The sequence below is a fragment of the Callithrix jacchus genome, chromosome 18 (assembly GCF_049354715.1).
Source record: "Callithrix jacchus isolate 240 chromosome 18, calJac240_pri, whole genome shotgun sequence".
Lineage (NCBI taxonomy): Eukaryota > Metazoa > Chordata > Mammalia > Primates > Cebidae > Callithrix > Callithrix jacchus.
Genome location: NC_133519.1, coordinates 6,112,598 through 6,182,762, shown reverse-complemented (window position 1 = coordinate 6,182,762; position 70,165 = coordinate 6,112,598). Strand labels below are relative to the sequence as shown.

General features: G+C 52.2%; 2 protein-coding genes, 1 long non-coding RNA gene and 1 pseudogene across 3 annotated transcripts; 2 read left to right on the top strand and 2 right to left on the bottom strand.

Moving 5' to 3' along the window:
* Positions 1-18,543: 18,543 nt before the first annotated feature.
* Positions 18,544-21,300, top strand: LOC128931120 (glutathione hydrolase 6-like; annotated as a pseudogene).
* A 3,991-nt stretch (positions 21,301-25,291) lies between these two features.
* Positions 25,292-42,625, top strand: LOC128931118 (myb-binding protein 1A-like). Its single transcript, XM_078355244.1, is given in 31 exon segments — positions 25,292-25,543; positions 25,699-25,794; positions 26,822-26,905; positions 27,004-27,078; positions 27,187-27,294; positions 29,049-29,224; positions 29,383-29,550; positions 29,679-29,796; positions 31,197-31,458; positions 31,461-31,491; positions 32,401-32,513; positions 33,175-33,298; positions 33,508-33,675; positions 33,762-33,861; positions 36,124-36,220; positions 36,328-36,479; positions 36,758-36,844; positions 36,926-37,015; positions 37,018-37,080; positions 37,170-37,340; positions 37,437-37,594; positions 38,833-38,879; positions 38,882-39,042; positions 39,183-39,308; positions 39,396-39,464; positions 39,946-40,059; positions 40,247-40,369; positions 41,338-41,474; positions 41,641-41,754; positions 41,756-41,802; positions 41,805-42,625. Coding segments are annotated over 31 exon segments (4,020 nt in total). The 5' UTR covers positions 25,292-25,312; the 3' UTR covers positions 42,215-42,625.
* LOC128931127 (uncharacterized) lies at positions 42,506-45,894 on the bottom strand. The gene is made up of 4 exons (XM_078355745.1): positions 45,852-45,894; positions 45,036-45,384; positions 44,554-44,600; positions 42,506-44,045 (listed from the first exon to the last, which is right to left on the bottom strand). The coding sequence occupies exons 1-3, from the start codon at positions 45,892-45,894 to the stop codon at positions 44,558-44,560; spliced, it is 435 nt and encodes a 144-aa protein (XP_078211871.1). The 3' UTR covers positions 42,506-44,045; positions 44,554-44,557.
* Positions 45,895-47,355: 1,461 nt separating this feature from the next.
* On the bottom strand, positions 47,356-50,262 carry LOC128931034 (uncharacterized). The gene is made up of 3 exons (XR_013529176.1): positions 50,198-50,262; positions 47,923-48,765; positions 47,356-47,582 (listed from the first exon to the last, which is right to left on the bottom strand). It is a non-coding gene; the product is annotated as an uncharacterized LOC128931034 (long non-coding RNA).
* Between the last annotated feature and the right edge of the window lie 19,903 nt (positions 50,263-70,165).

Below are 70,165 nucleotides of genomic sequence, written 5' to 3'. Positions count from 1 at the left end.
AAAATGAAAATGAAAAGTCAAACCACAGACTGAGAGAAAACATATGGAAAATTTGTTTATTCATTTAATGGGGTTGCTAAAAATAAATCAATTTTAAAAATAATAATAATTTAATAAAGAACTTGTATCCAGCATGCAGAAGGAACTCTTGAAATTCAGTAATAGGCCAGGCCCAGTGGCTCATGCCTGTAATCCCATCACTTTGGGAGGCCAAGGCTGGTGGATCACCTGGGGTCAGGAGTTCAAGATCAGCCTGACCAACATGGTGAAACCCTGTCTCTACTAAAAATACAAAAATTAGCCCTGTAATGTGGTGGCACGCACCTGTAATCCCAGCTACTTGGGAGGCTGAGGCAGGAGAATTGCTTGAATCTGGAGATGGATGTTGCTGTGAGCTGAGATCACACCATTGCACTCTGGCCTGGGCAGCAAAAGTGAGAATCTGTCTAAAAACAACGAAAATAACAACAACCAAAAAAAAAAAAAAAAAAAAAAAAAACACCTTGGTAATAAAATAAGATTACCTGATTTTTTAATGGGCAAAAGACTTCAACAGACCCTTCAGCAAAGAAGATATATGAATAGCAATAAGTGAGTAAAATGATGTCCAATATCATTAGACATTAGAGAAATGGAAACTAAAAGTATAATGAGATACCACTGCGTGCACACACACACACACACCCATAAAACCTTAAAAACTGACAATACTTAAGTGTTGCCAAGAATATAAAGCAACTGGAATATTCACCATGTTGGTGGGAAAGCAGAAAGTACAGTTATTTTGGAAAATAACTTGGTGGTTTCTTGTTGAGTTAACCATTACCATATGACCTGGCAATCTTGCCCAGATATTTATCCAAGAAGAATGAAAACATTCATCTACAAAAAGACTTGTGCACAAATGCTTATAATGCCTACATTCGTTACAGTAAACAATTGGAAGCAATCTAATCTACATCGATGGGTGAATCAATACAGTGTGGTATATGGATACAATAAGCACTCCTCAGAAATAAAATGAAAAAGCTGATACATGCAATGACACAGATGCCTCTCAAAGGCTTTCTGCAAGTGAAAGAAGCCAGATATGAACAAGTACATCTTGTATGATTCCTTTTACAATACATAAGTCCTCAAAACATGATTTCTTTATTTCTTTTCTTTCTTTTTTTTTGAGACAGAGTTTTGCTCTGGAGTGCAGTGTCACCATCTTGGCTCTCTGCAACCTCTACCTCCTGGGTTCAAGCAATTCTCCTGCCTCAGCCTCTCGAGTAGCTATAACAACAGACATGCGCCAACATGTCTGGCTAATTTTGTCTTTTTAGTAGCCGCAAGGTTTCACTATGTTGGTCTCGAACTCCTGACCTAATGATCCGCCTGCCTTGGCCTTCCAAAGTGCTGGGATTACAGGCATGAGTCACTGCACCCAGCCAAAACATGGTTTCTTAGGTGAAGACCAACACACAGGAATCAAACTCAGATGAGTGCTTGTCAAGGACCAGAGGTAAGGGGTGGAGCAAAGGGATGCTAGAAAACTGCTTCCTTGTTGGAAATGTTCTGTGTCTTTTTTTTAAGCAGGGAACTGATTGTATTAATTTGTAGCCTGTCACCCCATAATTCTTTAGGATGTTCAAAGTTGGATTGACCATATGCCCATCCCTGTTCCTCTTGACACTCAGTGAGATGCAGCCATCTGAATAAGTGGAAGTGTAATATTCGCTCCAGTAATTATGTCAGGAGCCTTAAATCCAAAATGCATTGGATTGAGTCTTTTAACCCAACAGTTTGCCACTATTGGCAGATTTAGGACATCTGAGGTGAGAGGTCACATTATAATGGGGTGGCACAGGGCTCCCCCATACCCAAAAATCTCTCTGAGTGTTTTCCAGGCAAATGCCTCTTTCTCCTCAAATCCACTGATCTTGGTTACAACTGATGGTAGTGCAATAGATGGGTCTGTGTGTTGATCTAGAAACATCTTGATGGTATGATATGTTGTCATTTGCACTCTGCCAGCCACCAGTCTAACCTGATCTGGTAGCTCTTCTTCCGGGGACTCAAATTCTCCTATTTTCCAAGCAAAGATGAATGATCCATCTCATGGTCTCAAATAAAACCAGTCAGCCACCAGCCCCGCATTGTCACTAACAGGTTCGCACCACCCATGTATGGGTTGTTGGAGAGACACCATCAGGTTCTTGAAGCATTTTTGAGCCTGGAGACTATTCACATGAATTTTGTCCCTCGAATTTGCTACTATGTCAGCCAGCAGGTCACAACAGTGCCGAGGTACAGACAATTTCTCGAAGGATGCAGATTCCAGGTCTTCCCTTTGAGGATTTCACCATACAGTGTTTTGGTGGTTTTCTTTCCACTACTGAAATCGAAAGATACAACTCCCCAGAGATTCCTACAGATAAGAGATACTCAGCCTGGCGGGGTGGCTCTGGCCTGTAATCCCAGCACTTTGGGAGGCTAGGGCAGGCGGATCACCTGAGGTTGGGAGTTTGGGACCAGCCTAACCAACATGGAGAAACCCCGTCTCCACAAAAAAATGCAGGATTCACCAGGCATGATGGTGCATGTCTGTAATCCCAGCTACTAGGAAGGCTGAGATAGGAGAATTATTTGAACCTAGGAGGCAGAGGTTGTGGTAAGCCAAAATCATGCCATTGCACTCCAGCCTGGGCAACAAGAATGAAACTCCATCTCAAAAAAAAAACAAAAAGAGATTGTAATGTAATGTATCAAACAAAAGGAGAGAAACACCTAACTTGCTGTGATGGGATGGAAGTGTGATCAGTGGGTTGGGTCAAGCATCGATGTGGCTGTTGTAAGTCTTTTGCTTCCCCAGTTCGAGGATGCAGTTCATCTAGGTAGGTTGAGTACTGCCCAAATTTCCACATAGCTCAAATTACTTCCACCCAGGAAATGGCAATGTGGAGGGAGGCTCAGAGACATCCATGGGGTCCTCCATGGTGAACTATAGTGTTGGTTTCAGAAGCAATTGGTTCCTTCTTGGTCTTAATTGTGGTGTCAGTTGCTGGCAATATACACAAAAATTGGTGACTTTTACTTCATGCAAATTATACCTCAGCTGGGTGCAGTGGCTCACACGTGTAATCCCAGCACGTTGGGGAGCTGATGCCAGTGGCTCACATGTCAGGAGTTCAAGACCATCCTGGCCAATATGGTGAAACCCAGTCTCTACTAAAAATACAAAAATTAGCCAGGTGTGGCAGGTTAGGTGCCTGTGGTCCCAGCTACTCAGGAGGCTGAGGCAGAAGAATCACTTAACCCCAGAGGTGGAGTTAGCAGTGAGCTGAGATTGCAGCACTGCACTCCAGCCTGGCAACAAAACCAGACTCTGTGAAAAAAAAATTGTACCTCAATAATAAATCTGATTTTTAAAATCCAAGTCCTGGAGCAGTCACTATGCCTGTGATCCCAGCATTTTGGGAGCACAAAGCGGGATTGCTGAAGCCCTGGACTTCCAAATGAGCCTGGGCAATATAACAAGACCCCGTCTCTACAAAAATTATTTTAAAAAAATGAGTTAATGAGAGATGTGCTGACTGATAGTGGTTTTATCATAAATTGAAGAGAGTTGGCTGCATTGAAAACTGGTACCCCTGAAACCTATCATAAAAAAAGGATGTATGGCTAGAGGACTCAAGATGGCACTGTGAGAACAACCCAGGATTGAAGCTCACAATCAATGCGTGGAGGGGGTGAGTCAGGGCCGCATTTCCAGACGGATCTTTGTTGCCCACAGAACGGGGAAATTCCTAGGTATAGAGGAGACACGGACCGCCAGGCAGAGGTTTTGGCTGGTGCAGCTGACAGCCTGTGCAGTGGCGGCCCGCACTGTGATGGCGCTACACAGCGCTCCGCACAAAGCATGCTCGTCCGGGTGCCCTGTTGAACTGGCAACCTGAGACTTGGGAGGGTTGAACTTGAGACTGAACAGGACTTGGACAGTGAGCTAGCCCAGGAGATTCCAGGGTCACAGCGTTTGGGGTAGCGCAGTGGGACAAACAAAACAGTGATTCAAAACGCTCCCCATGGAGGGGCTCCCTGAGGCCACAGCTCCGTGGGGGAGGGGCGTCTGCCATTACCGAGGCAAACCGCCCCTACTGAGGTACACGCCCATTGCTGATGCAGCCTGCCATTGCCGAGGCAACCCGCTAAAACAGAGAGACTCCGCCACAGGGCGTACTGTATGGCATCAGGGTGGAGACCGCAGCAGAAGGGCAGAGCCTGCAGCAACAGGGCGAAACTCAAACCAGCGGGGCTGAGCCTCAGCAGGCAAAAAGTGACTAGACTTCCTCCTAGCTGGGCAGGACAGCATGGCGGACACTCACAAGGAAAGCCCCACCCACCCCCAGACAGAGCATCTGAGAAAAAAGGGTTTTTTTATGAGTTATGTTGCAGCAGAATTAAACATAGCAGCCTAACAGCCCTGAATGAACAACAGAGCTCACAGCTCAGCACTTGGGCTCCTATAAAGTACAGACTGTCTCCTCAAGCAGCTCCCTGACCCCTCTATATCCAAAAGACTGACATTTGGCAGGCATCACCCTGGGACAAAGATAGCAGAAAAAGAAACTGGTAGCATCCCTCACTGTGCCACAGCTGCCAGAGGTGAACCCCAGACAAGCAGGGCCTGGAGTGGACCTCAGCAGTCTTACAGCGAAGGGGCTAGGCTGGTAGAAGGAAAACCAAGTAACAGAAATACTTCATCATCAACAATCTGGGTGTCCACTCGGAGACCCAATCTAAAAGTCAGCAACTACACAGACGACAGGTGGATAAATCCACAAAGATGGAAAGAAACCAGCGCAAAAAGGAGGAAAACACCTGAAACCAGAACACCTCACCTCCTAGACAGGACCAAAACTCCTCACCAGCAAGGGAACAAAGCTGGATGGAGAATGACTGTGATGAAATGATGGAATTAGACTTCAGAAGGTGGATAATGAGAAACTTTTGTGAGCTAAAAGAACATGTTTTTAAATGAATGCAAAGAGACTAAGAACCTTGAAAAAAGATATGAAAAAAGATTTGAGGAAATGATAACAAGAATGGATAACTTAGAGAGGAATATGAATGAATTAAAGACGCTGAAAAACACAATACGAGAACTTCACAAAGCATGCACAAGTATCAATAGCCGAATTGACCAAGCAGAAAAAAGAATATCAGAAGTCGAAGATCAACGCAATGAAATAAAACAAGAAACCAAGATCAGAGAAAAAAGCACAAAAAGGAATGAACGAAGTCTCCAAGAAATGTGGGACTATGTGAAGAGACCTAACCTACGTTTGATAGGCGTACCAGAAGGGGACGAAGAGAATGAATCAAAGCTGGAAAATACTCTTCAGGACATTATCCAGGAAAATTTCCCCCACCTAGCAAGACAGGCCAATACTCAATTGCAGGAAATACAGAGAACACCACAAAGATATTCTGCAAGAAGAGCAACCCCAAGGCACATAATCGTCAGATTCAACAAGGTTGAAATAAAGGAGAAAATACTAAGGGCAGCCAGAGAGAAAGGTCGGGTCACCCACAAAAAGAAGCCCATGAGACTCACAGCAGATCTCTCTGCAGAAACTCTACAAGCCAGAAGAGAGTGGGGGCCAATATTCAACAACCTTAAAGAAAAGAACTTTCAACCCAGAATTTCATATCCAGCCAAACTGAGCTTCAGAAGTGAAGGAAAAATAAAATCCTTTGAGAACAAGCAAGTACTCAGAGATTTTGTCACCATCAGGCCTGCTTTACAAAAGCTCCTGAAAGAGGAACTACACATAGAAAAGAACTACCAGTACCAGCCATTCCAAAATCACACTAAATGCTAAAGAACATCAACATAATGAAGAATCTACAACAACTAATGGGCAAAACAGCCAGCTAGCATCAGAATGGCAGTATCAAATTCACACATAATAATATTAACCCTAAATGTAAATGGACTGAATGCACCAATCAAAAGACACAGACTGGCAAATTGGATAAAAATCCAAAACCCATCAGTGTGCTGTATCCAGGAAACCCATCTCACATGCAAGGATACATAAAGGCTCAAAATAAAGGGATGGAGAAATACTTACCAAGCAAATGGAGAGCAAAAGAAAGCAGAAGTTGCAATTCTCATCTCTGGTAAAATAGACTTTAAAGCAACAAAGATCAAAAGAGACAAAGAAGGCCATTACATAATGGTAAAAGAATCGATACAACAAGAAGAGCTAACGATCCTAAACATATATGGACCCAATACGGGAGCACCCAGATACATAAGGCAAGTGCTTAACGACTTACAAAGAGACTTAGACTCCCACAAAATAATAGTGGGAGACTTTAACACTCCACTGTCAATATTAGACAGATCAACCAGACAGAAAATCAACAAGGATATCCAGGGCTTGAACTCAGACCTGGAGCAAGCAAACCTGATAGACATTTACAGAACTCTCCACCCCAAATCCACAGAATATACATTCTCCTCAGCATCACATCACACCTACTCTAAAATTTGACCACATAATTGGAAATAACGCACTGCTCAGCAAATGCAAAATAACTGAAATCATAACAAACAGCCTCTCAGACCATAGTGCAATCAAGTTAGAACTCAGAATTCAGAAACCAACCCAGAACCGCATAGCTTCATGGAAACTGAACAACTGGCTCTTGAATGTTGACTGGATAAACAACGAAATGAAGGCAGAAATAAAGAAGTTCTTTGAAACCAATGAGAATGAAGACACAACATGCCAGAATCTCTGGGACACATTTAAAGCAGTCTCTAGAGGAAAGTATATAGCAATAAGTGCCCATATGAGAAGAATGGAGAGATCCAAAATTGACACCCTATTGTCAAAATTAAAGAGCTAGAGGAGCAAGATCAAAAAAACTCAAAACCCAGAAGAAGACAAGAAATAACTAAGATCAGAGCTGAACAGAAGGAGATTGAGACACGAAAAACCCTCCAAAAAATCAATAAATCCAAGAGCTGGTTTTTTGAAAAGATCAACAAAATAGACAGCCCACTAGCCAGATTGATTAAAAAGAAAAGGGAAAAACCAAATAGATGCAATAAAAAATGATAAAGGGGAAATCACCACAGATTCCACAGAAATTCAAACCATCATCAGAGAATATTACAAACAACTCTATGCACATAAACTAGTAAACCTGGAAGAAATGGATAAATTCCTGGACTCCTGTGTCCTCACAAGCCTAAACCAGGAGGAAGCTGAAATTATGAATAGACCAATAACAAGGGCAGAAGTCGAGGCAGCAATTAAGAGCCTACCACACAAAAAAAGCCCAGGTCCAGACGGGTTCACAGACGAATTCTACCAGACACACAAAGAGGAGCTGGCACCATTTCTTCTAAAACTATTCCAAATAATCCAAAAAGAAGGAATCCTTCCCAAATCATTCTATGAGACCAATATCATCCTGATACCAAAACCCGGCAGAGACCCAACAAGAAAAGAAAACTTCAAGCCAATATCCATGATGAACATAGATGCAAAAATCTTCAATAAAATATTGGCAAGCCGATTGCAACAGCAAATCAAAAAACTTATTCATCATGATCAAGTAGGATTCATCCCGGGGATGCAAGGCTGGTTCAACATACGCAAGTCTATCAACGTAATTCACCACATAAACAGAACAAAAAACAAAAACCACATGATTATCTCAATTGATGCAGAGAAGGCATTTGACAAAATTCAACAGCCCTTTATGCTAAAAACCCTTAATAAACTCGGTATCGATGGAACGTATCTCAAAGTAATAAAAGCTATTTATAACAAACCAACAGCCAATATCATACTGAATGGGCAAAAACTGGAAGCATTCCCTTTGAAATCCGGCACTAGACAAGGATGCCCTCTTTTACCACTCCTATTCAATATAGTACTGGAAGTTCTAGCCAGAGCAATCAGGCAAGAAAAAGAAATAAAGGGTATTCAAATAGGAAAAGTGGAAGCCAAATTGTTTCTATTTGCAGACGACATGATAGTATACCTAGAAGACCCCATCGCCTCAGCCCAAAAACTCCTGAAACTGATAAGCAACTTCAGCAAAGTCTCAGGATATAAAATCAATGTGCAAAAATTACAAGCCTTCCTCTACACCAATAACAGACTTAAAGAAAGCCAAATCAAGAACGAACTGCCATTCACAATTGCTACAAAAAGAATAAAATACCTTGGAATATAACTCACAAGGAACGTAAGGGACCTCTTCAAGGAGAACTACAAACCACTGCTCAACGAAATCAGAGAGAACACAAACAGATGGAGAAACATTCCATGTTCATGGTTAGGAAGAATTAATATCTTAAAAATGGCTATACTGCCCAAAGTAATTTACAGAATCAATGCTATACCCATCAAGCTACCATTGACTTTCTTCACAGAACTGAAAAACACCACCATGAACTTCATATGGAACCAAAAGGGAGTCCGCATAGCCAAGTTGATTCTAAGCAAAAATAACACAGCGGGAGGCATCACACTACCGGATTTCAAACTATACTACAAGGCTACAGTAATCAAAACAGCATGGTACTGGTACCAAAACAGAGATATAGACCAATGGAACAGAACAGAGGCATCGGAGGCAACACAACATATTTACAACCATACAATTTTTGATAAACCCGACAAAAACAAGCAATGGGGAAAGAATTCCCTGTTCAACAAATTGTGTTGGGAAAACTGGCTAGCCATGTGAAGAAAGCAGAAACTGAACCCCTTCCTGACATCTTACACCAAAATTAACTCCAGATGGATTAAAGACTTAAACATAAGACCTGGCACCATAAAAACCCTAGAGGAAAATCTAGGCAAAACCATCCAAGACATAGGAGTAGGTAAGGACTTCATGAACAAAACACCAAAAACATTGGCAACAAAGGCCAAAATAGACAAATGGGACCTAATGAAACTCCACAGCTTCTGCACGGCAAAAGAAACAGTCACTAGAGTGAATCGGCAACCAACAGAATGGGTTTGCAGTTTACCCATCTGACAAAGGGCTGATATCCAGAATTTACAAAGAACTCAAACAGATTTACAGGAAAAAAACAAACAAGCCCATTCAAAATTGGGCAAAGGATATGAACAGACACTTTATGAAAGAAGACATATATGAGGCCAACAATCATATGAAAAAATGCTCATCGTCACTGGTCATCAGAGAGATGCAAATCAAAACCACATTGAGATACCATCTCACGCCAGTTAGAATGGCGATCATTAAAAAAATCTGGAGACAACAGATGCTGGAGAGGATGTGGAGAAAAAGGAACACTGTTACACTGTTGGTGGGAGTGTAAATTAGTTCAACCATTGTGAAAGATACTGTGGCGGTTCCTCAAGGCCTTAGAAATAGAAATTCCATTTGACCCAGCAATCCCATTACTGGGTATATATCCAAAGGACTATAAATCGTTCTATTATAAGGACACATGTACACGAATGTTTATTGCAGCACTGTTTACAATAGCAAAGACCTGGAACCCAAATGCCCATTGATGATAGACTGGATTGGGAAAATGTGGCACATATACACTATGGAATATTATGCAGCAATCAGAAATGATGAGTTTGTGTCATTTTTAGGGACGTGGATGAATCTGGAGAACATCATTCTCAGCAAACTGACACAAGAACAGAAAATGAAACACCGCATATTCTCGCTCATAGGTGGGTGATGAAAAATGAGAACACATGGACACAGGGAGAGGAGTACTAAACACTGGGGTCTATTGGGGGAAAAGGGGAGGGCCAGTGGGAGGGGGAGGTGGGGAGGGATAGCCTGGGGAGAAATGCCAAATGTGGGTGAAGGGGAGAAAGGAAGCAAAACACACTGCCATGTGTGTACCTATGCAACTGTCTTGCATGTTCTGCACATGTACCCCAAAACCTAAAATGCAATAAAAAAATTTTTTTTAAATGATGTATGATTGTTTCCCAAGGACCAGATGTGATCTAAGTGGGTGGGAGAACCAGCATCAGGCTGATTAAAACCTTCCCAACCTTGAGTAAGAGCTATTTAAAAAAATGGCCAGACATGGTGATTCATGCCTGTAATCCTAGCACTTCGGGAGGCCGAGGAAGGCAGATCCTGAGGTCAAGAGATTGAGGCCAACATGGCAAAACCCCATCTCTGTTAAAAATACAAAAATTAGCCAGGCATGATGGCTTAGGCCTGTAATCCCAGCTACTTGGGAGGCTAAGGCAGGAGAATCGCTTGAATCCGGGATGAAAAAGTTGCAGTGAGCTGAGATCGTGCCACTGAACTCCAGCCTGGGGACAGAGCGAGACTTCATCTGAAAACAAACAAAAAAACCCAAAGAATAAAACCTGCTTAGGAGCACCACCTGGAGAGAAGGTGCAGCCCAGCAGCAAGAAGCTGAAACCAGAGCTGCCTGTGAGCCAAGAGCTCAGCTACACCAAGGGAACTGTAGGTGAGACCCCAGTAACGGGTTGGCTGGTGGTCTGGGAAGGACCTAAAAAAATGTCCCAATAGATAAAGAGCCATATACGAAGCCCAAGAAGCTTTCATAGCAGCTCTCACAATATGAAATTAGATCTTCCCCACCCCATCTTCCTTTCCCTGCCATGTCAATGCTGGGAGTCCAAAAGCAGCCATGTGAGTGAGGAGGAGGAGGATCCCAGGGCACAGGAGCAGGAGGGGGTCAGGGGTACATTGAGAAGTTAATTAGAGTCTCTCCCTCCTCACCACACCCTTCCTTACACTTATACACACACACACACACACACACACACACACACACACACACACACAGCCTTTTGCGTGCTGCTTGCCCAAAACAGACCGAGAAGGTGCAAGGGAGAAGTTTTCAACTTTATTTTATTTACTTATTTGAGATGGAATTTCACTCTTGTTGCCCAGGCTGGAGTGCAGTGGCTCGATCTCCGCCCCCCAAGTTCAAGTGATTCTCCTGCCTCAGCCTCCCAAGTACCTGGGATTACAGTCACGTGCCACCACACCTGGCTAATTTTTTGTATTTTTAGTAGAGATGGGATTTCACCATGTTGGCCAGGCTAGTCTCGAACTCCCGACCTCAGGTGATCTGCCAGCCTTGCCCTCCCAAAGTGCTGGGATTACAGGTGTGAGCCACCACCCCCCACCCAAAATTTTCAACTTTAAATGGACTTGAATTTTGGAGAAGTGCTGTGGGGTGTTTTGGGATTTTTGATTTATACTTTTTTTTGGCATTTTTTCATTGTGATACAATATACATAACACAAAATTTACCATTTTAACCAATTCACATGTATATGAATCATGTCAGTGGCCCCAGATATGCTCACACTGTCACATGGCATCTGCCAAAGCTGTTTATCCTCCCAGATAGACCCACACACACTAAATAAACAGTAACTCCCAGCCCGCTTCCCCCGCCCCTGGTAATCACTGCTCTACCCTCCAGCTCCATGAATGGAACCACACTTATTTTTTAATTGCAATTATCGAAATGAAACATTTTCTTTTTTTGAGACAGGGTCTTACTGTCTTCCAGGCCAGAGTGCAGTGGTGCAAATATGGCTCACCACAACCTCTGCCTCCCGGGTTAAAGAGATTATCCTGCCTCAGCTGCCCTAGTAGCTGCGACTACAAGCACCCGTCATCATGCCTGGCTAAATTCCTATTTTCAGTTGAGACAGGGTTTCATCATGTTGGCCAGACTCTTCTCAAACTCCTGACTTCAGGCAGTCCACCCACCATGGCTTCCCAAAGTGCTGGGACTGCAGGTGTGAGCCACCACAACTGGCTAAAATGAAACTGCTTCATCCTCCCGAGTAGCTGGGATTACAGGCATGCCACCACACCCAGCTAATTTTGTATTTCTAGGACAGATGGGGTTTCTTCATGTTGGTCAGGCTGGTCTCAAACTCCTGACCTCAGGTGATCCACCTGTCTCAGTCTCCCAAAATTCTGGGATTACAGGCATGAGCCACTGTGCCATGAAATGAAACTTTATAACTTGGAGTGACCCAAAAACTTTTTACCAAAGCACAGTGTCCCCAAAAGACATGGGTCTGCTCTATATTCAATTCAAAAGAATGGTGATGGGCTGTCCCCACAGAACAAAATTCGAATGGAGATGAGGAAATTAAAATAAAGATAGACTGAGTCCTTTTTGTTCACCACACAGCTACACAAAGAAGAGATTTATTTTCCCCAGGTGACAGAAATGGGAAGGTATAGAGTCCAGGGCTGATACCGCTGGCTGAGCAGTTGGTGAGGCTCAGCCTCCTTCTAGCTGCCCACCACACTGTCTTCACTGCAGTCCTTCTGTCCCCAGGGCCCAGGCCTAGAGGCTGAATTCCAGCAGGAAGAAAGGGAAACAGGCAAAGGCTTTTGGGAGAATTAGGAAAATCACTCCTGTGTTCTGTGGTTTGGAAGAGTGACCTGGTTGACAAAGCCTGCTCTAAAGAATCAAGAAGTAAGAAGTGCTGGGTGTGGTGGCTCACACCTGTAATTCCAGCACTTTGGGAGGCCAAGGTGGGCTGATCACCTGAGGTTAGGAGTTCGAGATCAGCCTGGTAAACATGTTGAAACCCCATCTCTACTGAAAAAAAATTAGCCAGGTGTGCTGATGCATGCCTGTTATCCCAACTATTTGGGAGGCTGAAACAGGAGAATCACTTGAACCCAGGAGACGGAGATTGCAGTGAGCTGAGATCATGCCACTGCACATAGAGCAAGACTCTGTGTCAAAAAAAAAAAGAAAGTAAAAATTGGAAAAAAAAATTGGATTCTCTTAGGGAGAATAGAGGGTAGGCAGCCAGAAACCTGACAAAGATCACTGCAGCAGGTAATATCTAAGATAAATAAAACTCTTGACACAAGAAAAAGGCTGGGGCCCTAAGACAACTAGAATCCTATTGCCAGGAGGTAAAAGGAGGGAATAAAGAAATAGATGCTACCAGAAAAGGCCTCGTAATTCATCCCGTCTGCTTCAGAAATATCAAGACAAAAAGGTAACAAAGCGACAGCCTTCTACTGAAATTGAACTTCCTCCCTTTGTCTGAGTCTTCCTCCTTAGTCCACGGCTAAGACACAGTCTTCCTGGGAGCCAGCAGGTCAGGAAGGCACAGATGCCCTCTGTTCCTCTGCAGAGACTTCGAGCCAGCGGCCAACTTGTTAGGCGCTGCTCCTGCCTCCCTTCTCCCTCTCCGAGCTGCAGGTGCTGTTTGCTGCCCTCTAGGGGCTTCTAGGTGTATATGCATCAGTCAGTGTTACTAATTGTCAACAAAAGACACACTTCTGCCTGAGTTAAATAGAGAATAAATTTATAAAACATTTATGGTCACAGAAAGTGGATGGGGTTAGAGCTGTTGGAGAGCTAGCTCAGAGGCTATGCAACCAAGATCAATGTTCCAAATCATGTTGCAGAAATGCCTGGTGAAGGCACCACTGTCTCCACCTCATCTGAGCCCCAGCTGCCACAGTTAATGTGCCTGGCGTTGACCATCACATACTGTGTCTCCACAACTCTGAGGCAAGGTTGTAAAAATGCACTGCTCTCCAAAAATAAATGACTTCTGGATTCTCTGGTGACTGGGATAAGGAACAACGCATTTGGCCAGGTGTGGTGGCTCATGCCTATAATCCCAGCATTTTGGAAGGTTGAAGCAGGCAGATCACATGTGGTCAGGAGTTTGAGATCAGACTGGCCAACATGGTAAAACCCCCATCTCTACTAAAAATATAAAAATTAGCCAAGTGAGGTGGCACATGCCTATGATTCCAGCTACTCAAGAGGCTGCTACAGGGGAATCACTTGAACCTGGGAGATGGAAGTTGCAGTGAGCTGAGATTGAGCCACTGCACTCCAGCCTAGGTGACAGAGATGAGACTCTGTCAAAAAAAAAAAACATTTTCCAGGAGCTATGTTGATTTTACCCATAAATAAACACTTAGAGGCGGGGTATGGTGGCTCATGCCTGTAATCTAAGCAAGCAGATCACCTGAGGTCAGGAGTTCAGGATCAGCATGAACAATGTGGTTAAACCCCGTCTCTACTAAAAATACAAAAATTAGCTGGGGCATGGTGGTGGGCACCTATAATCCCAGCTACTCAGGAGGCTGAGGTAGGAGAATTGCTTGAACCCAGGAGACAGTGGTGCAGTGAAGTGAGATCACACCACTGCACTGCAGCCTGGGCAACAAGAGGGAAACTCCAACTCAAAAAAAAAATCATGACTGAAGCTCAGTGTCAGAGAAGCTGATTCAATTGGCTCGGGACTGGGTGAAAGGGAGGGACCAGGGTATTGGTGTTTGGGTTGTTTTCCAATTGCTACAGGTGATTCCAATTGCAGAAATCACTAGCTAAAGCAGTGGTTCTCAGCCTTGCCTGCACATTGACGCCACCTAGGAAGCTTCAACAATTGATGAAGCTACAATCTAGAGATTCTGATTTTGTCATTTAACTGATCTGCATAGGTATTTGAATTTTTTTTTCTACAAATACATGTGTTTGGTGAGTGACGGACAACAGAAGGCAGAGAGATGGTGCCGTACACGGCCGGTATAGGCTTGGAGGCAGAACTCCGGAGAGACAGACACGCAGACAGTCCTCCCAGCAGGGCAGGCCAGGCAGCACTCTGGGCCTTGTAAACCCTTGGTTGGTGGGTGAGAGCCAGCAGGAGGTCTGGCCCAGAGCTGGAGGGGCCCAGGCATGCTGCAGACTCCCTGATCCGAGGTTCTGGGTGGCATCAATGGTGGCGCTGGGGCTCAACTCACATCACTCAGAGCCTTGCAAGACTCAGGCACTCAGAGCCTACAAACTTGAACAGCACGAGGGTGGTGTGGTGCCCGTAGGAATTGTGGCGCTTCAGCTGGATCTGCGCCACCTGCTGCTGTCTCAGCAGCTGCACCTGCTCCTGGAAGTTGGTGCTTGGGTTCTGGCTGCACTGCATGAAGCCCATCTGGCCACTGGGGAAGGTGGGGATGGTGACTGGCAGAACTGCCACCTCTCCTAGATGAGGTCCAGGTGCAGCCACTGGCACTCACCCTGGCCCTCTTCCTTGAGGGCCATCTTCATGACCTGGGAATAGGACTCCCTGGGGAGACTTTTGCTGGGCCCATGAGTCTGAGGAGTCAGTGATGGTCGCATGGAAGGTCTCCTGATTCTGTTTCATGAACTCAAAACTGTCACCTACATGGAAGGTCAGCTTCAAGCTAGACTAGCCAACAGCCATGCCCAGCAGGAACTTTTTGGGGACTTGGATGACATGTTCGATGATCTCACACTTGACCACGGACTCCACGGAGTGGTGTGTTTCACCACCTCACACAGGACCTGGATGATCAGCACCTGTTGGAGGCAGGAGGGGGTGGCTGCAGAGAGGCAGGTGGGTGATCAGCTCCTGGGAGGAGAACTCATCCCCCTCTGTGCATTGGATGACACATATGACACCAGCATGTGGCCATACGTCTGGCTGCAGGTGAGGATTTCCTGGGAGCATGAGCACTGAGTTTGGGGAAGCTGCAGCAACAAGGCCTGGCTGAGCCACAGGCTGCAGGTCCCTTGGAACCAGTCCTCGTGGATGGCGGCAGGTGGGAGGCAGCTGGGCCCTTGGGGCCGGGACTGCAGGCTGTGTGGAGCCGAGTGCAGTGGCTCAATCTCAGCTCACTGCAACCTCTGCCTCTGGGCTTCAAGCGATTCTCCTGCCTCAGCCTCCTGAGTTTTTAGGACTATAGACGCCCTCCACCACGCCCAGCTTATTTTTGTATTTTTAGTAGAGATGGGGTTTCACCATGCAGGCCAGGCTGATTTCAAACTCCTGACTTCGTGATCCACCTGCTTCAGCCTCCAGAAGTGCTGGGATTACAGGCGTGAGCCACCTCACCCGGCCGGTCATTGAATTTTGTAAAGCTTGCCAGGTAATACTAATGTGCAGCTAAGGTTGAGAACAACTAGGATAAGAGGATGAATGAGGGAATGAATGAAAAAATTAATGAATCTACAGTCTTACATTTCAGACGTCAAGCCACTGTGAGTGTGTGTGTGTGTATTATCCATAGTAATCATGGGGAGACTGAGGCTTACAGAGCAGAGAAAGGAACCCATGTTCTTGAGGGACTGTTCTGTCATAAGCACTGGTCTAAATGCTTTAAATGCATTTTCTTGTGAATCCTCTAAAAAACCCCAGGAGGATGAATATTGTTATCCTATTTCACAGAAGTGGGGTGAAGATGCCTAGAGGTTAAATGTCTTGCCTGCAGTTATATATTCAGTTATTAGCTGACATGGGAGTAGACCCAGGCCTCCTAAAACAAATGCCAACCCCCACCCCTACCCTGAGCCCTGAGCCCTGAAATGGGAAAGGCCAAACTGGAAAATGTGCCTCAAACCCAGCCAGTGGAGGTCTCGTCCAAAAGAGCTCATCAGGCCCTAGCTGTAGGAGCAGAGGAACATTGGCTGGGCATGGTGGAGCTGAAAATAATGCTGCCTGCTGGACAAAAGGGGGCTGAGGCTGGGGCAGGAGATGGGGCAGCACAGACCCCTAACATTCTCAGATGCCTTTTCTTAAAAAGAAAGGACTGACCTTCATTCTGAGATTCTAACTTTCTTACATTGTGTTAACAGAAAGTGAAACCAAATTATTTTATGACATCATAATATGTCATAAAATAATCCAATGGTCATTTTGAGTCCCACCCTCCCACCATTGGCAAAATTAGAAGGTGGTAACCCTAGGCTGCTCTGATTGTTTTTTTTTTTTTTTTTTTATTGGTCCAAGAAAAAAAAATGGGAAAGCCAAAGGTTTCTCTGGGGAATTAAAGACAGACGCCAGCTAAGGGAAGAAATAGGAGAGAAGTGAAGACAGCAGGTGAAACTGAATTTGTTTTGAGACTGAAGGCGTGGTCCCAGGACTGTGTCAGTGAGGAAATCACATCCAGCTGGAGCCAGACTTTCTGGGAGTGGAGCCTAGGGATCTGACTTCACAGGTTCCCCAGGTGATTGTGATGAACTTTAAAAACCTCCGTACTTGCTTGTGAAGAGACCTCCAGAAAGGGAAGCAGCTGGAGGGCCAGATGAGATGATGGATGATTTGAAGGATGATTTGTATGGCTGTTGTTTTAATGTAGAAAATACTTCAGCTTTTTCATTTTTACTTTTTTATTGAAAGACAATATTCATATAGAAAAGTACACGTCATCAGTGCCCAGCTTGACACATTTTCACACTCAGGACAGTCCTGTAACCAATGCTCAGATGAAGAAACAACATTTTGACTGGGTGAGGTGTCTCACACCTGGAATCCCAGCACGTTGGGAGGCTGAGGCAGGTGGATCACCTGAGGTCAGGAGTTCGAGACCAGCCTGGCCAACATGGTGAAGCACTGTCTCTACTAAAAATACAAAAAATTAGCCAGGCGTGGTGGTGCACACCTGCAATCCCAGCTACTCGGGAGGCTGAGGCAAGATAATTGCTTGTGTGCCTGGGAGGTAGAGGTTGCAGTGAGCTGAGATTGTACCATTGCACTCCAGCCTGGGCAACAAAAATGAGAACTCTGTCTCAAAAAAAAAAAAGAACATCTCCAGCATCCCAGAAGCCCTCTCATCCCTACTTCTAAGGGCAGACTCGTTTTGCCTCTTTGTATACTTTATGTAAATGAAAGCATATTGCATGTGCTTTCTCAGGCCTGGCTGGTTTCCCTCGTCCTTACGTTTGTCAGACCTGTGTATGTTATTTGCATATGATTGTAGACCGCACATTCTCATTGCCGCAGAATGGTCCACTGTGTCTTACATCACTCATTCTACCGATCATGGATGTTTGATGCTTTCCAATTGGAGGCATTACAAGTAGCACTGTTTTGCAACAGGTCCTTGATGGGAATCCCAGAACGAACTTGGCAATGCTTGGTTTCCAGGCTGCGGCCTCCTGAACCAGAGTCGCATAACACACCAGGGAGTTCTCTTATGAACCAAGTTCCTCCCCAGAGAAATCCAGACCCGGAGTAGCCACAGGCTGAGCCTTGACTCTGGCCAGAGACCATATACCCCAATGCCAGAACCTAGTCACGTGCTGACCCAAGCATGTGGGACCCCCAACCCAAGTCGCCATGCAACTGGAGCTCAAATTCAAGTCCACAGTTTCTAGACTAGAGTCCTAAATGGGGTCCATGGGCTATATCCCCCCAAGGGGAAAGGGGGGTGTCCAGCAGGTGCCTGAGTGTCAAGGTTGTGGCCTTGGGGATGGGTTCCTCCTCACTGAGCTGCGATCCCTTACAGGCAGTCACACCGGAAGCTGTGTCATGAAAACTCCTCAGGCCTTGTGTCCTAATGGGGCAGGCTAACATGCAGGCTCCTTGGCCCCCTGCCCTGCCCTGCCCAGACCTGTTCTGGATTCCACCCCAGCCTTCCCCAAGGTCGCTGCCACCTCCCACCTGCCAGGCTTAGGCAGGGCCTCTGAGACACGGCCAGGAAGGCTGGCAGGCAGGAGGGCTGGGGCAAGCACTGGGGGCCATGGAGGGGACAGCAGAGCCCATAGTCTGTCAGAAGCTGTTGTTCTGGGAGCCAAGCCTGGAGTCAGAGGAGGAAGAGGAAGAGAAAGAGGAGACATCACAGGCACTGGTTCCCAACCCCTGGAGGCCCCAGGACTCTTCTGGTTAAGTAAGGGAGGGGTCTGGGGACCAGCCTCCCCAGGCTTAAGGTTTGTAAGTCCCTCTATCTGGAGCCCCTCAGGGGGACCAGGAGACTCCCTGCTGTGCTTAGCTCCAGGCACTGTCCCATCAACTTGGGGAAAACGTAGGCTGCAGCCCCAGACTTGGCCTGACCCAGTCACAGGTCTGTGCATCTGGAAAGACATTGGTACCAAGCCAGCCTCTGCTTGATACCATCTGCTGCTCTGTCAAAGGTCCCCAGCCCCCAAGCCCTGGTAGAGGAGGCACCTGCTGGGCAGGTTGGGGCCTGGCTACACCTGGCGGCTCCGGCCTCCAGCCCCTTCTCTCCCACCTGTCACACCCCACTGGGCCTTCCTCCCACCTGATTCAGTCTCCCCTTCAGAAGCTCCCGCCCTAGCTAGCCTCAGTTTCCCCAATCCTTTCACAGCTCCATGTCTTTGCCCAAGCTGTGCCCACTGTGAAGAAGCCCTTTTCTCCTTGGCAGACTTGAACTCCTCTTGCTAAATCAAACCTTTTTTTGTTTTTTTAAACAGAGTCTCGCTTTGTTGCCCAGGCTGGAATGCAGTGGTTTGATCTCCACTCACTGCAACCTCCACCTCCTGTGTTCAAGCGATTCTCCTGCCTCAGCTTCCCAAGTAGCTGGGACTACAGGTGCATGCCACCGTGCCCAGCTAATGTTTTTGTATTTGTAGTTTCACCATGTTAGCCAGGATGGTCTCAATCTCCTGACCTCGTGATCTGCCCATTTCAGCCTCCCAAACTGCTAGGATTACAGGTGTGAGCCCCCATGCCCGGTGCTAAATCAAACCTTCTGGAAAACATTCCCTGGGGACTCTCAGGGTTCCTGGGCATCCCTCTGTCCCAGCCACAGCTCAGGACACCCCTCTGCAGGAACAAGGCTGGTGGGCTGCCTGGAACCTGGGCCCGTCTAGTGGCCGCCCTGCTGCTGCTGGCTATGGGCTGCTTCCTGGCCATGTGGCAGCTCCAGCATCAACGCAGCCCCACAGGAGGCCTGGGCTCCATGGCCCCTCCACCCAGCGGACACTCCCATGGCCCTGGCGTTTACCATCATGGTGCCATCATCAGCCCTGCAGGTCAGTCATGCTGGCAGCGGCTCGGGGGAGGGAGGGTCATGGGTCACCGGGCCCAGTCCCTCCTGCTGTATTACAGTCCCTTCCTTGCTGCAGCCATGTGCTCCCACCTAGGCTGGGAGCTGCTTGTTGCCGGGGGGCAACGTTGTGGATGCCGGCATGGGAGCTGTTTTGTGCCTGGCGATGGTGCATCCTCATGCCACGGGGCTAGGTCAGTGACCCGGGATCCCGGACCACAATCCAAGCCCACAGCCTAATCAGTGACCTGGGCCTCATGGAGTCAGTAGCCCTGACCTCAAGGCTGCTTGATAAGCAGGACCCAGGGTTTGGGCAGCAGTCCCCATCCCTTGAGCCAGGTCTGCATCACCTTTACCTCAGGTGTGGCCAGTAACTCCTGATCCCAGACTCAGTCAAGGGATCTTGACTGAAACAAGTCAGTGGCCCTTGACCCACGCCTGCTGAGTAACCCCTCTAGCTCCTGCAGGTGCCATGTTTTGGGGCTTCTTCCACAACAGCTCCTTGGGCAATTCCATGGCCCTGACATCAGGCCCAGCACAGACCCTAGCCCCCGGAGTGGCACTGCTCATGGCTCTGCCCACCCTGCACCTGCTGCATGCACACTTTGGCCACCTTCCCTGGCCATGCCTGCTAGTCGGCCCTACCACACTGGCTTAGGAGGGCTTCCTGGTGGACAAGCCCCTGGCAGCTCAGGGCACAGGTCTCTGTCCACTGCTTTGCCATCCTGATGGGACGCCCCTGGGCGCTGGAGCCCGAGCTACCAACCCACAGCTGGCAGCCACGCTTCGCAGGGCAGGCTTCGCTCCCACCTCAGACCTTGCCAGGGACTCACTACTGAGTCTGCTGGCAGGAGACCTGGGGGTGGAGATGCCCTTGGCTGGGCCCAGGCCCACTTTGGAACCAGTGCAGCAGCTACCCATGGCCCAGGGCATCCTGTTCACCACCCCCAGTCCCTCAGCCAGCCCAGAGCTGCTTGCACTGCTGGAGGCAGCCCTAGGGTCTGGGGCATCCAGCCTTGACCCCTGCCCACCAGTCTTGCAAACTGCTGTGAGCCCCAAGAGCGGCACCCTGGCCACCATGGACAGCAGCGGCTCTGTGTTCCTTCTCACCTCCTCGCTCAACAGCTCCCTTGGTTCTGCATACCTGTTCCCAGGCATGGGGGTTCTGCTCAGCAACACGACGGCCAAGTCTACCGCTAGTGCCTGGGCCTGTCCCCTCATCCTCCAGCCTGGATGACACAGAGGCCAATGTGTTGGGGCTAGTGGCTTCAAGGACCCCTGATATGGCCAGAGAAATGACTCACACTATACTCAGCCATCTGGCAGAGCCCCAAACCCAGGCCCAGCACCAGCACCAGGGCCAGCAAGAACCAACAGAGCAGCCCAGCACTTGTGGTCAAGGGATCCTGCTCCAGGTGGCAGCCTATGCAGAGCACGTGCATGTCTCCCGTGTCCCCCATGGCTGCTGCCCCTACCAGGGGATCTAACAGGATCGGGATGGGTCTGGCAGAAGACAGAGTTATCTGAAGCCTGGGGAAGGAGTAGAGCAGACCCAGCAGTAATGGAGTGTACCCCAGCTCACACTGGTCATCTCAAGCACTTTGGGTGGTCAAGGCAGGAAGATTCCTTGAGGCCAGGAGTTTGAAACCAGCCTAGACAGCATAGCAAGATCTTGTCTGTACCAAAAATTTTAAATTTGCCAGGTGCAGTGGCAGATGCCTGTTGTCCCAGCTACCTGGGATGCTGAGGCAGGAAGCTTGCTTGAGCCGGTAGTTCAAGGCTACAGGAGGCTAGGATTACACCATTGCACTCCAACCTGGACAACATAGTGAGACCCTGTCTTTGGAAATAATAATAATAATAATAATAATGGCTGGGTGTGGTGGCTCATGCCTGTAATCACAGCACTTTGGGAGGCCTAGGCAGGTGAATCACCTGAGGCTAGGAGTTTGAGACCAGCCTGGGCAATATGGCAAAACCCCATCTCTACTAAAAATATAAAAAACCTAGCTGGATGTGGTGGTGTACACCTGTAATCCTAGGTAGTTGGGAGGCTGAGGCACGAAAATTGCCTGAACCTGGGAGGTGGAGGTTGCAGTGAGCCAAGATCACACCACTGCACTTCAGTCAGGGCAGCAAGAGTGAAGCCTCATTTAAAAAAAAGTGTGCATCTATTATGTGCTCACTGCTGGCTCAGGCCCCCAACCTCTGGCTTTTTCCGTTAGCTAGATTTGAGTTGCAGGATCCAGAGCTAGCATAGTCATTCTCCAAACCACCCACACTGAAGGAATCGCTGGCTCCTTTGCCAGCTAAGGAACACGACGGTGATGAGGAATAAGCAACAGGGCCCGGGGCGAGCACTGAGTTCAGATCCAGCTTTTGGAAGGACAGCAGAAAGAGTGCAGAGCCTCTGCCTCGGCAAGCACTGGGCCCCAGGGAGCAGGGCAGGCAGAGCCCAGGGTACTGCTGGCATCCTGTCCTTCCCTTCAGGGCACCCTCTACCCATCTTTCTCAACCAGACTGATACAAAATAAAGATCAAGTCTCCCGGAGGCCAAGAGCCATTCCTGCTTCTTTAATTTCCCATTAGCCTTGAAGCAATTGGAGTTGGGGCTTCCCTGATGGGCAGCACAGGTGATCAGTAAACAGAGAGGGGAGAGCCTGGGTTGGTATCTTTCAGCTTCCACCCCGGCTCTGCTCACCTCCTGTCTCCTGGGGCACTAGATGTGCGAGGTAAATGTTTTAATCTCACTTTCTAGAACAGACAGCAAAGCAGGGAAGCAGTTGAGAGGGTGAGTTGGAGTTGAATGGGTGGAAATTCAAGGTGAAGGGTAGCCCTGACCTCCTCACAGCGTTAGGTCCTCTCTGGACCACAGCCTTCTGAAAACAGCTTCTCAAACCAGGAAGCAAGTGTGACCAGCAGCGCTTCCCTTCCCTGCCATTGTAAAAGGCTCCTCTGATTTATTAGACCCTTATTCCCATGACCTCCACCTTCCACTTCCAAGAAAATTCTTCTCCAGCTCAGTAATGGCACCACTATGTACTCAGTTATTTTAGTCCCAAACCTGGCATCCCCCTCACTTTCTCTCTCCCCACATCCAATCCATCACCCACCCCACCTGCTCCACATCAGCCGAAATCTGACCTGTTCTCATTTCCCTGGGTCCAGTCCACCACTGTCTCTAACTGGTCTTCCTGTTCTTCCTCTTGTGTGGACCTACAATCCATCATTTCCCACACAGCAGCCAGCATCACCTGGTGAGAATTTAAATCGGATCCAGGCCTGCCCCTGCATTAAACTCACCAATGACTTCTACCACACTCTGAGTGAAATCCTAGCCCGGGATCCTATGCAACCTTGCTTCTCTGAGCCACCTGGCAGCCTCAGCCCCTGCAGCCCTGGGCCTTTGCAGTTGTAAGGATTGGGATTTCCTCCCCTTAGATCCTTGCAGGAGTGTGGGGAAGGGCTTCTTGTCACTCAGCTCTCAGCCCAAATGTCAGCTACTTCCTGACAGTGGCCTTCCCTGACCGACCCCTCAAATCATTACCATAGACTCTGTTGAATGATAATTAGCGGCTGGTGCAAATAGATGCTCAGTGCTGCAAAGAAAAATCGGCACTGAAACAAAGGATCTTTTAGCAACGTAATTTTTACTTCCTGGGCTACAGGAAATAGCCACAAGAATATGAAAATAAAAGAAAGCAGACATATTTATTTCTCAGGCCTGGATGCTCTTTCACACCACTTACAGGGGGAAGAGCAGGTAGAATGAGGTAATGACGGTCAGTGAAGGGTCATGTAAATCACGTGTCTTGGAGACTGAGGCCCAGGTGAGGAGAAAACCTAAGGCATCAGCACTTTTTTCCTATACTTGTCAAGAAATAACAAGGTCACTAAGATTTATGTTACTAATTCTTATATTCTAAGAAAAAGAGGAACCAGGTACAGAAGCAGAACTTGAAAGTAGCCACGGAACATGACCACTCAAGCACAGCACCACAGAGAAACAGTTAAGTCCCTGGGTGTCTGTGGGCCTCCGTGACAGCGTCAGGCCTGCCACAAGAGCTTGGGGGAGCGGAGTTTTCTCCTTACTCCCCCAGGAAGATGTCCCGCCATCTTGGATGTGTCCTCCCCTAGCTGGCTAAACCGGGTGCTTTCAGAGCACTGACACAGAGCACAGCCAAGGTGTCCTCCAGCAGCCCTTATGCAAGCGTGACAGAGGGCTTAGAGCATCTGGCTTTAGCGTCACCTCTTTTCCAATGCCATGTCAGTCCCATACTTCCTGAGGCTTATAAGTAAGATTAGAGATTATATCATTACATACCTATATGTATGATTAATATGAAGAGCTATATGATTATGTGATTAAACATCTGTAGTTATGATTACATATAAATAGCTATATGATTATGATTACATATAGGAATAACTATATCTCTAATTCTTTTTTCTGGTTTTTTTTTATTGCATTTTAGGTTTTGGGGTACATGTGAAGAACATGCAAGATTGTTTACTAATTCTACATTTATATGAGAACATGCTGAGACTTCAGGCCCTTGCCTCGGCTCTTGCTGGGTTTCCCCCCACAGCTTAACAGTTACTAGCAGCTTATTCCTTGACAAGAAAGGAAGCTTTAAAAGGAAACTTTCAACTTCCCACAGGCGTATTTTTAACCAGTGATGTATTCACGTTTCAGCACTGAAAAGGCTCCCTCGGACCCCTGCATTCCCAGTTCTCTTCATAATTACGAATCTTTTTTTTTTTTTTTTTTTGAGACGGATTTTCACTGTTGTTATCCAGACTGGAGTGCAATGGCACGATCTCGGCTCATCGCAACCTCCGCCTTCTGGGTTCAGGCAATTCTCCTGCCTCAGCCTCCTGAGTAGCTGGGAATACAGGCACGCGCCACCATGCCCAGCTAATTTTTATATTTTTAGTAGAGACGGGGATGGTCTCGATATCTTGACCTCGTGATCCACCCGCCTCGGCTTTCCAAAGTGCTGGGATTACAGGCGTGAGCCACTGCGCCCGGCCTCATAATTACGATCTTTTTTGATGCACTTAGCTCCGAGTTCCTCCACGAAAGCGGCCGCTTTGTTCCAACCGCCTAGCGCTGCGCAAAGCAGGTGTCAGTAACTGTTGAATGGCTCAGGGCTCCGAGCTCAGGGCCGCCCTGGGACGAGGCGGATGATGTGCTGCACCTCAGTTGGTTTCCGAGATGGACCCTCACAAACCGCCCCGTGGGGCTCCAAAGGGGCAGATGCCCCAGCCTCCGGGACAGAATGAACGTGAGCGAAAGGCTGGAACAACCGCGCCGGCGCAGCGAGGAACTTCCGCTCAGAGCGAGGGCGGAAATGCCGCCCCTCCTGGGTGCCCGCCCCAGCCTCGCTCCTCTTGGTTCCCCCGGCCCCTGCCCCGCCCCTCCCAGTTCCCCCTCCGAGCCAACTGAAAAAAACAGTGCGCATGCGCCGGGTCCTCACCTGGAAGTGGCTGGATCCGGGGCATGCGTGTTTCCATGAGTGTGGCGGAGATGGGGAGCCAGGAACCCTCCGAGCCCCCGTCGCCGGGAGACGCGACGCAGAACAGCGCCCGGCCTGCGGACCGCCACGGCCTGTTGAAACACAGCTGTGGGTTCTTGGACTTCTGGGACATTGCGAAGCCTGAGCAGGAGACGCGACTTGTGGCCGAGAAGCTGCCGGAGTATCTGCGCGCTAGGCCGAAGATGGAGCGGCGGGTTTGGGGCAGGGGCAGCGCACTTCCCGACAAGGAAGCGGCGGCGGGCCCAGGGATTTGGGATGGGGGCACGTGGTCGCGAACCTGGATGATAAGGTGCACGGGGTGTGCAGCTTCTTGTCACCGTTCAACGCGAGGGTGCGCTTGGTTCCGCAGGGGTCTGAGATGAAATACGCCTTGGAGCGGCTAATCACGGGACTCGGGGTCTGGCGAGAAACAGCCCGGCCCTGCTACAGTTTGGCCCTGGCACAGGTGAGGTGCTGTTCCTGGCAGGATCCCAGCCACGCAGGTGAAAACGGTGGGGTGTGAGGAGGGCGGGTGTCTCAGCGCGACGGAGGGGCAGCCTGACAGAGAAGTCAGGAGTGTGTTGGAGGCCAGCCTGAGGGAGCCTCCTCACATGAAGGTGGAGAAAGCGTGAGCAAGGCCTGTCTCCAAAGCAGTCCAGGCAGGGGGAGTGGGAAGCAGAGCAGGTTTTCTTTCTGGTGCTTGCGTTACCCGGCCTCTTAGGTACACTTGCTGGGAGCAGTGAGCGCTGGGTGGGGTGGGCTCCCTTAGGCCTGCAGGGCATTCAGCTGATTGGAGTAGCCCACTCTCTGAGGAGCCCTGACAAGGGGAAGAGCAGTTAAGACCCAGGCCCGCCGGATCAGCCTGAGTGGAGCTCAGACCGGGCTATGGAGAGAAGACCCAGTGGCTGAGAATTTCAGCAGAGCAATCTAGGGACTGTAGAAGGTACTTTTGTGGCTAGGAGCGGTGGTGGCTCACACCTGTAATCCCAGCACTTTGGGAGGACGAGGCGGGTGGATCACCTGAGGTCAGGAGTTCGAGACCAGCCTGGCCAACAGGTTGACAACCCATCTCTACTAAAAATACAAAAATTAGCTGGGTGTGGTGGTGCACACCTGTAATCCCCAGATACTGTGGGTGCTGAGGCAGGAGAATTGCTTGAACCTGAGAGGTGGAGGTTGCAGTGAGCAGAGATCATGACACTGCACTCCAGTCTGGGCAATGGAGCAAGACTCCATCTCAAAAAAAAAAAAAAAAAAGAAAGCTGCCAAGGCTCAGCTCCAGTCCCAGTCCCAGAACCACTTGCAGACGGTACTTCAGAAATCCTAGCGGAGATGGGGCAGGGAGGCAAGATTCGTTTCCGAGAGCAGCTTCAGAGGCATTCATGGGGTGCGACTAGGCACCCAAGGCTTCCTGGGAGGAGTTGAAGGGGGAAGGGAGGTTGAGTTGTGAGGATGTACTGGGCCACTTCCTGAGCCCCTCTTCCTCCTGGCAGCTGTTACAGTCTTTTGAAGACCTCCATTTGTGCAGCATCCTGCAGCAGATACAAGAAAAATATGACCTGCATCAGGTGAATAAGGTGAGAGAGGGCCCGGGGAGGTCAGTAGCCCCGGGGGTGAGAGGCTGGGGGTGGGAAGTCCCATGGCCCCTCATGCTGTGCCTGGAATCCTTTTCTAGTCAATGGTGAGACCTGCTGTCTTTGCAGACCTGTTCAGAGTGCTCGCCCTCTTTCAGTCAGGCTGGCTGGTGAAGGTGAGAACTTTGGGAGGACGGTGGGGGTGGGGGGTGTAGGCTGGTCTTGGATGGGTGGGGGACAGTAGTGGTCCCTGCTCATACCCTCTGCCCCTTTGTGGGGACCAGGACCAGGAGGTGCTGAGGAAGTCAGTGAAGTTGCTGCAGGCCCTGGCCCAGTATCAGAACCACTTGCAGGAGCAGCCCCAGAAAGCCCTGGTGGACATTCTCTTCGAGGTATGAGCTCACCAGCCTTATGGGCTTGGGAGACACTTCCTGCTACAAAGACATAAAGAGGGCTCAGATGAGAATCAGGAACAGCACTGTTCCATAGAAATATAAAGACATATAATTTGAAGTGTTTCAGTGACTTTGTTGAAAAGGTAAAAAGAGGCCCGGCACAGTGGCTCATGCCTGTAATCTCGGTACTTTGGGAGGTGGGTGTATCACCTGAAGTCGGGAGTTTGAGACCAGCCTGACCAATATGGAGAAACCCTATCTCTACTAAAAATATAAAAAAAATTAGCCAGGCATGGTGGCATATGCCTATAATCCCAGCTACTTGGGAGGCTGAGGCAGGAGAATCGTTAGAACCCAGGAGTTGGAGGTTGTAGTGAGCTGAGATCATGCCATTGCACTCCAGCCAGCCCAAGCCATATGAGAGTGAAACTCTGTCTCACAAAAAAAAGTTAAAAAGAAACAGGTGTCATTAGTAACATTTTACATCATCTAGTATATCTAAAATATTATTTCAGTATGCATTTGTATACAAAACTGTTGAGCTGGCAGGGCACAGTGCCTCTTACCTGTAATCCCAGCACTTTGGGAGAGCGAGGTGGGTCAATCACGAGGTCAGGAGTTCGAGACCAGCCTGGCCAACATGGTGAAACCCTGTCTCTACCAAAAATACAAAAAATTAGCCAGGCATGGTGGCAGGCACCTGTAGTCCCAGCTACTCAGGAGGCTGAAGCAGGAGAATCACTTGAACCCGGGAGGCAGAGGTTGTAGCAAGCCGAGATCACGCCACTGCGCTTCAGTCTGGGTGACAGTATGAAACTGTCTCAGAAAAAAAAAAAAATCGTTGAGGTATCATTACTCTTTTTTTCAGTGTGTTTCAAGATCCAGCGTGTATTTTACATGTAGGCACATCCCTGTTCAGATTTGCTGCCTTTTAGGCGCTCAGCAGCCCCGTGTGGCTAGTGCCACTCTAGAACTGAACTCAGCACATGGCAGGTATATAAAACGTTTGCTGTTGTTCTCCTGGTCAAGGCTGGTCCCTCCTGGGCCTCCACTGCCCGACTTGGGAAGGTACACCTAGGCCTTTTTGCCACTGAAGAGAAAGGCAGGGGCTGGGAAGCCCCAGGCCAGGACTGCTGAGGAGTCGACCTCAGAGCCAAAAGGACCTGAATTTGAATCCCAGCTGTCTACCTAGGGCCCCTTTTGTATAAAATGGGCTAGTCCTCTGAAGTCCCAAAACCAGGAATAATTAAATGGGTAGCTCTGGCTGGGTGCCATGGCCCACACCTTTAATCCCAGAAATTTGTGAGGGTGAGGTGGGTGGATCACTTGAGGTCAGAAGTTCGAGACCAGCCTGGCCAATACGGTGAAACCCCACCTCTACTAAAAATACAAAAATTAGCTGGGCATGGAGGTGTACACCTGTAATCCCAGCTGAGGTAGGGGAATCGCTGGAACCAGGGAGGTGGAGGTTACAGTGAACTGAGATCACACCACTGCACTTAGCCTGGGTGGCAAAGCAAGACTCTGTCTCAAAAAAAAAAAAAAAAGGCAGGTAGTACCGGGCCAGTTAGCATCAGCAAAATGCTTGTCAAAAACCCAGCTGCCTGGGAATTTGAGTTTTTTAGCAAATGGCCTCTGATGACTCTGATGCTTGGCCAGATGGCCCTGTGTCAGGAGGCTGGCAGGTAAAAGAGGCCACACTGGGCTCACCCTGCAGAGGAAGCCACCATTTCTTACCTTTCCACCCTTAGGTCTCAGAGGCCATGTTGCAGGAGATGCTGCCAGAGGTCCTCAGCACTGACTTGGATGCGATGCTCAGCTGCCCTGAACAGCTGGGGCTCTTCCTCCTGGCCCAGCAGAAAGTGCCCTCTAGGCTCAAGAAGCTGGTGGGATCCGTCAACCTATTTTCGGATGAGAATGTTCCCAGGTGTGAGGGAGGTGGATGGATTTGCTCTCCCTGGGGCTGTGGGACTGCATCTGGCCAAGCCCAGATTGGCTGTGTAGCCTGGGGGTGCCCTGGCTACTCTTGGCACACTGGCCCTTGCTGGTGAGGCAAGCATTCCCTGAGTCCCCTGCCCCCCACAGGATGGTGAACATGCTGAAGATGGCAGTGTCCTCAGTGAAGAAGGAATGAAAGCTGCCTGCCGTCACCCTGGAGCTGCTCTACCTGGCACTCAAGGAAGACAAGTTTCTGCAGTTCTGGAAGGGGATGGTGGAACAGGGGCTGCTGAAGCTGCAGTTCTGGCCAGCCAGGTGCGTGTGGCATGTGGCCTCTCTCGGCCCCCTTCCCTGTCTGTGAAATGGGGCTGGACTACCAGTCCTGAGGTCCCTGCCGGGGGACCAAGGGCTCTGACTATGCTCGGTCCCATAGTCCCTCTTAGCTACCTGTGTTTCTGCCTGCTGGGCACCGCCCTGCCCCTGCTGACCAAGGAACAGCTGCAGCTGGTGATGCAGGGAGACGTGATCCGCCATTACAGGGAGCACATGTGCACGGACAAGGTGGGCACCGCCCGTGCAGCCCGATGCTGCTGGAAGGGCTAGGGAGGTGCTCTCCTTGCCAAGAAGGGGAGAGGGCACCTCAGGAGCCTGGCCAGAGACCTGGGTGTCTCCACTGTCTGGGTAGTGAGCTGCCTGAACCCCTTCCCCTCCGACAGATTGTTTTGAGTTGGAGTTTTCTCTTTTCACCCAGGCTGGAGGGCAATGAGGCAATCTCTGCTCACTACAATCTCCACCTCCCGGGTTCAAGCAATTATCGTGCCTCAGCCTCCTGAGTAGCTGGGATTACAGGTGCCCACCTCCACACCCAGCTAATTTTTGTATTTTCAGTAGAGACAGGGTTTTGCCATGTTGGCCAGGCTGGTCTCAAACTCCTGACTTCAGGTGATCCACCCGCCTTGGCCTCCCAAAGTGCTGGGATTACAGATGTGAGCCACTGCTCCCGGCTTCCCTCTGACAGTTTTGAAAAGGAGCGGGCCCCCACTTAGGTGTGGGTAGCCAGCGGGCTGTTCAGACCACCCTCCACCCCTGCCCATGTTGCGGTGATGAGAACAGTCGTCATGACCGTGTTTGAGCACCGGTGTGCCTGGTGCCCAGTCAGCGCTGCTGGGTTTACTGTTCTCAGCAGCTCATTTTATCTTTGCAGCAAGTTTCCAAGAGCTGTCATTCTGGGTGAGGGGCAGACTTGAAGCATCAGGCAGTGGTTAAGAGCCTGGGTTGGGTGGTGGTGTGCACCTGTAGTCCCAGTTACTCAGGAGGCTGAGGTAGGAGGATCACGTGAACCCAGGATTTCGAGGCTGCAGTGAGCCGTGATAGTGGCACTGCACTCCCGGGGCACAACTGGAGAAAATTAAAATGAGAAGAGCTTGGGCTGTGAGGCCAGACGTGGTCCTGCTGGGAGCCCTCTGACCCTGAGGAGTTCTATTCTAGGCATTTTTGTGTCTCACTTTACTCACCTACACAATGGCAGTAATGGCCAAGCGCAAAGTGTTGCTAAAATGCTAAGCCGCCAGATAAAAAGTGGAACACGGGTCCTGGCCCCGAGGCAGCGCATTAGAGGTGGTTGGGTTGGGTCCCAAAGATGACACAGTGAGGAATTGGTGGCGTAGGCCTTGAACCTGGGTCAGTCTGGCCTCTTAACCACTGCTCTGCCTGTGCGTTGAGCCAGGAAAACAGGCCATCCCCCTCAGCAGTGTGGCAAGAGGGGCCTTTTGGGGCCAGAGGCACTGAAGCTGGGGAAGTCAGACCCGGGGAGGCCTTGACGCCAGACAGAAGCACTGGGGTGACCAGGAATGGAGCAAGCTCAGGCTCAGCCCTGCTGTGTGCCAGGGGAGACCCTGGGCCTCTGTTTAACCCTAAAGGCCGCAAGCCTGTGGGCTCAGCACCATGCCTAACTCTTACAGCTCCCAAACCAGTTCAAGTTCACCCCGGAGATGGAGGAATACATGGGCACTTTCCTAGAGGGATGCTGCGATGACCCTGAGCAGCAGCTGGCCGTGCTGGTGGCCTTCTTCCCCACCACCAACCACGGTCTCCCAGTGGTGCCTACCTTCTGGTGGGTCGTGCGGTTCCTGAGCTCTCGGGCCCTGCAGGGCTATGTGGCCTGGCTGCAGGGCATGTTTCTCCAGCCAAACCTGGACTCCTTGATTGACTTAAGCACCAACAACTGAAGAAAGCTCAGGATGCATCACTGCACGTGTGAGTGGATCGTGCGAAGGACCCGTCGTCCTTCAGGAGTTAGCTTTTCTAGCCTGCAGAGCCGAGCGACCCTGCCCCTCACCCCCCCACCCATGGTGTCCTGGCCCTAAACCATGAGCGGAGAGAGGGAAAGCACCATAGCTCTCAAGGAAACCGAGGTCCCGCACTGGCAGTTGGGAGCGAGAGAGCTTGGTTTTCTGTCTCTGAGATCAGTTAAAAGAATGTCCTGTTTTTGATAATTTGTTTTCTTTTTTTCTTTTTTCTTCCCCCCCCATAGAGTCTCACTAAGCTGGAGTGCTGTGGCATGTGGCATGTAATCTCAGCTCACTGCAAATTCTGCCTCCCGGGTTCAAGTGATCAAGTGAGTCTCTGCCTCAGCCTCTCCAGTAGCTGGGACTACAGGCACCCACCACCATGCCCAGCTAATTTTTGTTTTTTTGAGATGGAGTTTTGCTCTTGTTGCCCAGGCTGGAGTACAATGGTGTGATCTCAGCTCACTGCAACCTCTGCCTCCCTGGTTCAAGTGATTCTCCTGCCTCAGCCTCCCAAGTAGCTGAAATTATAGGCATGTACCACCACGCCCAGCTAATTTTTGTATTTTTAGTAGAGATGGGGTTTCTCCATGTTGGTCAGGCTGGTCTTGAACTCTTGACATCAGGTGATCCACCCACCTTGGCCTCCCGATGTGCTGGGATTACAGGCATGAGCCACCACACCCGGCCTTAAGTTTTGTATTTTTTGTGGAGATGGGGTTTTACCATGTTGGCCAGGCTGGTCTTGAACTCCTGACCACAACCGATCCACCTGCCTCGGCCTCCAAAAGTGCTGGGATTACAGGTGTGAGCCACTGGGCACAGCCTGCTTTTGCCAGTTCTAAGTGGCTCACGTGACCTCGCCTCTGCGCCCCAGGCCTGAGCGAGCTGTGTTCTGGCTGCGGAAATGGATCATCCTCAGACTGGTGAGCCTTGTGGACAGCCTGCACCTAGGGATGGAGGAGGCCTTGACGGAGGAGGTGGCCAGGTATGAGAGGGGCTGGAGCTTCCCGTGGGCATGTGGTCGAGGAATGAGCCCCTCAACTCATTCTGGTTTGTGTCCTCTGGAGCCAGAAGCCTTTGGGTTGAGTCATCAGTGGGGAGCAGGCACAAGGGGACTTGGGAATTCCTCAGGAGCCTGTAGAGAAGAGACCCAGGAGGCACCCCAGCTGCAGGCGCCTAAGAGGTTCGGGTGTGCTGTGCGTGCCCTGCAGGGAGCCTTTGCCCATGGGTGGCATCAGGGAAGCCTGCCCCACACCTGCCTCATCTGTGTCCGAGCAGAGCCGGGTGCTCACCTCACCCTCAGTGTGCCCGGTCACAGGAGGGGGCTGCACTGGCCCCGTGTTTGCAGGAGCAGTGGCGTGACTCAGCCATAACCACACAGCCTCACGTCTCTTGGTTCTTTGAGGGGGGCACTGATTCTCTCTCCCCAGCTCGGGTTGAGCCATGTTCAGCTGGGGATCCAGCCCTTCCTGGCCCAGCCACCTCCAGCCTTGCCAGTGAGGGCCCTGAGGACTGTACCGAGAGCAGAAGGGGTCAGAAGGGCTCCCCTCCTCCTTGTCTTGAACCCTGGGTGGTGCCACCAGGGGAGGGGAGCCCATGGAAACAAACGGCCGTGAATGGCACCAGCTGCTCTCCCGCCCGCCCCTAATTGTGTTTGTTCACTTGTTCTTCGTCACAAAGAAGCCCACATCCCAGATCCCTGAGACAAGGCAGCAGCTCTCCCTCCCTTTGGAATGCCAGGCCCAAGAGACCGTCAGCAGCACCTTCTTCAGGTGAGCCTGGGGTAGCCTGGGAGAGGTCCAAAGGTGGAAAGGCCTTCAGGACTCCTGCTTCCTGCAGTTCCCCTATGCTGGGGACAACGGCTGAGGCCCAGGGAGTCCTAGCAGGTCCTGGAGAGTTGGGAGACCGAGCCCTGGGGATGCAGAGGGAGGCGGCTATATTCACTCATCGGTCTGGTGACCAAGCCCTGCCTGTCACCTAGTCTGCTGCAGACCCTCAGCACGCAGTTCAAGCTGGCACCAGAGCAGACCTGGGGTGGGCAGCCCTGGACCTACCACCTGGTTCATTTCGCATACGTGCTGCTGAATCACAGTCACAGCGTGAGCCCCGTGACACCCCTCACTGTGCAGCAGTGCCGGGCCTGGGACAGGTGCGCGGGTGGGATTTCCAGGGGGTGGGCAGGACGCTGTGGTCTGATGGCAGCCAGGGCCTGAGGATCTGCCTGGCTCCTCACAGGATGCTGCAGACTCTGAAGGAGCTGGAGGCCACCTCCTCAGAGCCCAGGGCTGCCGCCTTCCAGCACCTTCTGCTGCTTGTGGGTATCTACCTCTTCAAGGTACTGTGGCCTGGGATGGAGGGGCCGTGAGCCTGGGGTCCTGCGGCTATGAGGGCTATGGGGGGGAGCCAGGAAAGGCTTGGGGAGTTATGTTGGGAGGTTTCCTAAGCCAGCCTCATCATGGGTAGAATTATCATCCAAGGAAATGTCACTCCGGCCCCTTAGCAGGCACCAGCTGGTGTCCTGAGCTTTCCAGGCAGGCCTTCTTAATTCCCAAAACTTGAGGCAGACTCTGCTTTTCCATGTTTGACATGGGGAAACTGAGACTCAGAGGCAGAGTAGCTTGCACTGTACCCTCTGGCTTTGGGAACACCTTCTGGCCACGGGTTCTCTAGAACCGCGGGGTCTCCCTCTCATTTCTTCCCATCAGGAAGCCCTGACCACATTCAGCACTCAGTATCCTGATTCCTCTTTTGTTTGTCTGTTTTTTTGTTTTTTGTATTATTTTGAGACAGAGTCTCCATCACCAGGCTGGAGTGCAGTGGTGCAATCTTGGCTCACTGCAACCTCTGACTCCCTGGTTCAAGCAATTCTCCTGCCTCAGCCTCCCCAGTAGCTGGGACTACAGGCGTGCACCACCATGCCCAGCTAATTTTTTTTGTATCTTTAGTAGAGCTGGGGTTTCACCACATTGGCCAGGATGGTCTCAATCTCTTGACCTCGTGATCCGCCTGCCTTGGCCTCCCAAAGTGCTGGGGTTACAGGCATGAGCCACTGTGCCTGGCCGTCTGTTTTTTGAGATGGAGTCTTTTTCTGTTGCCCAGGCTGGAGTGCAGTGGCGTGATCTTGGATCACTGCAAGCACCACCTCTCTGGTTCAAGCAATTTTCCTGCCTCAGCCTCCTGAGTACCTGGGATTATAGGTGCCTGCCACTGTGCTGGCTAATTTTTGTATTTTTAGTAGTGACAGCGTTTCGCCATGTTGGCCAGCCTGGTTTTGAACTCCTGACCTCAGGTAATCTGCCCTTACCCTGAGTCTTAGAGAGTTTTCTTCTCACAACATGGGAAGCTCTTATAGAGGCTGCTGGTCTTACATAGCCTGAGTAAGTGGGTCTCTCACTTGCCCGTCTGGCCTCTTGGCTGTGATGGCTTTACTTGCCAGCTTTGGTTAGTCCGAGCCCAGCCTGTGGATGAGTTGTGTGGGTAAAGTTTGCCCATGATGCCCCTTCTGAGTGTTGGCGTCAGACCTTTGATAGCCCTGGAGCTCTGCTGATTCCAAGACACACGTGGAGCCTGCAACCTTGAGGTCTCTGGTGTTGACTTGCACAGAGGAGGCTGCAGTTTGCTGTGCCCACTTTCAGATAAAAGGTGCAGCTGTGGCCGGGCACAGGGACTCACACCTGTCATCCCAGCAGTTTGGGAGGTGGAGGCAGGTGAGTCATCTGAGGTCAGGAGTTTGAGACCAGCCTGGACAACATGCTGAAACCCCATCTCTACTTAAATGTAATTAGCTGGGCGTGGTGGCAGGTGCCTGTAATCCCTGCTACTCAGGAGGCTGAGGCAGGAGAATCGCTTGAAGCTGGGAGGCGGAGGTTGCAATGAGCTGAGATTGTGCCATTGCACTCCAACCTGAGTGACAGAGCAAGACTGTCTCAGAGAAAATGAATAAATTAAAAAGGTGCAGCCCAGAGGACAGGGACCTGCGTGGCACACAGCCTGGGAGCCGGGGGCAGTGACCAGGGTTTTGGGCTGCTTTTCCTACCCTGGCCTAAACGTTGCCCACTGCATTTTGAGGGAAAAATCTGTCTTTTAGGTACCAAAGATCACACAGTTGTCAAGATGCCCTGCACAGGCACACACTCCGCCACTTCAGTCCCTGGAGTCCAGGGCTGTCCCGTCAGGTGAGTTCAGATATGATTAAATTAGTTGAAACTAACGACTTTCAATTCTGCCTCATGCCGAGCCAAACATGGAGGAAATCATTTAGAATTATGAATTGGGGGCTGGGGTTTGCTGGCTACTCTGGGACCCTGACCATCCTTGTCAGCTCTGTCTGTCTTGAGTGTCAAAGTGGGAGCTGGCCTCCTTTTCTGTCCCCTGCAGGTTTTCAGATCCTGTAACTGCATATTAGGTGTAAAAAGGCCCTCAGCCCTTGGTATTCTGGGGTCCAGCTGAGGTCTTCCATTCTGGATTTCGGGGTGGCTGGCTGGGGCCGGCCAGTGGCTGGGCTGTTGAAGGCTTCTGGTGCCACTGCTGCCTTTTGGCCAGCCCCTTGCCTGGCTCAGAAGGGCTGTCCGCAGTGCGTGTCCTACCCTGTCCCCAGTCCCCTACAGAGAGCTGTGACCTGCTGGGTGACATCCAGACCTACATCAGAAACAGCCTGGGAGAGAGACGCCATGGGAGCCGCACCAAGGCCATTGGTGGGTCCTTGCTTCTGGGACAGGGTGTATCCTTGGGTACGAGAGGGACTGAAGTGGTGCAGTGAGGACAACGGTCCCCTGCCTGGGCTCAATCCACCCTCTTGCAGATCCCCAGGAGCTGCCATGGGTAGAGGTGCTGGTGGAGATCCTGCTGGCCCTGCTGGCCCAGCCCAGCCACCTCATGTGTCAAGTGGCCCAGAGCATGTTCGACCACGTCTGCTCCCACCTGACCCCGCGTGCCCTACAGCTGATTCTGGATGTGAGTTGGGACCTTTGGAAATGCACTTTGTGCTGGGGCTCACTGAGCAGGGAGCTGCACCAGGTAGGGGAGCGCTTCAGCCTCCTAGCCTCCCTCCTGCCAGCCTGTGCCTGGTGGGAGGGGTCTCAATGAGGCCCTGTCCTGTCCTTGCAGGGTGTGGCCACCTCTCCTAGCCTCTGTTTTCTTCCCTGAAATGGGGACTTTTGGCCAATGGCAGGCAGGGCCTGGTCAGGAGGGCGGGGGCCACAGATGGGTCAGTGGCTGGGTCTCCTCCCCAGGTGCCGAACTCGGAGACCAGTGAGGATGAGGATGACCATGTGGTGGTGATGGACAAGTCTGATGAGCAGCGGCTGAAGGTTGCAGAGGTGCTGCCAGCGCGGGCCAGGTGGGGTGGAAGGAGTGGGAAGATCGCAGAGGTGTGTGACGAGCCTGCCACCACCCCACAGGAAAAGCACGAGGATGGTGAGGAGAGCAGAGGCTCAGAGAGTGAAGATGAAAGCGATGTTGGGGAGAGCGAGGAGGAGGAGGAGGAGTGTGACAGGATGTGGACCAGGGCTTCTGGGTACAGCTGATGAGTGTGCTGCAGGCTGCGAAGGCGCTGGTGAGCGGAGCCGGGGAGGGCTCTTGAGTCCCTATGTTGTGTGTCCACCTGCCCGAAGCCAGGCTGACTGCTGGGCCTCTGTCCCTCAGGGTGGAGTGGAAAGTGAGGATGAGGAGGAGCTGGGGGATGAGGCCATGATGGTCCTGGACCAGAACCTCGCCAGTCTCTTTACTGAGCAAAGGCTGTGGATCCAGGCCCGGCAGGACGAGAAGAGCAAACCACAGAAGGAGAAGGTGCTGCAGAGTGACTTCCAGATTTGGGTGAGCCTGGGGGCTGGTGCCTCCACCACCTCCATCACCGCCCCCCGCCCGCCCATGCCCTGCCCCCTCCTTGCTGACCAGCTCTCCCAGCTGCAGGTGCTGGACCTGGTGGAGGTGCTGGTGACCAAGCAGCCTGAGAACGTCCTGATCCTGGAGCTGCTAGAGCCGCTGCTGGGCATCATTCGGTGCAGCCTACGCAGCAGCAGCTCTAAGCAGGAGCAGGACCTGCTGCACAAGACTGTGTGCATCCTCACGTGAGCACGGGGGCAAGGCTGGCGGGTTTGGCCAGCAGTCCCCAGCCCCCATCCCCCAGGCAGAACTCCTGGCTTGCTTGTTGTACAGGAAAGAGAGAGCCAAGCTTCCAGCCTGGGCCCTAGCTTGCAGGCTCACCACTCAGCCCTAGGTCACGTGTCACTCAGTGACTCACATGGTCCTTGGTCCATCCCGGTGTTCTCCTGACATGTGCGAGTGGTGCCCTGGAGCTGGGTTCCATCCCAGCCCCTGACAGTCTCCAGTGGGGCTGTGTCAGGGTGGGTGGGGACAGTGGCACCACCTGTGGCTGGGGACACACACCCAGTCCTCGGAGGTGCAGTGTACGTGGGAGTTTGTCAGGTTGGGAGGCCTTGGGGAGTGCAGAAAGGGGAAAGAGCATCCTGATGTGAGGCGGTCAGACATCCAGCTGGGAGGTCAGGTGAGGCGTGAGGCCACAGACCCCTGTAACCTCGCAGGCCTGACCCTAGTGGGGCTGGGGCCGCAGAGGCATTTTCAGCAGGGACATTTGGCGTGGGGAAGGCTTTGGATCTGGTTTCCCTTTTTGGAAATGGCTGGCGGTGTGGAGAAGGCTTTGGGCAGGGCTGTGCTGGAGGCAGGTCTAGCAGGGAGGTGATGGCAGGCGGGGGAGAGCCAGGCAGGCATCAGGTGCAGACCTGCCTTCAGGGCTTAGGTGCTGGGTAGTTGAAGGCCTGGGCCCCTGGGCACTGCATGGATGGTCTGCAGGGTGGGGGGCATGACTGGTGGTCATCCTCCATTCCACCCCAGGCCACACCTTCTCAGATAGTTCTGCCAGTGTGCATGGACAGTGTCACTCATTGAGCATCCTGCCTCTTGTCCCCACTCTGTCCTGGCCCTGCAGGGCCACATAGGGTTCTGAGTGCAGAACGCTTGCCTCGCTTTACAAAAGGCCTGGAGGCCACTTCCCCACGAGGGATGAGTATGGACAGGAGAGGTATGCCAGGCGGTGGTTGGCCCTGGTGCAGCCCCCCACTTGGGGAACTGTTCTGTTCCCCCTGTGGGGTGCCCCCTTGCCCAAGCACGATGAGCTCACATAGCTCCCAAGCAAGCTGCCAGTAGCCCTGCCTTCCTCTGTGTCCTCAGTCACATCTGTCTTCCAGATCTGTTTCCTCACCTGTAAAGTGGGACTTGCTTGGTGCTGCTTGGCAGAGCGGGGTGGATTGAGATTGTTCTGACCAGCTCTTGTCCTCACCACCTGCAGCTACCACCTGTGCCGTGGCCGTATCTACTGCCACAACTTGGGTGACCGCATCGAGGCCGCCAGCCCTACTCCACCGCCCTCTACCACTTCAATGCCTCCCTCTACCTGCTCTGAGTCTTGAAGGGCGGCACTGCCGAGGGGTGCGTGCATGAGACGCAGGAGGAGCTGGAGGCTGGCACCAACCCCAGCCCCATGACCGAGGGCTCACAGGTGAGCAGGGCCTGGCCCAGGCAGAGCCCATGCACTTCACACTTCCCCAGAACTCACCCTCCACCATCCGAAGCTAGCCCAGTCTCCTCCCATCCCAGAGGCCCTCTCCTGGCCTCAGCCAGCTCTCTCACCTGACCTAGGCTGCCGGCTGCCTGGACTTGAACTTCACGATATGCGTCTACTCATCAGTACTGAGCTCCTTCCTGACCAAGCGCCACAGCCCCCTCACGGTCCCCATGTTCCTCAGCCTCTTTTCCCGGCACCCAGTGAGTGTCAGGGCCCACCCTGCCCACTTGGGGTCCCCTCTCAGCCCCAGCCCCACCCACACCTCACAACCCTCCCTTCCCCGCCAGGTGCTCTGTAAGAGCCTGCTCCCTGTCCTGGTCTAGCACGTCACAAGCCCAGGGCGGCCCCACCAGCAGGTAAGAGACTTCCCGGCTCCCAGCCCAGGGCCCATGTGAATTAACCTGCTTAACCTGCTTCTGAGGCCCCAGAGTGCTGGCCTGGTGAACACGGGCGCAGCCGTCCCTGCCACACTGAGCATGGAGGCACTAAGGGGGCGGGCTTCACTCCCACAGCCACCACTGCCCATCTGGCCACACAGAGGACACCGTGGTAGTGTCTGATCAGGTGCCAGGACTGCTGGGGGCAGACTGAATGAAGATGGCATTAGCCAGGAATGGGTAGGAATTGTCCTGCCTGAGGTCCCACCTCTATCCAGCTGGGAGGCCTCCGTGCCCCCACCTGTACATGAAGGCACGAGAGCAGGTGGTCACGGAGTCCAGAGCAGCAGGTGGCCTTGCACGCCGCCCACATCCATGACTGGCAGGCCCCCTCACCCCCCTCAGCCTCTCATACCCAACATGCTAAGGCTCCAGGCACCCACCTTTACCCAACCACCAGGCACAAGCTTGCCTGCTGCTCCAGAAGACCCTGTCCATGTGGGAGGTGAGGTCGTGCTTCCAGGACCCAGAGCGGAAGCAGCTGATCAGCCAGGTCCTGACAAAGGTCATGGAGGTAATAGCCGGGGGGCACCCTTCCTCCTGGCCTGCTCGGGATCGGTTCTCTGAGAGAGGACAAGCCAGGATTGGAGCCTGAGCCTCCCGGAGTGTGGGGGGTGGGGAGACAGGGAATTGGGATTGTCCCAGGAGATGGTCCCTGCCTCTGGGCTTTAGTCCCTGCTTGGAAACAAAGGCTTTGACAGCCCTCCAGAGTACCTCAGCCTGGCCACCCCTCCCCAGAACCTGCACAGACCAAGGCAGAGCACCAGCAGGTGCTGTCCTCCCTGGAGCTGCTCAGTACTGTCTTCAGGATGTGTAAACATGAGGTGAGGTGGGGCCCAGCCCAGGGCAGTGTCGGGTTCCTCCTGGGGGCCTCAGGGCCTCCCGGCATCAGTGCCATTACCCAGGCCAGACCTTGGGGGTGGGGGTCATGTGGGGAAGGTTCTCAGTGCCTTGGTTGGGGCTCTGGGCTGTCATTTAGGCAGTTACAGAGCTGTGGATGGGCAAGTGACTAGGGAAGGGACTGTGCCACCCTGTCCTGCAGGGCGGGGTGCAAGGATATGGCACTGCCATGTCCAGTGAGAAAGCTGAGAAGGGGTTGGCAGGGCTGGAGATGGTGAAGGATGGGAGAAGACTCAGGGTGGACATACGTTAGGGAGGCCATGTTTTCAGGCCTCGTGCAGGGTGTGGATGGGTGGAATGTGACATGTCGGGCAGCCACAGGGCAGGGTTGGGAGGCAGCTGTAGGTGGCCATCTCGGTCCCCTAGTCTGGCCTAGAGGGCAAGGTTTGGGAGGCCTCAACATAAGTGCCAGTCAGCCCTTATGGAGGGAGAGCTTGCCAAGGCTACACCAGCAGGCAGAGGTGGGGCCTGGGATGGGGCCTTGCAAAACTGGGTGATAGCGAGGAAGCCAGGAGAGCAGGGCTCCTGGAAACCAGCAGATTCCAACAGTAACCTATTCAGGACGTACAGGGAGGCTGGAGGAAAGGCATTGGCAGCCCCACGGTGATGGAGTGGTGGGGATGGCCCTCTTGGAGGTGGGTGCACCAGTGCCACGGTGGAGACTCAGACCAGGCCTGCAGCTGTGGGGAGGAGAACCAACACCTGGGCATGTGTTTCCTCCAATGGTGAGACAGACACGGATGCCTTAACAGGCAGAACAAGAGGCTGAGGCCCAGGAGACTGCAGGGTTTGCTGGTGAGACAGCAACGGGGCCAAGGTGGGAAGACCACCAGGAGCCCCAGAGAGGCCTGCCCCTGTGGCCACCACCGCCCTGCCTTCCCATCCTCTGCAGAAGCTGACCTTGGACCTGACAGTGCTCTTGGGCATGCTGCAGGGGCAGCAGCAGGGCCTGAGGCAGGGGGTGCACTCCACCGGCTCCAGCCGCCTACTTGACCTCTACTGGCAGGCCATGAAAACCCTGGGAGTTCAGTAGGTACTGGGCAGGGGATGCACACTTGGGCGGGGCTAGGATCACCCTCACACTGCTGCGCACACACAGATGTGGGATCCCTGGGCCTCTGGAACCCCATGGGACCTGGGTGGAGGTGGCTGCTGCCCTCACTGGGCACCTTTTTACCAGCTTATTCCCCTTCAGGCACCCCAAGTTGGAGAAAGATACCAAGGAGATCCCCAGCGCCACCCAGAGCCCCATCAGCAGGAAGCAGAAGAAAAAGGGATTCTTGCCAGAGACAAAGAATTGCAAGAAACAGGTCAGAGGATGGCACACTTGCAGCCACCTGCGGGAGCCAGCCAGCACATGCAGCAAGAGGACAAAGGCCAAGGTCCCAGACCAGGCCAACGGGATGCCTACCACCAAGGGCCCAGTCCCTGGCACTCCCACCCTGAGCCCCAACACCCCTGCCAAGTCCACAAAACTGCATAAGAAAAACCGGAAGCTGTCCAAGGTGAATGGAGCTCCCAGCTCCCCAATGAAGCCTGTAGGCCAAAAGCAGCACCACGAGGCCATTCCCAAAAAGGGGGTCTTGGACAAATCACCGCCATCCACACTGGCACAGAAAAAGGCAAGGTCGCCTTTAGTCATCAGGAGCCCCAGCCTGCTCCAGAGTGGGACCAAGAAGAAAACGCAGCTGAGGAAGGTGGGGAAGCTGAGTGCAGGCCACCCTCAGCCTCCATCTGCCCAAGACTCCTATTTTTCCACCATGATTTGAATATGCAAGCCATTTCTAAGGCTCTGTCCCCAGGGAGGGTGTCACTGCCTGCCCAGGCATCCTGCTCTGATAAGCACAGCCCAAGCTGTTCCTGCAGGGGTCCCAGGATGCAGAGACCCCCCTGGTTCTAGGCTGGGACTGTGGCTTCAGGGCCCTGTGGGCCAGGTCCAGGGCTCTGGGGTTCACCTGGGTGGATACAGGGTGACATGCTGGCTGCAGGCTGGGTACAGGTGTGACCGTCTTTTGCACCCTCCGCCCCAGGCTTTTTTGCTGAGGGAGCCACAGGGAGTGATTTAAATAGGTTTATTTCTTCATTTACAAGAGGAATATATTTGGCTTCTCTCTTAAGACTCTGAGATTCATAATCAGCAGCTCTAAAAAATAAAGGAGCAGTTTGGCTTCTGGAAGGAAGAGGAGGCAACAGTTGGACCTGATTCTTGTATGACAAGAAAACATCACTGGGGCCCTGGCTGAGGCTGGGGTGGAGGCCGGGCTTTGTGGGGTACCAGCCCACCCTTGTCAGGCCTCCCCGGGTACCCCACAGCTCCATGGGTGGGTATTCCACTAGCTTACACCCACTGAAGACACAGCCAGCCAATAACTAAGGGATGGAAAGAGCACTGTCCAAGCCAGCTCTCAGGGTCTCCTAACTGGCCCCTTGGGCCCCAGACACCAGCACTGCCTTGATGGCAGCAAATGTGCAGGGAGTGTATGACACGGGCTAAACTCCCCCAAAGGGGTTTGGGGCTGGTGTGATGTTGGCAGCTGTATCCTGGTATGCGCACAGGCATGAGTTGGGTGATCAAAGCCAGTGTGAAGGCCTGGCCCTGGGGGTCATTTGTGTGATAGGGACTGGCATCTCCCAGTGCCTCAGCCCATGCAGGAAGCTTTGTGGAGAGCTGCTTCCTCCAGCAGCAGAGCCCTGGCGGCTGCCCCATGGATTCTAGAATGGTCTCCTGGGCCCTGGCCCTGGCCAAGGCTCAGCCCAGCCTCTAGAGGGAGTGGGTTCCTGGCTTGGGGTGGTGGTAGCGAAGGGCTAGACAGCCGAAATATTCCTGGGGCCACCAGGAGCCCTGCAGAGGTTGGCTGGTGTGTGAAACCCTGAGACCACGAGGCTGGGGCCCAGGTGCTGTGCCGCTGCAGCCAGGGCCTTCACCCCTCGTGATGCCAGCTTGTCAAAACAATCCCCACCTGGGAGCTCCCGCCTAGCAGCCAACCCGAGATAGACAGTGGCCTCCAGAGAGACTGGCCCAGCCAGGGGGTGCCCAGCTTCATCTCCCAGGTTGAGTCTGATGTCCCCAAGGTCAGAGGCCAGCTGAGAAGCTGCAGTCCTGCATGCTGGCCCTCACCTGGGCCTCAAAGCTGGGACTGCCTAGGCCATTCACTCTCCGTATGGCCCAGTGCCTGGTGAATCTTCAAAGCTGCAGATCGTGCTTTGCTCAGCAAGTTGCTTGGGAAAGTTGAGCCCCCTGGCCCTTTGTTCCAGGGAGGGCAGGGACTGGCCCAGGATCACATAGGCTGGTGGCAGGCCGGGCTCTTGGCAGTACCCACTTCGGGCTGCCTACTTCCTTGGCCCCAGGGGCCTGGCAGTCCAAATCTAGGGCCAGGAATCTGTCCAATCTCATGGCTCCAACACACACAGCCTTCCAGGGTGACTGAGGACACTGCCTCTTCCTGCAGCCAGGGCCACTCAGCAGGCCCCTGCCAGAGCGGGTGGGCACCTAGCCGTGGATAACACAGAAAGCCTGTGGGCAGCCCAGGTGGTCCCGGATGCTGTAGGACACCTTCCAGACTAGGTGGGAGTGTGGGTTTTTCATTGTCCCAGGGGCACCTGGGGAAAAGGGCATTAGGTCAGAAACAGGGCTCAGTGGGGCCCCCTGCCAGGCTGCCCTCCCTCCTCCCCTTGCCGTTGAAGCAGCAGGCCTACCCCTGGGCTTGGGGCTGTGACCCTGGTTCTCATGCTGCTGGGAAGCTCTAGCTCCCACCTGGAAGGTCTGAGGAGCCAGGCCCTGGTACATCCACGAGGAACCGGAGGGCAGAAGTCCAGATAGAGTGGGGAGTTCCAGCCAGGCCCCACCCAGCCCTAGGAAGGAAGGAAGGAAGGAAGGAAGGAAGGAAGGAAGGAAGGAGGGAAGGAGGGAGGGAGGGAGGGAGGAGGGGGGAGGGAGGGAGGGAGGAGCCCTGACCCGTGGTTCCATCAGTGAATTCTGGCAACATCAGAGTCCAAGCCCAGGGTTGGTGGGAGGTGCTGGGGCAGGAGGGGACTCCAAAGGAAGAGTGCTCCCTGTCACCTAGCCTTGGCCTTCCCCCTCCCCAAGGGCCTTCCTGCCTGCACTCACCACCTCAGACTTCCACAGATGAAGGCAGCATCACCCGCTGGTTGAGCCTAGGGGAGAGACAGGCGGGGGTCAGGATGGCGCATCAGCAGGGGCTGGGCCCGGGCACTTCTCTGGCACATCGCGTCGTGGGGGCCAGCTGACTGGAGGTGCTGGGCAGGGACTTCATCAGCCCAAGGGGGAGGTGGGAGAGCCCAGGGGTGGGGAGAGGAGTAAAGAGGAAAGGAGAAAGCAGTCAGAAGGTGAGAGGAAAAGGAAGGGGGAGGGGTCCCAGCTTTGGAAACCACCAAGTCCAAGCCTGGACCCACCAGACATCCCTGTGGCCCCGCACAGCTCCAGGCTGATGCTGGCACTGAGCCCCACAGGCGTGGGGAGGCCCAGGGATTGGACCCCAGCAACCAGGTCACCCCCTGGGTGCACCCAGGTCTCCCCTCCACCACCCCCTAGCAGGGCTCCCCAGCAGGCCTCCCCTCATCCCCACTCACTGCTGCTCAGCCTTGGCACAGTTGCTGAGGAAGAAGAGCACCATGGCGAGGAAGAACATGACCCCCAGGATGATGACAAAGGGGCAGAGCATGACCGCATAGCCCAGGCTCAGGAACTCCCAGAGCAGGGAGTCCTTGGTGCTCTGGCAGATCAGGTCTGAGATCTGTGAGGATGTGGAGGTGGGTGTCAGGGCACAGCCCCCCAAAACCCTCAGCCTCCCCAGGCCAGCCCCCTCCCAGGGTGACTCACAAAGCTGATGAGGTAGGAACTCCTGGCGTCCCCCGGCAGGTGGGAGGTGAAGCTCTGCAAGACCACAGCCGTGGCATGCCAGGTGGGCATGACCACGTACTGTGGGATAGGTGGGCAGGTCATCAGCCCAAGGAGCCGGGCCCAGCCCAGTGCCTGGCACCTCCAAAGCCCCACACCCTCAGACTCAGTCCTCTCTCCCCTGGACCCTTCCCTCCTCCCCGCCAGCCTGGCCGCTTTTTCCCACCAGGCACCCCTTTCCTCCCTGAGCCCCTTCACCCACACACAGCTTCAGTCAGCCCCAGGGGCTTCCCCACGTCCAGCCCAGACCAGTGCCACCTGCCCCAAATCGAAAGCGTCATTGGCCTCAAACCTGCTGTGTCCCTTGAAATGCCCCTCAGAAATGGGAATCTTCACCTCCCTCCCAGCTACTTGCAGCAAAGGGAAGGTAATTTGGGGGCTGCCCAGCTGCCAGTCACTAGAGGCCATTAGCCCAGAGCCCTCTGAGCCTCGCAGGACCCCAGCCATCAGAAATGGCCATGCCGCCACCTTTCCTGCTCAGCTCTCACTGTTCCTGAGATCAGGCTGCCGTGGCTTCTGCCCTTGGCCCATGGTCACGGGGACACTGAGGTCCAGAGAGATACATGTTCCAGGGGAACCTGAACCCCAGCTTGGGCCATTTGTCCTCACTCCCATCAAGCTAAAGACCCATCTTGGTTCCCCTCCCTGAGGACCAAGTAAGGCCTGACGCCTGGAAAGGGAGCTGGTGAGGCAGGCACCTGCCTGGAGGAGCCTCTGCTCACACCTATGGGCACCTCAGCACTGAATGCCAGGTACTGCTGGGCCCCAGGCCCCCATCAGACCAAGCAGGCCTGAGCCACAGGAGGCGCACTTCAAAGCTGGGCAGGCCAGAGTCAGGAGGGGCTGGGGTGGGGGCGGGACAGGCACGGTTAGCTCTGTGGGTGCCCTGAGCCCCTGTGCCCTGAGCTCCAGCTGCCTCACCTTTTCGGAGTGCCAGTCTTAGTGGGCATCAGCAGCCAGCACCCATGGGCACCCCATTGCAGGAGAGGTGGGGGCGGGTGGAAAAAGGCCTGAATCTGGCCAGAGTGGCCTCGTTTCCAGCAGGAGTAAACTGACACTGATTAAACTGGGACACAATTCTCCTGGGACCCTGACCCTGCTGGCAGCTGTCAGGGGCTCCCCTGGGGGTGGTGGAGGAGGGGTCCTGGCCAGCACCAAGGGCACTTGATCTGCACAGACTCACTCCTCCCTTCATGCTGGGCCTGGATGGGGACCACAGCCCATCCCTGCCACTGCCTGGCTCTGTGCTGAGGCTCAAAGCTGCATCAGACCTCCCCACCACCACCCAGCCCATGGACCCAGGGGACAGAGAGAGACAGCCCAGGAGGCTCGGGGTGTGCAAGGCAGGCTTTCCAAAGCACAGGAGCCAGCAGGGGCCATGGAGCCTGGCAGACTGATCTCCTGGGCTGTCCCATGCTGGGCACCTGACCCCCAAGCACCCTGAAGGTCCACCCATGAGTCCTTCCTCTTTCTGCCCCAGAGCCTGCCCTGACACCTCCCAGACACACTCCCCTGTCCCCTGATGACCCTGGCCAGGCTGATCCCTGGGCATGGGACCAAGTGTCACACCCCTGCCACCCCCAGATGGCCACGAATTCCTAGCCCCCTCCTGGCTCCTCCCAGGGTGCTCCCATCCCCACCCAGGGACACAAGCCCCTGCTCGCTGCTCAGACAGCCCTTTGTCCCCAGCAGGCTGGGCTGGAGCCCATTGTTGACCCAGTGAAGATGGCCTCTGTCCGCCAGCCCCAGCCACAAGCACTTGGGCAGGTGTGCCTGGCAGCCAGGCTGAGCAAGGAGGGGCAGAGCCCATGAACACTCAGACCTGGGGGGAGGAGTGCTGGCAGGCAGCAGTACCTCGGTGCCAACCTGGCACTGCCAGCCTCCCAGACACTAACCTGAGCCTTGAGACACCCCTCCCCACCCGGTCCCCACATCTCACTCTGCCCACCCAGCCCTCTGCTTCCTGGATCTGTCCAGACGCAGACCCCAAACTCTGATTCCCTCTCTGCCTCTGGCTTCACCTTCCTGGCAGGCCTGCCTTCCTGCCCACTCCCAACCAGCTCTCCCGCCCCTTCACCCACCCTTCCCAGCTGCCCCTGTGAGGTCGAGGCCTGGGTCAGCTGTATAAGGTGATCTCTGCCTGCCTGGCTCACCATGAGGATGTCGGTGGTGATGGCCCAGTTGGAAAATAGCAGTGTCTCTCCGATGAAGATATGGATCTGCCCAGGAGAAAGCAAAGCAATCATAAGGGGACCCTCCCTCCGCAGCGGCCACAGGCTGCTCCTACACACTGGCTGCTGGTGGGGAGCCCACAAAACCTCACCCCTCCTCCCAGGCCCACATCCATTCATGGGCTGTCCAGAGACTTCAAGCTATGCTCATGGCCCTGAGTCACCCAGAGGCCCTAACAGGCCAGGGATGCTCAGGGGCAGCCAGAGAACAGGAGCCTCCCTAGGGAAGGGACTGTCCCACAAGTCACAGAATTTCCCATTCTAGACCCTCCCCATGGCCCAGGCCGAGGCCCAGCTCCCCCAGCACCCCTTTCCCCACCGCACTCACATAGGCCCCTACGATGCTGCTCTTTGCAGCCACGAAGATCAGGCAGATGAAGATGGCAGAGCCCAGCATGCCCATGGCACACACCAGGGGGTCGGCCCACTGGGTCCTCAGGCAGCACCAGCGCATGGCTCCCGTACCCGTGACCACACCCAGGAAGCCTGTAAAGCAGGTGATGGCCCCGAAAATGAGGCTGTGGGGACAGAGGATGGGGCATGAGTTGAGGGGGGTCAGGGCTCAGGCTGAGGGGCCCTCCTGTCTGAGGTCCCACCCTAAGGGGCCCCACCTGTCCTTGGCCCCCACAGGGCAGGCTGTTGTATGACTCCGCCATCTTCTGCACGACTTGTGCGCAGTGCAGATAGAGTGGGATCCACATGCCCAGGGCCCCTGTGTTGAAGGAGACAGCCGACATGGCCAGGGAGGAGAAGAGGCACCTGCGGCTGAGGAGAGGCCAGGCAGTGGCACTGAGCTGAGGGACCTCCTCCAGCTCCCATGGGCAGCACCGTGCATTGAGGGGACAGAAAGCCCCAAATGCTTCATCTTACAGGCCCCAGGGGTGAGGGTTCAGGCTGCAGGAATAATAGATTCTCGGGGCCAAACATCCCTCGCAGCACTGAGACAGCAGAACTGGTGGGTTTCCAGCTGAGGGTGTGGGGGGTTGCCCTGCAGGGAGAGCCCCTCAGCTCAGCACTCCTCCCCCTGCCCACCAGGCCCTTCCCAGCCAGACTCACTTTCGGATCAGGGCCTTCATATCTCGGAGCCATGAGGTCCAGGCCTTGAGCTGGTCCCCAAGCTGGTTGGCATGGCCTCTCTTAGTGGCTGGGACCAGGATGAGGATGAGCATTCCTGTGATCACGCCCAGGACAGGGGACACCGTTCAGGGAGCAGGAAGTTAGGACACCAGGGCCTGGCCAGCCTTGTCTCTGCTGCAGAAGGGGGACTCAGGCAAACTACACCTTCTCCAGGCCACACGCTTCTCCTCTGAGTTGGGGATCTGCCCAGCCTTCCTAACTGGGCTGCTGAGAAATGCTGGGGCTGAGGTCAGTCAAGAGGCTGGGGGCTTGAGATGGACCTTCCAGACCAGGGGCAGGACAGGAGCAGGGAAGGTGCAGGAAAGCCAGACAGACTAGAGGAAGAAGAAGGGGTGGGTAAGTAAAGCAGTGTGTGGATAAACAGAGGAGGAGAGATGGCTAAAGAGATGGATGGAGAACAGAAGGAGGGAGGGAGGGATCAATATATGGATATATGGACAGATGGATGAATGGACAGATGGATGGATGGATGGATGAATGGATAAATGAATAAATGGACAGACAAATGGACAAATGAGAGAAAAGTAGATAGCCAGATGGGATGATGACTTTGAGGGAGGAGAGAATTCCTGAGGCAGGTTACCAACATAGGTTCTTCAGCCACAGGGCACTGGAAAAGTGCTGTCTGGGCATGGAGCATCTGACTGACAGACCAGGTGGGCTGGCATTTAGGGGGGTTGCCCATACAGGCCTCACAAGAACAGAGGCTCACCAGCCCTTTTGGGTCTTCCCTGTGTCCAGCCCATTTTTCAGAAGAGAACCTCCAAGGCCCCAGGTTTCTCTCCGGATGAAAGAGTGACATCCTGGCAGCCTGGCTTCCATCCCACCAGCCCCTCAGAACAGTCTCCCTTCACGCTCCCAGACTGAGAGCTCCTGGGTTGGGGAGTTCCTTTGCATGCCACCTCCCTCTTGCCCCCCATTAAGAAATTCCATGGAGGCCGCTTCCTTCCTGCTTTTAGGAAAAAACACTTTGTCTTAAGCTTCCACTCCGAGAGACTGGGGGCCTCTGTTTCCTCTGATTGCACTGTCCTGGGGCCTCAGTAACTTGCCCCAAACCCAGTGAGACAGGAAGTGACTCCAGACCCTGGGGCCTTCATGCAGAGGTCTCGTCCCAGCCTTACCCTAGCACAGCACCAGGGCTTGAAGCAGGAAGCACCACCATGGACCTGGAATTTCCTGACATGGTGGGAGAATCCTTGATTCTCTCCCGGGACTGCTGGGCAGGAGATTCCAACACTCAGCCTGGGGGTCCTGAGGGCAGTGGGACTGTGTCTGGCTCCCCGCCCACCTGAGCATTCTGACACCTCGATCTGCACTAATCTGGAAGGGCAGGGATTTCAGGGTCCAGGCAGCTGGGGAAGAATCCTGGAGGCCTATGACCTAGCCTGGGCTCCATCTCTGGGCAATCCTGGGGCAAGGTCTGGACTGGAGGGTGTCCTTGTGGAGGGAAGGGACATAGGACTTACCTGCAAGGCCCAGTGCCAGTCTCCAGCTGCCTGCTTCACACTGGAGCCAGTGATGTAGCCCAGGCCGCTGCAGAGAAGAGACACATCAGGCTGAGCAGAGACAAGCTGCGGACAGGGAGTGCCCACTGGTCTGCAAGGAGGCTGCCCACCCTCACCACCCAGCCACCTGGCCAGGGAGTGGGTCCAGGCATTTCTCAAAGACTGACCATCCACCTGTTGTGTTCCCTAAGGGTGCAGGAAATCTTCCCCAGATCCTCAGCCAGACCCTGGTGACTCGGCTGTCCCTTGCACAGCAGGATGGCGAAGTAGAAGATGGACAGCATGAGCGTACGTGTGTTCTTAGTGAAGAGGTCACTGATGATGGTGGGTGCAATGGTGGAGTAGCTGGCCTCGCCGATGCCCACCAGCCCCTGGGACAGGACAAGCAGCCAGAATTACTGTGGAGAGGGGTGGCAGATGCTGGGGACCGGCTACCAACTCTCTGCCTCTCATCTCTGCTTCCCATTTGCTCCCTCCCCCGGCAAGGCCCAGGAGCCAGAGGAGAGAAGGGTAAGGGTGCTGGTGGGCTGCACCTCTGTAAAAACCAGCCACTCCAGGCCTCAGTTTGCCCCTCTGTCTAGTGGGTCTGATGGGGCCTGGCTGGCCCATGATGGGATGGGACAGGACGATCCCAGCTTGAGAGTGGTATGGCCCAGGCAGGCCCCTCTGCCCCCATAAGCTCTGGGACACAAGCCTAGGTGTCCACTCTCCACCAACTAGGAGACCTGCTCCCTGGCTCTGACCACCATTCGCAGATTACCTCTGACCGCAGGTAATCTTCCTTGGATTACCTGCCCACAACCTTGGTCTGTTTTTCTGTGGGGTCATTTGTCTCTTTGCATTGTTTTTTTTTTTTTTTTTTGGGATGAAGTATCACTGGAGCACAGTGATGCAATTTTGGCTCACTGCCACTTCTGCCCCAATGGATTCAAGTGATGCTCCTGCCTCAGCCTCCTGAGGAGCTGGGATTATAGGCACCTCGGCCTCCAAAAGTGCTGGGATTACAGGCATGAGCCACCATGCCTGGCCCTCTTTGTGATGCGGGGCACAGGGGCTAACACCTGTAATCCCAGCACTTTGAGAGGCTGAGGCAGGAGGATTGCTTGAGGCCAGGAGTTCGAGACCAGCCTGGATAACATAGCGAGACCCTGTCTCTACGAAATGTTTTAAATAAAATAAAAATCAGTAGGACATCAAGGTGCATGCCTGTAGTCCTAGCTACTTAGGAGACTGAGGCAGGAGGGTGAGTGGAGCCCAGAAGGTCAAGTCTGCAGTGAGCTGTGATCACACCACTGCATATCAGCCTAGGCGACAAGGCGCAGTGAAACACATTTAAGGCCAGGCATGATGGTTCACACCTGTAATCCCAGCACTTTGGCAAGTCAAGATGGGTGGATCACCTGAGGTCAGGAGTTCAAGACCAGCGTGACCAACATGACAAAACCCCGTCTCTACTAAGAATACAAAAATTAGCCAGGCATGGTGGTGGGTGCCTATAATCCCAGATTCTCCGGAGGCTGAGGCAGGAGAATCACTTGAACCCAGGGTAGGGAGGGCAGGGTGTGTCAGAGGTTGTAGTGAGCTGAGATTGAGCCATTGCACTCCAGCCTGGGTGAAAGATCTAAACTCCATCTCAAAACAAACATTTAAAAATAAAATGAACGTAAAAGGAAACCTTCCATGCGTCTTATCCTGTAACTTCCTTCTGCCCCCTCATTCTTATCTTTTTGAAACCCATTTATACTGATGTATCAAGATCTAGTTTATTCTTTATGAATCCCAGCACTGAGGGAGGCTCAGGTGGGTGGATCACCTGAGGTCAGGAGTTAGAGCCTAGCCTGACCAAGATGGTGAAACCCTGTCTCTACTAAAAATACAAAAATTAGCTGGGTGTGGTGGTACACACCTGTAATCCTAACTACTTGGGAGGCTGAGGCAGGAGAATCACTTAAACCTGGGAGGCAGTGGTTGCAGTGAGCTGAGATTGTGCCATTGCACTCCAGCCTGGGCAACAAGAGTGAGAGTGAAACTCTATCAAAAACAAAAAAGAGTCATACACACTATTCATCTGTGTAGCTAGAGATGGCCATTTCGATTGCTTCCTTGTTTTTTTGTTTGTTTGTTTTGTTTTTGCTATGACAGTGCTGCAATGAACCTTCTTACATGGATGTGTCTACAAGCTGGAGTTTCTCTCTTGGGTATATACCCCAAGTAGAGGGCTGGGCCGTGGGAGATACAGAGAGTTTTATAATATCCTGCCATTTCACTCTCCAAAGAGACTCTACTTACACTCCCAACAGCAGGGCTGGAGTCCCCGCGTCCCCGAAGCTTCAACAACACGTGGTATTGTCAGCCTTTGCAATTGTTGCCAATCTGACGGGTGTGAAATGGTACCTCGCTGCTCTCATTTGCATTTCCCCATCACTGGAGAGGCTGAGCACTGTCTCTTCCTACATTTATTGGCCATTTGGGTGTCTTCCGAAGCTGTCTGTAACTATCTCTAACCCATTTTTCTGCTGCGTTATTTGTCTTTTTCTTATTGATGTATAGTCCTAGATTTTAAGAGCTTGCTTTCTGCTTTACTCTCACCTATCTGGACTTTATTCTGCAGGATGGTTTGAAATACAGACCAAACTTTTCTTTCAATCCAGATGGAGAGATAGTTCTTCCCAAGCCACCTGTTTCATATGCAGCTTTTGTCCTCCACTAAATCCGCACAGAAATGAGGACTGTCACATGAATCTTAGTCCATGGCTCTGCTGTTTGAGTTAGAATAGCTGCATTTTCATAACTGAGAGCCAAATCCCCTTTCATTTTTCACAATGTTCTTGGCAGCTTCTCGGCATTTTCTCTGCCAAATTAACTTCAGAACCACATGGCCAAGGTCTACGAAAAACCCCCATGGGATGCAAATTGTGACTGTGATGGATTTCCAGATTCAGTGGGGTTGACCTGTTTCTCTCTGTGCCTCTGCTTATCTCCTCTACCAACCATCCCTCCCCTTTCACACACCCAGAAGTGGGCACAGACCTGGCATGATGGCCTTGACTCACTGGTCAGTCCCAGGAGCAGCCCAAGAGGTTGATGACAAGGGGCCTGGCCAGGGGCAAGACAAGCCCCTGACGGGCCCTAGAGGTTTCTGATCCAGTCCTTTTTTTTCTGTAGAGACAGATCTTGCTCTGTCACCCAGGATGGAGTGCAGTGGCACAATCTGGGCTCACTGCAACCTTTGCGTCCCAGGTTCAAGTGACTCTTGCCTCTGCCTCCTGAGTAGCTGGGAATACAGGTACACATTGCAATGCCCAGCTAATTTCTTTTGTATTTTAGTAGAGATAGGGTTTCACTGTGTTGCCCAGGGGGTCTCGAACTCCTAAGCTCAGGCAATCCACATGCTTCAGCCTCCCAAAGTGCTAGGATTACAGGCATGAGCCACTGCACCAGACCCAGTTCTTATTTTTGACTGTGGCCACCAGGCTAACTTGCCATCCTGGGCCTGGAGCACACCTGACCTGACCCTCCTCTGTGAAGCTGAGGCATGAAGCAAGGGTGTCCCTGAAAACCTGCTGATTCTCTCTGCCCTCCCTCCAGTGGCCCCTCTATCCATCCACATCTGACCCGGCCACTGTCCTTCAAACTACCACAGAAGGAAGCTCAGACCCTCGAGCCTGGCATTCAAGGTTCTCCATGACTCAGTCCCCACTTCCTTTCCAGTGAAGATGCAATCCTCAGTCTTTTTTTTTTTTTTTTTTGAGATGGAGCTTTGCTCTTGTCACTGAGGCTGGAGTGCAATGGCACAATCTCCATTCACTGCAACCTCCACATTCCAGATTCAAGCAATTCTCCTGCCTCAGCCTCCCACATAGCTGGGATTATAGGGGCACACCACCATGCCCAGCTAATTTTTGTATTTTTAGTAGAGATGAGGTTTCTCCATGTTGGCCAGGCTGGTCTCAAATGCCTCACCTCAGGTGGTCCACCCATCTCGGCCTCCCAAAGTGCTGGGATTACTGGTGTGAGCCACTGTGCCCAGCCCAATCTCACTCTTTCAATACACTGCACCATTTCTGCAGCTGTGGGTTGGCCCCTTCTGCCCATGATGCCTTCACCAAAAGGCCTAATCTCTCAGTCCTGTCTGCCTAGCTCAAATGCCACCTCCTCCAGGAAGCCTTCCCTGACCCCATGGATTTCAAAAGACAGCTGTCTCTAGTGAGGACTCTTTCTGCACCTCTTGAAGGATCTGAGTGCAGAATATCCCATCAAATCTTCCTGCCCCAAAGCCTCAGTGCTCCTAAGGACAGGGCTGTACTAAAATCTCCTTGAACACAGACCTGTTCTCCCCTTCTTCCATCATCTTTCTCTACAGCAGCCATCATTTGATTGCCCCTCTCTGCTTGAATGCACCTAGAGATGGGAAACTCACTATCTCACAAGGCAACAGGCTCATCTTCAGAAGAAAGAGCAGAAACAGGGACTGGATGAACACAGGGTGTGTTCCAGGGTCTGGCCCTTCACAGCTCGGCTACTTCTTACAGGAAACCTTCGAGTTGGGAAGCATCATCCCCATTTTATCGATGAGAAAACTGAGGCTCAGAGAGATTAAGCGTAAGTATCTCCAGGTCACAAAGCTAAGTAAACCACCAAGTTGGGATAGTCAAGCTGAGGCCTGGGAGAGCTAAATGAGAGGATGCTTCCTTGTGTTGAATTGATGTTTGCTTCTCTGGGATGACCCAAGAAGTTAGATGGTCATCAGACCAAGCACAAACTGAGCAAGAACCAGAGAGGGGTAGTGACTCCCCCAGAATCACATAGCCAGGTAACAGCCGAGCAAGTACTAGAACCCAGGGCCCTCACTCCTAGGCCAGACTTGTTCTTGGCATCCATCCCAAGTCAGAGGGCCACTCAAAAGGAGTCAGGCCATTAAGGCTACAGGTCTCTCCAGTCAGGCCAGTATGGAAAAGGCCCCAGCTGCAGGGCTGGTTTGTGAAAGTGCCTGAAGACCACCTTGTCCCTCTGCACTGGGAAGATGCTGGGGTTCAACCAAAGAAGCTGGAAGCCCCGGGCTGGATGAGCACAGGCCAGTGAGACTCATGACACACTTGAGGGCCCGGGATGCACGGGTGGGGGAGAAGCTAGGGTGGGCCTCACCTGCTGGGGAATGAAGGAGTTGGAGAAGGTGACTGCAGACCAGAAGAAAATGCCACAGCTGAGAATCACCTTCCTGTTGAAGCGATTGCTCAGGTAGCTGAAAATGGGGGCTACCACCATGAAGCTGCAGATGACCACTGTGCAGGGAAAGGAGAGCTTGAGGGGTGGCCTGGGCCCATGCCCCAGTACACTGGCCCACTTCACACCCACTTGAGGTCAACTGCCTGTGGGGCAAAGTGACTGAGGAAGCAGCTCAGAGAGAGGGGACCTCAGCCTCACCTGCACCCCAGGATGGCAAGACCAGCCTTACGAGGTCAGGCAATTCCATGGCACCATCCCCTCCAATACATGTCCAGTTTTCCCAGTTTTTGGTGAGCCTTTTGGGTACTTTTTTTGAGAGTCTTGCTCTGTCACCCAGGCTGGAGTGCAATGGCGCAATCTTGGTTCACTACAACCTCCGCTTCCTGGGTTCCAGCAATTCTTCTGCCTCAGCCTCCCCAGTAGCTGGAATTACAGACTTGTGCCACCATGCCCAGCTAATTTTTGTATTTTTAGTAGAGATGGGGTTTCACCATGTTGGCCAGGCTGGTCTTAAACTCCTGACCTCATGATCCACCTACCACAGCCTCCCAAAGTGCTGGGATTACAGGCGTGAGCCACCACGCCCAGGCTTGGGTACTTTCTAAAGGAGTAAAGACCTATTTATTGAACACTTTCTACATGCAAGACACTGTGCTGGGGTCTCAGCATGTCATATCTCACGTGTCTTTTTAAAATTTGCTTCTGTTTATTGTTTTGAGACAGGGTCTTACTCTGTCACCCAGGCTGGAGTGCAGTGGCACAATCTCAGCTCACTGCAACATCCACCTCCTGGGTTCAAGTGATTCTCATCCCTCGGCCACCTGAATAGCTGGCATTACTTGGCCAATCTTTGCATTTTAGTAGAGATGGGGTTTGGCCATGTTGTCCAGGCTGGTCTAGAACTCCTGGCCTCAGATCCACCTGCTTCGGCCTCCCAAAGTGTGAGGATTACAGTTGTGAGCCACTGCACCTGGCTGTATCTCATGTATCATGTGCCTTTCCAGCCCCTCCCACCTCAAAGATGCAGAGACAGACGCAGAGGGAAAGTGGCTTTCCCAGTAGCCCACAGGCAATAAAAATCCCAGTGGGGATGTGACCCCATCTGTCTGATTCCAGGGCCTGTGCTCCTTATACTTTACCACACTGCACTTATTATTCTACTTGGGAAAGAAGTTCAGAGAGTGGAAGGGATCTACACAAGGTCACCCAGCAAATCAGGGCAGAACTGGACCTGGAACTCCATTTCACACATGCCGAATCACACAGCTGCCCTTGCTCCCAGCATCTCAGGGCCTTTCCTGATGGCTGAAAACACTATCATCCACCCCCCCATCCTACCCTCCTGTCATTCACCACCACCACCACCATCAAGTTTTTTTTTGAGACAGAGTCTTGCTCTGTCTCCCAGGCTGGAGCGCAGTGGCACAATCTCACCTTACCACAACCTCCGACTCCTGGGTTCAAGCAATTGAACCTTGCCTCAGCCTCCAGGCTGGAGTGCTAGGGTGACAGACATGAGCCACTGTGCCCAGCCCAGTCCTTATTTTTGACTGTGGCCACCAGGCTCACTTGCACGCCACCATGCCTGGCTAATTTTTGTCTTTTTAGTAGAGACGGGGTTTCACCATGTTGACCAGGCTGGTCTCAAACTCCTGACCTCAATCGATCTGCCTGCCTCAGCCTCCCAAAGTGCTGGGATTACAGGCATGAACCACCACACCTGGCCACCACAATTTTAAGGAGAGGGGTCAGAGGAGGAGATATTTCAGCCAGGACCTGGAGGAGGTAAGAAAACAAATCGTGCAATTCTTGGGGCAAGAACAGCAGGCGCCCAGGCCCTGAGGCAGAAGTCCACTCAGCATGTTGGAGGACAGAAGATAGGCCAGGGTGGGGCCTCAGAGTCCCCAGTGATGACTGTGAGGTTCATGGATGACAAAGGAAGACATGAGGGGATGCTGAGAACACACCATGACCTGGCTTTGTTTTTCCAGGACAAGAGGTTAAAAGACTCAACAGGAGTCCACTGCCAGTGATGGGAGGGGCCTTGGAGATCCCAGGTGGAATGAAGAGGGGCAGAGCAAGACAGGGTAGACCCTAGGTCACACAGCAAGGCAGCCCTCGTCTCCATATCTCCCCCAGGAAGGCAGTCCCACAGCTGATGGCCAGATGGCCAGACAAAGGCTGGGAGTGGCAGACAAGGCAGCCCGTTGGCCTCTGACTGCCCGGCTGAATGTGTGCATGGGCCCGGCTGCTTTTGCGTGGGCCTGAGACCCTGGCGAGATGGGATCTGAGAGAAGAGAAAGAGGGAGAGAGGAAGGAAGGAGGAAAAGAGAGGGGAAGGTGGGGTGAGAGGGCTGGGCACAGCCCCTTGCACTTGGCTAAGGCAGTGACTGCTCCTCTCTTATGCAAGAAAGAGCAGGCCAGGGAATGTGTGTACATAGTGGGTGTGCAAGGAGACCCCCTAATGCTGGGAAGCGGGAAGGTCCCCACTGATGTTCCCAAGGTCAGAGAAAGCTCAGGGCACATTGAGGACAGCAAGGAGAAAGGTCAGGCCATGGTGTGAGAAGGCTGAAGAGGAGGCAATGAGAGGGGAGGCCGTGGAGGGAGGACTGTACTCTGAAGAGCAGGACAGCATCTGGTGTTTAGAAGGTGATGGGAGAACCACCACCCCCAATGCCACTTGGAAAAGCCCCCGCCAGGTGGGTGAAGAGGCATCAGAGGAACGTGGCCCAGACCTTGGCCAGACCCTGGAGCAGGAAGTGCAGGCCCCTCCTGGATCTTTCACCCCTCCCTGGTTTCTGGCTGCTCACTCAGATGGGAAGAAGCTTCCAAGATGGCAGGTGGACTCCTGGCAGAGGCAGGCACACTCTGTCCCCACGCACCAGCCCCAGCCTGATCAACTTGGCCAAACACCTACGTGCCCTTAGCTCCCCATTTCCATGCCCATCTTACAGCTGGGGTCACTGAGGCCCCAAGAGGTGGAGGAATTGGCCCTCGATGACAACACGTGAGGACGGGACACTCCACACTGCTGCCTGTCCCCCAGTGCCTTCCTTTGGAACAAGGCAGTCCAGGGTTGGGGGGAGGTGGGGTCCATCATTGCTGCCCTCCCCTCTGCTTGGGGTAGACAGGAGGAAAGGCCCCTCGTGGCCCTCTGGGAGGTCACAAGCCTTGAAGGGTCCTGAACACAATCAGGGTAGGCATGGGGAGGGAGCAGAGAGAATGTTCCTGGCAGAAGCGACAGGATGGGCAATGGCCCAGCCATGTGAACCTTGTCCGATGCGAACACAGAGACCAGCAGGCAGCTCTGCGGAAAATAAAGACCAATCTAGCTGGGCCTCCAAGCTAGAAGCTTCCCCTGTCCACCACCCCACAATCCCGTGGTCTTTGTTTGAGGAGAACTTTCTCGGCAGACTGGCAGCCACACCCCTGGTTCTGAAAGGGGTGGCTTTCCCAGTAGTTCCACAGGAGAACATCCTGTGAAGAATGTGGGGAGCCCTCACTCAGCTCACGTGTGCTGAGCCCGCAAGTTTGGGACAATGGAGAGACAGGGCAGGCAGCCAGGGCCCGGTGGGCAGGGCTGGGGCAGCAGGGAGGGAGGACTCAAAAACTACCCACCCACCTTGAGGTCTTGGGCCGGGGCCTCACTCCTTCCCCTGAATGTTCAGGCAAGAGGCCATCAGAAAGCCAAAGAGGGTGGACGGGTGCCTCAGGTGCTGGCCACCTCTCACAGCAGCCCAGAGCTCAGAACCCCCATGGGGATTCACCGTCCTGGTGGGCAGCCCCGGACCCCCGTCCATGGTGAGGAGAGCCATCCTCCTGGCATGCCTGACCTGTGTGACCCCAAAAGGCCATTCTGGAGCTGGAGAGACAGGGCTGAGCTTGGGGAGCACTGAACCCCCACTCTGTAACCTTGGACCCTGCACTCGGCCCTTGTCTTGGCCTGGGCTGAACCATGGCTATTTTTAGATGGCTGACCTGTTATTTGGAGAAGACTTGCCATCCTCCACATCCTGTGGGCAGGGAGGATGCTCAGGAAGCATGGGTGGGGTGGGGCCAGGCTCTACCATCCAAGGGACAGCTCAGGTTGGCCAAGCCAAGGGAGAGTGCTGAGGACACACGGCCCCATCAGCGCCTGAGAGGTCACCACACTCAGACTTCCCACCTCCTCCGTGATCCCTCTACTCAGGATATAAACTGTGCTGGCCTCTCAGGCCTCAGGGTGAATGAGGTTTTGGGGCCACCTCTTGAACAGTGTGGGTGGAGGGCTTGGAGAAAAGGCACAGGAGCTGTCTGACTCTGCATTCAGAATCCAAGTCTGCTGAAGCAGGAGGCAGTCACCAGGCTGGCCAAAGATGTGGGGGAGAAAGTGCCTCGCCCTAAAGCAGAGGCACTGTCTGGATTCAGTCTGAGCTGGCTCTTCCTGTCCCCACTCTCCCTCCATTCCCCCATCCCCATCCTGGTACTTCCTCATGACCCCGCAAACCCCAGCCCTGAGTAGCCTTCAGCTTCCTCTGCCACCCTTCCCACGCTTGATCTCAGAATAAATATCCTGACACACACATCTTACATGGACCTGCCCTGCTCCAAAACCTTCTCTGGCTCCCCACTGCCCCAAGAAGAAATCCACATGCCTTATCTTGGCCTTCAAGCCTTTCACAGTCAGACTCCACCCACTGCCGAGCCTCTTCTCCTCTGTTTTCCCCATGCACCAATGGGCCACACAGGTCACTGAGTTAGGCAGTATCACAAACAACCTTCGTTCTCCCTCGCCCTTCTCTGTATTCCACTGACATCGATTTCCTCAGATCTTTCTTTTTTTTTTTTTTTGAGATGGAGTCTCACTCTGTCACCTGGCTGGAGTGCAGTGGTGCCATCTCGGCTCACTGCAACATTTGCCTCCTGGGTTCAAGCAATTCTCCTGTCTCAGACTCCCAAGTAGCTGGAATTACAGGTGCACACCAGCATGCCCAGCTAATTTTTGTATTTTTAATAGAGACGGGGTTTCACCATGTTGGTCAGGCTGATCTCGAACTCCTGACTTCATGATTCATTCACCTTAGCCTCCCAAAGTGCTGGGATTACAGGAGTGAGCCACCACACCTGGCCTGCTCTATTAATTTGGAATTTGAGTTTGTCTGCAGTGGCGATTGTCCTGTGTCCCATGCAGTCTCTGCATCATGAAGAATTGCCTAAAGAATGGTCTGGGATTTGCTTCTGCTGAGGTCCCTGGAAACATAGGGGGCCTCCATGGGGAAGGAATTAGAAGGCCCAGGCCTGTATACAGCAGGGGCTGGAACTAGGCTCTCTCTATCAAGCCAGAGCCAGTGGGAAATGTCCATTCTTGAAAGGGAACTCCACGAGAAAACTACCCACCAGCGTGGGGACACAGCTTGGAATCAGGAAGCCTGGCTGGAAATGGAACCACCATGATTAAAATGCAGAAGCTCCAGGCCTGGAAACTGAGCCACACTGGTGTTCCTTTGCTGAATCTGGGTGACGTGTCATATGGAAGTTGGTTGGGCTATTCTCACTGCTTTTATGTATGCTGAAAATTTTTCATGGTAAAAATGTTTATATTAAAAATACTGTGACAAGCTTTGAAGACATTTATCTGGTCTCTAAACACTGCACCACTTGGCTTTGATTCTAGCTCCCACTCCCTTTTCTGAGTTCAGCTCTCTGCTTCTGGCATCTGGGAATTTCCTGCTAGCTTTAGCTGTCAGGCTCAGCTTTGTAATTTAAACATGTTTTCTTGGCATATTTTATCTAGCTTGGAGGGAAAACGAGGGCTTCACACATTTACTTGATCTCACACGCTGACTACAAACTCTAACTCATCTTTCAAAGCCTCATTCTAATGTCTCCTCCTCGAGGACGTATTCTCCACCTGCCACCCACCAGGGTGTGGCGCACACTCTCTGCCATAATACATTTTCTGCCCCTGTAGCTAGAGGGAATCTACCTGAGGGAAGAAACTGAGTCTGGGCCGAGCCCAACACACAGTTTGCCAAGCAGTAGGTCCAGCGGCAGCTGCCTCTTTACGTATAGGCCATGGTGGTTCCTGATTTCCCAAAACAGCAAAACCTATGAGCCATAATTTTTTTTTTTTTTGAGATGGAGTCTCGCTCTGTCACTCAGGCTGGAGTGCAGTGGTGCAATCTTGGCTCACTTCAATCTCTGCCTTCTGGGTTCCAGGAATTCTCCTGCCTCAGCCTCCAGAGTAGCTGGGATTACAGATGCATACCACCAGGCCCAGCTAATTTATGTCATTTTTATAGAAGAGATGGGGTTTCAGTATATTAGCCAGTCTGGTCTCACACTCCTGACCTTGTGATCCACCCGCCTCGGACTCCCAAAGTGCTGAGATTGCAGATGTGAGCCACCACGTCCAGCCTTTTTTTTTTTTTTTTTTTGAGATGGAGTCTTGTTCTGGCACCTAGGTTGGAGTGCAGTGGAATGATCTTGGCTCACTGCAATCTCCACCTCCCACTTCAAGTGATTCCTCTGCCTCAGCCTCCTGAGTAGCTAGGATTACAGGTGCCAACCACCACACCTGGCTAATATTTGTATTTTTAGTAGAGATGGGGTTTTAACATGTTGGCCAGACTGTCTCGAATTCCTGACCTCAGATGATCCACCTGACTCAGCCTCCCAAATGCTGGGATTACAGGCATGAGCCACTGCACCTGGCCTGTGAGTTGTAATTCTGCTCTGGGTTTTCACAGAGGCTGAGCTATGACTGCTGTGGGCAACTCAGGGGCCATGCCTGAGCCAGCAGCACTCTTATCTGCAAAGGGGATGTGGAAAGTGGCCCATCCTCAGCAGTTTTCATGCCTGGTCCCAGAGTGGGGGCAGCAGGAGCAAGCCCAGGCCTATCCCTGAGCCACCTCCTCCCTGTCTCCTGGCCCAGCAGCCCCTGGTGCCCACAAATAAGCAGGCAGCCCAGCTCTCAGCCCTGGCCCTTTGATCTGGGCAAGCACCGACACCTGGCTGGCACCCTCCACCTGGCTCTGACCTTATCGGGCATGGGGAAGGCACAGATGCCTGGAACACAGGCCAATTAGGCGACTTGCCTAGTTGTCCACTGAGTCACATCTTGGTCTACTTGAATGGTGTCTTGGCTCAGGTGGCCAAAGGTGTGAGGACACCTTGGAGAGCCATCCCAGCTATGCGAGGGAAGGTGACAGGTGAGGGCCATCATGAACAGACTAGAGGGTCCCTGAGGATGCTGGGGGTTCTCACGACGGCCCAGAGACACCCATCCTGGGGACACTGAGATGCCAGACACCCAGATCATGCAGGCCAGTGGGCAGGAGAGGCAGAGGCCAGATCCCTCTTCCGGGCTGGCTGCTGTCCACCGTGAGCCCTCAAGCAAGTGGCTTCTATGTCTTGGCCTTTGTCCCTGTATCTGATAAGTGAAGCTGATGAAGGGAACCTGCAGGGTTACCAGAAGAATCAAATGAGATGACGCGTGGCGTGCTTTGTCCACCTCCGGCCAGGTCACTGGAATGAATAGGAACTGTGTGAATTCTCTTTCATGAGCCCAAGAAGCCAGCCAAGAACAGAGCCACAAAAAGAACCAGGGAACTCTCACAGCTGCCTTGAGCTGAGCCCCATGGCCCTCCCTACAATTCCCTGCACCTCCCACCCCTCCCCCTTCCTGGGCTGTGCTGGCCCCATAAATGGTCAATGGGCATTAAATGGAGGATGCTTGAGGTACAGCCTTACTCCAGATGAGGAAGTGAGGCCAGGACTAGGAGGGACATGGGGCTCAGGCCAGGTCCCCAGTAAGTCAAGGGCCATGCAGGGCAGGGGTTGGGCAGTGAGGCCTTCTCCACCCTTTCCTCACCAGCCTGGCAGCCCACTCCTTTCCATGCACCTGGAATTCTGTTTCTCAGCCAAAATACTGGTCACTGCATGCACACAGCCCAGAGGGGCCACAGGAGCCCATCTCGGGGGCAGGGCAGGCAGACTTATTCTGGCCTAGCCAGGGAGCCCCAGGAAGAGGTGGGGGAAGGGTTGGGCTCATGGCCTGGGAAGAGCTAATGTCTACTAGGGCAGGAACCTGGACACCCACAGGGAACACTGGACCACACAGCCTTGCCCCATCCTAGCACAGTCCAGTCTCACATGAGCCCTGGAACCATTGCATCCCCTCTCTCTGAGCTTTGAAGTCCCTATCTGGGCTATGGGGACAGCTAGAAGGTGGTGAGTGGCTGTGGCACTCTGAGCTCAGGAGGCATTGTGCATACTGAAATGCCACTTAGGTCAGGCAGGTTCCTGGGCAGAGCCAGTTCACTCCACCCTTCCCTCCCAGGAGGGGAAGCATTCACTGACTGGAGTACAGACCACAGGGACATTATCCTACATCTGACTGGGCCTCCAAGCCAGATAGACTCCAGGGCCAAGGGCTCAGAAAAGGCAGGGCCCAAGCTAGTGCCACACAGCATCCCCCCAGGACAGAGTCAGGACCGGCCTCTTGCCCTAGCCCTGGATTGTAGGACTGGCCAGAGTCTCTGCCTGGCCTGAGGGGTGCTTCTGAGGGCAAAGCCAATGAGGCCAGGGAGCCAGGAGCCCAGTTCCCGAGGGACCATGCCTCAGTGGGGGCAAGGACAGGGAGGCACATTCCTGGAGGGAGGGCCTGGGAGGCTGCCTGGCCTCCTACACTGTCCCAGACCAGCTTCCAGCAGGCTAGCGTATCAGGCCCTACTCCGGCAGCCCATCAGAAGCCTGGGCCCTACAGAAGAGGGTGGCAGGGAACCTCAGGCCCATGGCCAGTCCAGGGCCAATTCTCAGGTGCCTGCCCTGGGCTTGGGAACTGCTCTCAGGCTGACCAGGTGGAGTTTCCTGCTCATCACCTAAGAGGTGATTTCCAGGGTGGATGGTAATGGAAGGAATGTGGGGGAGGGCAGGAGATAAAAACGGGGTCATCATGGCTCTGTTGGCATTGCCCACCTTGACTTAAGAAGCTCCCTACACCAGCCGCAGGATGGATCCCAGATCACTGGGTCCCGATGAGGCCCCAGGACCCAGAGGAAGGGTCACCTCTGCAACCTTGGCCCTTGATCTGCACCCCCATATCTGCCCTCGGTGCAGGTATTATCCATTTTGTTAGACAAGAAGCAGAGGCTCAGAGACACATTGTCATTGGCAGGCAACAACAGTGGGATTGGGGGGCAAAGTCCACTCTTTCCAGGAGTCAGCACCAGTGAAGAAAGACCAGGGCAGGGCGGGGGGGCAGAGGACAGCCAACAGGACAGGACCCACGATGACAGCATGTGGGTGGGGGAAGGTAGGGGTGGGCATCACCTGACTGCAGCAAGCCAGTGCCTCGGTCCTTGACCCCAAAGTGCTGCTGGATGTCAGAAGGACGCTTGGAGGAAGAGTGTGCTCACTGGCCGAGTCTGATGCCTGGTGTCCCCAAGCCCAGCCCAGCCTCTTTCCCACCCTGCAGGGCCCAGCCTTCCCCATCTGTAGGTCTCCTGCTCTGCTGTGACCTCCACCCTTACAAGGTTTGCCAGGCTTGCCTCCTGACCCACCTGGGCCTCCTGTCCCCAGCCCGTCCCCATCATTCACAAAGGCCTGAGGGGCAGGGACAGGCAGGGCTTGTCTGTGGTTATTCTGCCCCATGGGCAACCATGCCTCCTATCTGCCAGCCTGGGCCTCTTCCCTACCTGTGGCCCAGGCCTGGATCAGTGCAACACACACGGGCTTTCCCTCTGAGTCTATGGCCTAGAGAGCAGTGGGGGGCCTGAAAGCTGCAGGGAGCCCTCTGGCCTGGGATGGAGCAGTCACACTCACTCTGGTTCACCTGCTCATGTGCACAAGCACATTGGTATGCACACACGTGGTGGTTTGCTGCCTCTATCCACCAGTCACCTACATTAGGTATTCTCCCAATATTATCCCTCCCCTATCCCTCCACCCACAACAGACCCCAGTGTGTGATGTTCCCCTCCCTGTATCATGTGTTCTCATTGCTCAATAACCACTTAAGAGTGAGAACATGTGATGTTTGGTTTCCTGTTCTTGTGTCAGTTTGCTGAGAATGATGGTTTCCATATTCATCCATGTTCTGGCAAAGGAAATAAACTCATCCTTTTGCATGGCTGCATAGTACTCTGTGGTGTACATATGTGACATTTTTTTCATCCATTCTATGCTTGATGAGCATTTGGGTTGGTTCCAGATCTTTGCTATTGTGAACATACATGAGCATGTGCCTTTATAACAGAACAATTTACAATCCTTTGGGTATATATCCAATAATGGGATTGTTGGCAAAAAGACAAAGAAACTCTATACAATAATAAAGGAATGAAATCAGAAAGAAGATATTATATGTGTGTATATATATATATATATATATATATATATCCCACACTGAAGTACACAGATTTATGAAGCGAATATTGCTAGCTGTAAATAAGTAAAATAAAATAATGGTGGGGAACTTTAACACCCCACTCGCAGCATTAGACTGATCATGTACATATATAAAATAAACACAGAAACAGGATTTAAACTGGACTTTATCCCAAATGGACCAAATTTCTTTTATAGAGCATTCTATCTAATCTAAAAATAGAGTTACCATTTGATCTAGCAATGCCACTGAGTATCTAACCCAAAGAAAATTTATATCAAATAAAAATCTATACTCACGTTTACTACAGCACTATTCAAACTAGCAAAGATAACAGAATCAACCTAAGTGTCCACCAATAAGTGAATAAAAAGTTGTGTATATACACAATGGAATACTATTCAACCATAAAAAATAACAAGATCTTGTCATTTAGAGCAACATGGGTGGAACTGAAGATGTTATCTTAAAATAAGCTAGGCACAACAATACAATTATTGGCCAGGCGCAGTGGCTCGTGCCTGTAATTCCAGCACTTTGAGAGGCCAAGGCGGTTGGATCACGAGGTCAAGAGATTGAGACCATCTTGGCCAACATGGTGAAGCACCATCTCTACTAAAAATACAAAAATTATCTGGGCGTTTGGCACGCACCTGTAGTCCCAGCTACTCAGGCAGAAGAATTGCTTGAACCCAGGAGGGAGAGGCTGCAGTGAGCCAAGACTGAGCCACTGTGCTCTAGCCTGGCAACAGAGCAAGACTCCATCTCAAGAAAAAAAGAAAAAATACAAGTAACACAGGTTCTCACAAGTCGGAGCTAAAACATTTCATCACGTGGGGGGAGGTAGAGAGTGGAAAGAGATAACAGATATTGGGACAGGTACATGAGAGAAAGGGGGAAGATAAGTGGGTTAAGGTGTACAAACATAGTTAAAAGGAAGGAATAAATTTAATGCTTGATAGCAGAATAGGGCGACTACAGTTAACAAAAATGTATTGTCCTTGGGTGATGGGCACCCTATATATCCTTGAATGACTTATACATTACATACATGTAATAAAATTTCACATGTACCCCATAATTTTGTAAAAAATTTTAAAAATTCTTTTAAAAGTAAAAAATATGTATGATCAAAAAGTAGGTAACTTAAAACAATAAAAATTTATTCTCTTAAACTCCCAAAATCAAACTTCTAGCAGGTTTGTTTCCTCTGGAGGTTCTGAGAGAGAATCTGTTCCATGTCTCTTTCTATATATATCCAGTGGTTGCCACTAATTTTTGGTGTTTCTTGGCTTATAGGCACATCACTCCAATCCCTGCCAATGTCTTCACGTGGTATTCTCTCTATACCTCCATGAATCTGTGGGTCCTCTTCTCTTCCTGTAAGAGCCCATTCTAATCTCGTATGACAATCTTCACCTAACTACTTATATCTATAAGGACCCTCTTTACAAATAAAGTCACATTCTAATATTATTACTTAGTGTGGTGGACATAGGAATGTTTTTTTGGGGTGGGTGGGGGACACTATTAAATCCATCACAGAGTCCAAGTCCTGAACTGTAAGGTTAAGATGATTCACATTTTTATTCCCCAAACACCTAGACTATATAGAATGAACAGCAAATAAAAGACAGCCAGGTGTCTGGCCCATGCCTCTCATCCCAGCCATGCTGGAAGCCGAGGTGGGAGAATTGTTTGAGCACAAGATTTTGAGACCAGCCTGGGTAATCCAGTGAGACCTGTCACTATAATGAATTTTTAATTAGCCAGGTGCAGTGGCTCATGCATGTAGTCCCAGCTACTCAAGAGGCTGAGGTGAGAGGATTGCTTGAGCCCAACAGTTCAAGGATGTAGTGAGCTATGACTACACCACTGCACTCCAGCCTGGGCAATAGAATGAGAGCCCATCTCTAACAAACATAAAACAAATTCAAACTTGAATACACTAAACATATTAAAACTAAAAGTCTGTCCTGCAACTCTAAATACTTTTTGGATTTTTCCCCTATTTCAAACATATACATCATACATTGGTCCCTGGAAGCCCATTCCCAAAAGGCCATGTTCTCCACGGTCACAACATTAACAACCATGAGCTGCAGTGATCTCTCATAACAAACTTTATTCTCAATAGCTCTTTCAAGTTGCAAAGCACTTTAACAACACAATCGTAACCCAGTAAGAGCGATTTTGAAATCCCTTCTACTTGGACATATACTTCGTATGCTTGCCCAAATCCCATATCTACCATGATCTCATAATTATATGTCTGTGTTTACTAGGTTATTAGTAAAATAATAGCACCATCATGTTATGTATATACAATGCGAAATACTGTTTTTCAGTGGCAGATGTGGATGCTTTAAGAAACAAAGGAAGTGGCTCATAAAGTCCACCTGAGAACATAACCTTGGCCTACTTCCCAATTTCCAAGGCCCTATGATCAGTTATGTTAAGACATACTAAGGACCACTTGATCCAATCATTAAATTTCCCCTATGCAAATACAATCGCTGCTCCACTGTTCTGTTTTCATTCATCCTCTTTCTAAGCTCTCTTCCTATCCATAAAACCTCAGTAGGCCTCTTTAATACTCAGAGTGTTTTTATTTGCATGAATCTAGTTTATATGTTGGAATGTTCCAAGCAATAAATATCAAATAAGAACATGGAAGGTATTATATGGTAGGAGGGGTCTAATACAGCCTACCTATATCACTAAGTGAAACACATTTGGTCTTGATTTCCTTCAAAACCTATGTTGACATTCTTAGAATATACATCCTGAAGTGTTTGAAAACAAAATTTTATTGCAACTGCAAGTTATTTTTAAATGGTTCAGTCGAAAAGATGGCTAGAGGCAGACATAGATAAAACTAATACGACAAAATGAAAACTGTTGAATCTAAATGTGTTCGGTATATGAAAGTTAACCAATCTTTTTCTTTCCTTTTGAGACAGAAGAGAACTTTATTACAGATGCACCCAGGATAGCAGCAGGCTCACACCTAAAATGGTCAGGAAGCCTAACAAAGGAGGCAGTCCAACTTATATGCTGTTTGAGGCTGGAAGTTGAGGCAGGAAGTCGGTTTCAGATGACAATCAGGTTTTACAAAATTAAGCATCCTGATCATTTGACTCCATAAACTTGCAGTTGAGGTAAGGGGTAAAAAGGTGGGGGGAGGTGATCCAGGAAAATCAGAAAATAAGGAAATGCAGAAATGTGCTGGTTACAGACCCAAAGATGTGCTCTGGTGAGCTTATCTATGTAAAGAGAGGGGTTCCCATTCTGCTTTATTTGTACTTTTATTTAACTACCACTTACATACATACTATAGAAACTATGTCCTATTGCATTTAATTTTCATTTTCTTCCACATTTTGCCCCTTTAGAAGCTTCCCTTTAAAATCTAGATACTATTATCAGAAAGCTTTTACATCTGTTTTATGCACAGAATGCAGAGTCCAAGTCTCCTCATTGGCAACATCCTTGCCTGGGAATTACCTTGCATGTGTATTTGCTCCTATCGCTGCTCCTGTACTTCTTAGGAGCAGAATGGCTTTTGATATGACTTTACCCTTTGCTGGCCTCCCCAGGGCTGTGCCTGTCTTAGGTTGCTCTCATCCCTCAGAGAGTCTTACCCGTCATTAGCTAACCAGCCATCCACCTGGGGGGCACACAGGCAACTTGTCTGCTTGTCAAGTACGCTGCTGGTGCATCTCCTCTCGGTATCAATTTCGCCTTGGATGGCATCCCCGTGGCTGTGCCTGTCTTAGGTTGCTCTCAGCTCTCAGAGAGTCTTACCCATCATTGGCTAACCAGCCATCCACCTGGGGGGCACACAGGCAACTTACTTGTCTGCCTGTCAAGTACGCTGCTGGGGCATCTGCTCCCGGTATAAATTTAGCCTTTGCTGGCCTCCCCAGGGCTGTGCCTGTCTTAGGTTGCTCTCGTCCTTCAGAGAGTCTTACCCGTCATTGGCTAACCAGCCATCCACCTGGGGGCACACAGGCAACTTGTCTGCTTGTCAAGTACGCTGCTGGTGCAACTCCTCTCAGTATCAATTTTGCCTTGGCTGGCATCCCCGTGGCTGTGCCTGTCGTAGGTTGCTCTCAGCTCTCAGAGAGTCTTACCCGTCATTGGCTAACCAGCCATCCACCTGGGGGGCACACAGGCAACTTACTTGTCTGCCTGTCAAGTACGCTGCTGGGGCATCTGCTCCCGGTATAAATTTAGCCTTTGCTGGCCTCCCCAGGGCTGTGCCTGTCTTAGGTTGCTCTCGTCCTTCAGAGAGTCTTACCCGTCATTGGCTAACCAGCCATCCACCTGGG

Coding starts and splice junctions, on each gene's coding strand:
- LOC128931127 (XM_078355745.1), bottom strand. CDS start 45,894: ATGGGCCAAGGGCAGAAGCCACGGCAGCCTGATCTCAGGAACA. Junction 45,385..45,851: donor GCAGCCTGATCTCAGGAACA/GTGAGAGCTGAG, acceptor CCTATCCCACAG/TACGTGGTCATGCCCACCTG. Junction 44,601..45,035: donor TGTGCCAAGGCTGAGCAGCA/GTGAGTGGGGAT, acceptor TCTCTCCCCTAG/GCTCAACCAGCGGGTGATGC.